Source organism: Cannabis sativa, chromosome 1, assembly GCF_029168945.1.
Source record: "Cannabis sativa cultivar Pink pepper isolate KNU-18-1 chromosome 1, ASM2916894v1, whole genome shotgun sequence".
Classification (NCBI taxonomy): domain Eukaryota; kingdom Viridiplantae; phylum Streptophyta; class Magnoliopsida; order Rosales; family Cannabaceae; genus Cannabis; species Cannabis sativa.
The window spans coordinates 73,173,211-73,245,299 of NC_083601.1; the positions used below are offsets into that span (position 1 = coordinate 73,173,211).

Below are 72,089 nucleotides of genomic sequence, written 5' to 3' on the forward strand. Positions count from 1 at the left end.
ATCCAGCTCGTCTAGGTACCCGCCCTGGTCAAGAGTTCGAAGGCGTACCTCGGTAATCTTGGACGGAGGACTTACCCATCTGGCGCCCAAGACACTTTGCCTTTTATGAGGAACCGCCGCGGCAAGCTCCTCACTGACGTAGTCCACGCCCTCGACCAGGACGTCTCTGTCAGCATCGATTGGCTCCCCAGCCTCATTGTACCCCCCGTAATTTGGGGGTTCACCCTCTTCCTCTCCCTCCACCTCGGAGGGACTGCCGGGACGCACATCGTCCAGCTCCTCAACCTCCTGGACCTCAGCGTCCCCGTCACGATCCTCTTCCATCTGGACGGCCGAATCCTGTTCGGGGCTGGGCAGAGTGGCAAGCCGAGCCACTTGAGGATCAGTGGCGTCAACCAGACCCGTGGTTTTCTTTGTACGAGCCATCATCCTATGGCTGGGTACAGGGCCAGAAGAATTTCCTTCACTAGAAGAAGGAGGACTAGAACGAAGACGAGGGTGATCCTCGTGGAGAAGTTGAAGCAAATCATGGTCGGTCCGATGTTCGAGTTCCCAAGACTCACCTGAGTTCATCTACAAAAGACAACACACGAGATGAGTGTTGGTCGGAATATCAAACGATAAACAAGTAAATATGCCGACCAGCAGCACTCAACAGATTAAAGAACATCTATGTTTAAAGAAAAGTCAGAACTCAAGACGTCAGAAAATTTTCTTGAGTTAGGGCAAAAAAGTTCATGAAGCTTAGAATAAGCAAGATGAAGGACAGACGCTATGCAGTTCAGAAACAAGCATTATGGATGTAAACCCACATGAAGACATGATAAAGAAGAATTGCAGAAGTTTCTAACCCTATGGTTTCCTAAGCATTTTTCTACAGCACAACGGAAGTTGCATTCGAAATGTAAACATGCAAAGATAAGCATAAAGGAAATCAGAAACTTACTCAAGATTCGAGTGTCTGGGTTCGAGCAACATCTATCCAACCAGCATTTGTATGAAGGCACTTCGGCGACTTTGAAGCTAAGAAATTTTATTTTCGCTCTGTAGCTTACTTAGCAAAGAAGGGTGATAAAATGAGTTTATGTGCCAATGCTGTTGATATTTATAGGCAAGTCGTGAAAAGAGGAAATTTTCTCAAAGAAACCTCAAACGCCTCAACTTCCCGCCTTAAAAACGAATATGGGAAATCAAAAGTAATCGAGTACAACCGTCAGCCGTGGAGAGAGAAAATCAGATTTTGAAATATTAATTGTTAGAGTATTTATTAGCCGAAAACCGAAGGGACGCCCAGTCAGCTTCACATCGAGTCTCGAACGGTCACGCTCGACACGTGTCCCCATCCAAAGGCAGAACAGCTCGGATGAAGTCTACACGCAACCTCAGAGGTCCCGTACAAACTTGGGGGCAAATGTTATCCCAAATTCTACACTCTGACGTGGCATCACAGGAATGGTGACACGTGGAGTCCACTTGGAACATCTGCTCGAGAAGATAGGCCGAGCAGGATGCCTCGCTGGCATGTCCAGAGTAAGATATTCAGCGATCCGCGCAGAGCAATCAACACTTAGCAAATTCAGCTTTCGCATCATGAGTTATCAGCTCAATCCCTATAACTCAGGGATCATTTTACGTGGATACGGCATACACACGATCCCACTATCAGTGTATTCAGCCTCAATCTCACGATCCTTGCATTCAACATTGATCCCACGATCTTTCTATTTATACGCATTGTAACGATACAGGAAACTCTTCCTCCTCAAGCTTCCTAGCCCTATAAATAGTGATGCATATTCACTGGGCAGTCGAAAAATAGTGTTGACTTCGCTTTTAGCCAACGACAATGAGTCTTTTTTATAAGCAATAAACGATAAGTCGTAATGAATATATAATAAAGCAATAATAAGACACAGGAATTTTATAGAGGTTCAGCCCCGAGCAGTTTGGTAATAGCCTAATCCTCGCTATTTGTATTGACTTAACAACAAGGAAGAAGATTCCTTTTCTTATAGCTCTTACAACAGTATCTCTGAATATATAATTCTTAGATAATAGTATAGTCTTAGCTTAGCTGCGTATCGACTTATAATTTCTCGGTCCCTTACCCAGTGAACATTCCTCACTATTTATAGGGCTGGGAAACTTGAGGAGGAACAGTTTCCTCTCTCGTTACAATGCACATAAAATAGAAAGATCGTGTGATCAATGCTGAATGCAAGGATCGTGGGATTGAGGCTGAGTACACTGATAGTGGGATCGTGTGTATGCCATATCCACGTAAGTTGATCCCTGAGTTGTAGGGATTGAGCTGATGACTCATGATGCGAAAGCTAAATTCGCTAAGTGTTGACTGCCCTGCACGGCTCGCTGAATATCTCATTCTGGAGGTGCCAGCAAGGCATCCTGTTCGGTCTATCGTTTGAGCAAATGCTCCAAGTGGACTCCACGTGTTACCATTCTCGTGATGCCACGTCAGAGTGCAAAATTTGGGATAACAAGTAGCTAAGCTAAGACTATACTATTATCTAAGAATTATATATTCAGAGATACTGTTGTAAGAGCTAGAAGAAAAGGAATCTTCTTCCTTGATCTTAAGTCAATACAAATAACGAAGATTAGGATATTACCGAACTGCTCGGGGCTGAACCTCTATAAAGTTACTACATATCGTTTATCGCTTATAAAATAGACTCATTGTCGCTGGCTAAAAGCGAAGTCAACAAATATAATTTAGCTAAGATATATATAAAATATATAAATATTTTTGTCAATTAAATATGATTAAATAAAAAAAATAATGTATACCTATTTATTATAACTACCAAATTTCATATATATACACGTAGTTTATAGATTAGGTTGATGTATGTTTAATTTTTTTTTAATTAAGTAATGTATTTTATTTTTTTTTAAATGGAATTTAATATTTTAATTTTTGAGTGTTTTTTAACTATTACAGCTATATTGGTGTTCTCTTTAGATGTGATTATATGCATATATATAATAAAACTCAAGTAAGATATCATGATGAATCGTTGCGTACTAAAAATTATAAAACCACAAAATACCGTTAAATTAAAAATTTTATTTAAACATCTAATATTATATTTTAAATGTATAATTTTAGGTAGTCTAGAAAAAATTAATAAGCGTTTTTTTAGAGTCGAAAATTTAGAAAGTTTTTAAATAATGCTTTTACACATAATAAATTAAGAGAAAATTATACAGTAAGTATACTGAGTTTTTCTTATTTTTTTACATTTATACTGCCACGTGGTATTTTTTTTCCTTTTATACTGTATAATTTTTAATGTTTTATATGGCAGTATACTGCTTTTTATTAAAATATTTTTTTGTCATTTGGGGCTTCCACCTGTCTTCCCAATATTAAACTTTTACAAATTTTAAAAGTTTTTTTTTTTATATATAAAAGGCTTGATGTTGATATATTTACATAAACGTACATACTTTCTCTCTAATTTATATATATAATTTTGATTTAATTGATGTTGTCACCTTGTGACAAGTTTATTTATTTATTTATTTTACTTAAAATTGATGATGATAAAGATGAGACCCAAAACATATATGTTCTTGTTGGGCTTTGTGCCCTAAATAAAACTCTATTTCAATGTAATCTTTTTTATTCAATTATCAATAAAGAAACAGATTTATTTTCATTACTTATTTAGTGTGTTATTTGGTTCATGTGATCATTTATTTTTTTTTATTTGATTTATAAATTTATCCATATCTTTATCACATTGATATTCTTATTTATTATGTTGTCAGCACAGGAGAAAGTAATCAAGATTGTGTGATTAAATGTATTCCTATGATTTATCAGTACACATGATGTAATTGATAGGATAATCTACAATGTATTTTACTTGCACCTTGGATAAGTGATATTTCCTTTCTAGGGCATTAGTTAAAGTAAGCTTGGGATGGATGTATGGAGTATACATCGAAAGGGAGCGATATTGAACTTGAATCAGATATGATAAACTTACCGTAATATCTATTCAATTCAATATCGCCTAGTTGATCTTAGATCAAATGATCTCAATCCTGAGATGGTTAGGTTCTAATTCAGTTGCATTATTTGTGCTCTTAAATCTGTTCGTTAAAGTCAACCAAATGGTTCTTCTCGTGACATATAGGTTAAGGACATGGTAGTTCAATTGAGTGAGAGCGCTAATCATAGATACGAAATCTATACCTTCCATCGGAATATAGAAGTCAAACGATGATTTCCTTCGAGCTTGGCTTAACAGAGGTAAATGGTTGAGTACTCACTTCAGTGATCATATTAATTAAGGGAAATATCATTTATAGATAGCTAAGTGTTTTAAGGATAAAATACATTGAAGGGTGTAACGGTAAATTAGTCCCTACTCAGTGTAGATCATCTATAGAGGATCGTTGATTATTAGGATAATAACAAATGGATAATCTCATAGCGTATCTATATCATAGAACATATAGAGCGTTCTATATAATTGAGAGTGCAATTCTAAATTTATAGTGGTGCAAGGAGGAATTAATAAGTTAAAAAATCTACTTAGTAAATTCTAGATGTGCTTATTAGAAGCTCTGTTATATAGGCCCATGGTCCCCATACTAGTTGAGACAAACTGCTTGTAAGACTCAGTTAATTGATTTTAATTAATCAATTATAATTCTAAAATTAGACTATGTATAGTTTATGAATTTTTCACTAAGATATGGCTTGATTGTGAAGAAATAGAATTTTAGGGTTTATTTGTTAATTAAGAGACTTTATGGAGTCTAATTAATAAATAATGTATATGAAAATTTTATTTGATAATTAATTTTAATTATTAAATAAATAGTTTTGGCATTTATAGGATTGAAATTGCAAAAAGTAGTATTTGTGAAAATAGATAAATGATTAAGAAAAATGACAAAAATCTAACTAGTAGTGGGCCCACATGTGGCCGGCCATAGGGTCCTATTTTTGCTATTATTTTATCATTTTTTTATTCTAAATAATTCAATCCTAACCCTAAGTGAATTAGTATAAAAAGAAAAGAAAAGTCTCATTATCCAACTAATGCTTAAAAACCTAGTTTTCATTCTGTCAGACAACTAGTGTTTTGAGACTTCTTCTTCTTTTCTCTCTACTATTTCAAAAATTTTAGTGTTCTTCACCATTAAAATTTAAGCCTTAGTGATTGAGTGCATGCCCATCCATAGCAAGTTAGTCCTCAATCATAGTGTGTAAGACTGTGAAGAATCCAAACAACTGAAGGAGACGGCTCATATCTTGATTATACTCTGCTATAGAAAGAATACAAGGCTTAGCAATCTGAGCAGAAGGAGTCATTTATTTTCGCTGCAATAGAAAGGATACTAGGCTTACCTTTTATGTGTTTATTTTATATCGTTTTATAAGTTCATATTTAGGATGTTAAAAACATACTTGTTAGTAAATGTAGGTCCTGGTAAAATATATTCTAATAGTTCTCTCTCCATGTTCATCTTCTTCTTCTTCTTCTTCATAGGTTTCTCTCTCTCTCTCTCTCTCTCTCTCTCTCTCTCTCTCTCTCTCTCTCTCTCTCTCTCTCTCTCTCTCTCTCTCTCTCTCTCTCTCTCTCTCTCTCTCTTTTCAAAATCCATACATTCACGTTTTTCATTTTCAGTTTTCTCTTCATGTTCTTATTTTATTTCTTGATTAGTTCTTCTTTTTCATCTTCTTTTCATTTTTTTTCTTTAGTTTTTAAAGTTTTCAATCACGTTTTTTAGAAAGATAAGAGTATGGTTTTTTAATCTGATTTTTTAGAATTGGGCTTGCAAATATAACCTCTATGACATCAGGTGTTGAGCCTGTGCAGAAGATGGTTAGTTTTTTAAATTATTTTTTTATTCTTTTGTTTTGTTTTTTTGTTTGTTTTTGTGTTGTTTTACGGTTGCTTTCTATAATTTATTTTTTTGACGTGGATTTTACTGTTCTTGCTCCATCTCGTTGGAATTAATGATTGTTTTCTGGGTGTTCTCGTGGTGCTGTGGTGGTTCTATCTGTGGGTGTGGAAGATGGAGGCTATAAAATACATTTCTTCTTCCTTCTCTATGGTTATTTTTGTGGTTTGTTTTTTTTAATCTGGTTCTCTTATAAATACATTTCACAAGCTCACTAAAAAAAAGTTTTGAGGTGTGTGGTTCTTTTATGTTTTTCTAAGTAGTTATATTTGCTATTTATTTTACATTTATTTTTGTGTTGTTTTAGTAGTTTTTTTATTCTCATTTTTTTAGATTGGGCTTGCAAATATAGCTGCTATTGCATTTAGTATTGAGGATGTGCAAAATATTGTTAGTTTTTTTAATCCCTTTTCCTTTCTTTTGTTTGATTTGTTTAAGTGATGTTTTGTAGTTGTTTTGCCATGATTATTTATTTGATGTCGATTTCACTATTTTTTCTCAATCTCACAAAAATTAATGGTTGTTTTTTGATTATTCTGGTATTCCTGTGGTGGTTCTGTCTATGGGTGTGGAAGATGGAGATCTCATTTTATTTTAGTGTTTACAGTATAAAAGAAAAAAAAATGGCCAAGACAATAAAAAATTTATTTCTACTATTTGACAATATTTTTGTAAAGATTGAACTAAAAGTCAGTATTTTTGTAAGTTTCCCACAAATTAATAATATAGAAGTCCATTATCATAATTTGGTAGGCTTAAGGGTTAGATTGTAGTTTTGGACTCATCAAAAAATTATTTCCTAGAAAGTTAGAAAGATTAACTTCTCCTAGGGTATTTTTGAGAGTAAAAAACGAAGTGCATCTAAACAAATCCTGTTTCACAAAAAAAAAAGTTGTATCAAATAATGTTTATAAAAATGTTTTCAGCTCGTTTGGAACGTGGTATTAGGTCGTATTGTATTGTATTGTATTGTATTGTATTATACTGAATTAGATTATATATCACATTTTATATAATACTATGTTAAACTTTAATTTATACTAAAATATTATATATTTAGGTGTCCATAAAAGTTAATACTACACATAATTTTACATAAACATATTGCATAAAATACAATTCAATATAATACTATATAATAAAATACAGTGTAATACGACGTACCAAACGAACCTTTTATGTTTATGTTTAATATAGATAAATACAAAATGACACTTGTCAAATATAAATAAATAAATCTCTTTTCAAAAAAAAAAATCAATATATATAAATAAATAAAAAAAATCTAAACGCGAAAACCCAACCGTATACTACGAGCTATATTTGATTTGGATAAACAGTGTAATAGTGCAAAAGACAGCACAAGATTAGCTGCACAGTTGAAAAAATGTGAAAAATGTAGCACAATATGGTAATAGAAGAATAAAAAACTATGTACTATTTTGGGGAGTTCTATTTGCAACCTATAAAATGATAAATATATCCTAATTATTAAAAAAATATAAACTTAAATAATTTTTAAAAATTACATTCAATATTTTTAAATTTATTTTCTCATATTATTTTATATTAATTTCAATACTTATTTTGATTTTATTTTCATAATTTTTTCTAATTCATATATATATTTTATTTTTTTAAAAAAAATTTCATATAATTTTTTATTTTAATTTTTTTGTCATAATATTTAAAATATAATTTGCTTTTCTTTGATAGGTATATTTTTAAGAATATGAATTTGGAAAAAACGTTAAAAAAACTTAGTACAATTAAAGATATAAATTTTATATAAAATAAAAATTATTTAAATGGAGTGTCTTTAAAACATTTTGGGGTGTAAATAAAATTTTTCACTATTTATTATAGTTATAATATTATTTATGTAAATATTTAGAAAAATTCAATTAGTTTACCTTATCGAAAATCTAATTCCTCATATTCCTATTCCTATTTACTATGCCCGTTTAAAATTTTTTAAACATATTTTCGATATTGTAAAATATTCAAAAATTTAAAAAAAAAAAAATTTAGGATGATATTGTAAGTATAACGAATATTGTTATAAAAAAAAATTTTAAAAATATTTCGTCATGAAAATTTATTAAAAAATTGTAAGAAGAAATTAATAGTAGTACTCTTCATATAATTAAGAGCTATATGTGTAAAAAAAAATGAATGTTGAAGTAAAAATAATTAAAATTATTATTCTTAAAAAGATTATAAAAACAAAAAATGTTATAATTGATAAAATAACATTAATAATGTGAAAAAAAAAAAAATTGAATAACCATACAATTTTTTTTTAAAATAAATTAGTTTAATATTTTTTTTGAGTTTTTTGCTGTTAAACTCTTTCAACTATTACTCTACTTGCACTTAACTTTTTAAGTTTAAATTTTGAGAGTAAAACCCTCCAAATTACTAAACTGCTCGCAAATTTAAGGTGTCATTTATTTTTTACATTTAAATGTCAATATAAACTACTTATGTGTACATTTTTTTACATGTGTCAAATTTATATTGTTTACACTTAATATTATTATTTTAAAAGTATATAAATTATTTTAAAGTTTATAATATTTTTTATTTTTTAAAAATATTTTATTTATTTTTAAAGTGAATTTTAAAAATAATTTTTAAATAATAATATTAAATATATCAATATAAATATTTTATGTGTACAAAAATGTACACATAAATAACTTATAGTTACAATTAACCCAATGATAATTTAAATTTACTACTAATATATTAGTTTAAAAATTTTTATCCTAAAATTTAAATTTATAAAGTTAAATACATGTGAAATAACAATTAGAAGGATTTACCGCAAAAAAAAACTCTATTTTTTTTTAATGAAAAGGTTACCTTTATTAAATTTATTGACTGAAACTTGCCTATTATTATATTTACTTCAACACCAAGAAAGCGATAGGTGCCATCTGCGATGAGCGATTCGGGAAGGTTCGAGTGACACGTGTCAAAAGTTACGGCATACGAAACGCCACGCCTAACTGGAGGGAGCCACGTCATTGCTGTCCTCAATATTTTAATGTAAAATAAAGAGATAATGAAAATATCAGAAATATCTAGAGAAGGCTATAAATATCTATCAGAGTTCACTCGCGATATCTGGATTCTTTCAAAAGCTATAAACTACTTTCTCTATATCTCTCTTCTAATAAACCGGAAAAAAAAGGAAAAAGAAAAACCCAAAAACCAAAACGACACTAACAAAATCCAGAAAAGAAAAAAACTCACAAAATCGAAAGCCAAGGAATAAGCGGCTCTAGTTTGAATCGCATAAGGGTTTTTTTCTCTCGCATGTCGTCTGAGAAGATACAGAGGTTAGTTTGATCCTTTCCTTTTAATATAGTTTTCTTTTAGGATTTAGGGTTCTTCGGTTTTGTATTTCATGAATTTGTGATTTGCGCTCTGAAAGATCTGATCTTTTTTTTTTTTCTTTTTGTTTTTATAAATGCTATTGATGAAGACTGTAGGTAGAATAGAGGAAACTAATTCATTTTCTTTTTCTTTTTTATTTTGCCTTATTAAAATTATATAAATTGTTTTTGTCGTGCTTTTCTGGTTTTTTTAAAATTCTTTTGCTTAGTTTGCAAGTAAATCTCAGTTATAATCTAGTCAGGGTTTCACCCAGTTTCAGTATTTATTATTCCCTTTAAGAATCCTTGGACTCCAAGGAAAGTTTGGTCATAAGAGTTTTCTTTTGTATATGTATTTTCTTAATTGATAGGGTAGCTTATAAATTGTATGGGTATTTGCTTGGATTGCAATGAGTGTATTTTGGCCAATAATAAAACATTGGTTCATTATTTTACTGCAGATTCTGAAAGTCGAGAGTTTATTATATATTTAAGCCTGATTGTTATTGAGATTGGAAGAACACCATTTTTCTTTGCCGTATTTGTTCATTGTTGATTGAGAGGTGGTTGCTGTGAAAATTACTCTGAAAATTTCATTTTAAGACATTTTGCAAGAAATGGGTGTTTATGATCAAGGTTTTAATATGAAATCTCTTCCCTTAAATTCTCCCAGGAAGAGAAAGACGCGGAGTAGACGTGAAGGTAATTCAGTTGCGGATACTCTAGCGAAGTGGAAGGAATACAACAGTAGTATTGAATCTACAAATGATGATGGTAAGCCAACTCGCAGAATTCCAGCCAAGGGTTCTAAGAAAGGATGTATGAAAGGTAAAGGGGGTCCTGATAATTCAAGATGTAACTACAGAGGTGTTAGGCAGAGAACTTGGGGCAAGTGGGTTGCCGAAATTCGGGAGCCTAATAGGGGAAATAGGCTCTGGTTAGGTACTTTTCCAACTGCATTAGAAGCTGCTCTTGCCTATGATGAAGCTGCCAGGGCAATGTATGGCCCCTGTGCTCGCCTTAATCTTCCCAATATAACGGACTACAAATCATGCAAGACGTCTTCTAAAGTTTCTTCTTCATTGGCTACTCCATCAGGTTCTTCTTCAGTGACCACTCCAGCAGGCTCGGAATCTACTACAACATCGAATTCGATCCTGTCTGAGGTCTGTGCGGATGAGGAATCTAAGGTAAAGTGCATTGCTTCTGGTGGGAAGAATGAAGTTATTCAGTCGAGAGTAAATCCTCAGCCTCTTCTTGTGGCTGAAGTAGCTACACCTTTAAGTGCGGTGAAGTCAGAAGTGAAGCTAGAAGAAGCGAGCCCGAAGCCTGTTAAACAAGAGGCTAAAGAGGACACCATGGAAGCTGAGTATCAAACTTGGGACAAGTTAGGTGACACGGAGGAGAATTTACTGCAGAGCTTCTCAATGGATGAGATGTTTGACGTTGAAGAACTATTGGGAATCATGGACGGTAATGCAGGCTCAGTGGAAGATATTTGCTGTAATGCTCTTCAATGGGACAATGAAGATATTCAGACCAACGAACCATCTAATTTATCTTATCAGTTGGAGAACCCTGATGCCAAGCTACTAGGTAGTTTGCGTCATATGGAGCACCCTTCATCAGGGCTCGATTACAGCTTTGATTTCTTGAAGCCAGGAAGGATCGAGGATAATAATATTTGCTTGGACGATCAGGCCTACACTTGGGATTATCCAATTACGAGTTTTGAGATGGAGGGGATGTCTGGCTGAAGGAGGAATGGTGCATCCTCAAGATGGACTCTGCGACATTAGATTAGCGATCACAGGTCACAAGAAGGCCAGAACAATGAGTTTCTACAGTTGCATTTAGAATCCGACAGGCTCTTGGACTTGGATACAGGCAGCTTGATGATAGTTTGGCCAAGCAAACTTTGTAGATTGCTATACGAACTAGGAAAAATATACATAATATACTATTTTTCTTTTTCCCATTTTCCTGGGACTGACTTGTTCGTTTCCCTTTGGGACTAACCCGTTAATGGCCTGATTCTCTATAGCTTTTAGATTGGGGGATTCGGCTAATATTACATAATGTTTCTTTGATTCGTTTTTCACCTTACTTTTGTGTCCGTTTCCTGGTCGTTACCGGGAGATGGGCAGAGGGTCTACATATACACGTTTCCCCCGTCTCTTTTCATGCGATAAAATTTCTTTGATCAGTTTTCACGTTAACTGATATTCTTTGTTGTAGATGTAAGATGTACTAGATTATAATGACTTTGTTCATCATATTTGTGTGTAGAAAACAAATCCTGGAAAGCCATTATTCAAAATATATATTGAAGGTTTCAAATAAAATCTATAATATTTGTGTACATTGTGTGTCTTTGTTACTTTGCTGCAAATCATGAGTTTTTCTTGTTTGAATATAGAATCTGGGACTTATTGTCTGATATCGTGGTCACCACTGTTGACACTTCAGCTGGGAAATTAGAAAAACGTCATTGTTACCTTTCATTAAAACATGAATGTGTTGTGGTGATAGTTATTAGCTTACAGTGCGTTATTAAGGATGCAAACAGATCCCGGCAAAACTACAAATTTCTTTGTGTGTCTTGTTCAGATGTTTACTAATTAGTGTGTAGTTTTTGGTTTCAAGTACTGCAGTGTTGCTCAGTATTTCTCACATTTGGGATAGTATCTTTTTAATGCTCCATCATTAATAAGTCTTTCAAAGAACAACGATAATCAACCGACTCAAAATTTTTGATTTGTGGGGCTTAATTATTATAACAATATTTATTATCTATTTTATATTAAAATTATAATTATTTTGTAGGGTTTTTTTTTTTTTTTTTACTATTTTGTTGTATAATTATTTAATTAAATAGAAGATATTTAATTTTTTTTACTGAGTTCATTAGTGCGTCATCTCTGACGATAATTAACTAAATTTTAAATAAAATACTCGAAATGAATGAATTATATGAACATGAAAGAACTAGAATATAATGCTGTTGGGATAGATCCTAACGTGTTACTCTGGGGTTTAAGTATTGGTGAAAAATCCAGTCTTTGATCTATTCTTGTTATCGTCAACCTTTTTCCTGCGGTAGTACTACTCGGGATGTACATTTTCCTATGAGAACGGGTTCCACGGGGACTCGCCTTGAGAGACTTTTGTCTATATAGAGAATAAAGTAGGAACAAGAATTATTTTTTGTCTAAAGGGGTGGAGATTTTATTTTATTTTAAATAATATTTTATATTTTATTAGAACATTAATATTTTTATGAATTTTAAATTATATTTTAAATAATAATTAATGTGTAAGGTGGGAACCGATGGCGATTTTTAGAACTCTCGAGAGGTATGTTTCTCTTTCTCCGTCTGGTACCCACGTTGGGTTTCTGGTCCACCCCCCACGGTGGTGTGGTGGCAATCGGGTTTGGATTCTTCTTTCTCTCTTTCATCATTCCTCTGTTCATAGCATTAATTGTGAAATTAATGTCTCTGATGCTTATTATTTCTCAAAGATCCTTTTTGCTGAAGCCTTTCAACGCATTAAATGCATTTTTTCTTTCCCACAAGACTTAAAGCCTCTTTTATCAAACCCTTATTTATCACTAATCCTCATTTATTTACACCATCAAATCAATAATCTCCCTGAAGATACGTTTCTCCTAATAGAAGAGGCGGCGAAGAGGAGAAATGGTGATGATGGAGCCTGGGGGATTGCGATGGCCTGCAAAGCTACTCAAGAGGCTACTGCCAGGGATCAACCAAGAGTTTTCTTGAAAGGTCTGGTTTTTTTCATATATAAATCGCGTTTTTCGTTTCAATTTCTCTATTGTTTTTGTTTGTTTTTCTTCTCTGTCTGGGTCAAAAAATATCTCTATGCTTAATATGAATTCCTTAAGTTCTACTCCTGTTCCCCCTTTGATGCTCACTCCTGATGAGAACATGGTCTATACCATGACTGAAATTCAGGATGACTCCCCCCTGATATAAGTCTTCTTCTTAAACTCTGTACTGTTAAACACTTTAATCGAGCTTCCCTGATTAAAACTTTAACCCCAATCTGGACTTCCCAATGTCGTTTCCCTGTTACTATTTCTGAACACTCTGATGGTCTTTTTCTTGTTACATTTCTCTGTGAAGGGAATAAGCGTAGGATTCTTGATGGGCAGCCTTGGCATTTTGCCCAAAGTCTCACCATCTTTGCAGCCCCTGATACTTCCTTTCCTATTATCCCTGACCAGCTGCATTATGTGCCCTTTTGGGTGCAGGTGTATGGGATCCCCTTTAGATGTAAATCTTATGATTTGGCCAAGCTTATAGCCACTGGGGTAGGAGATTTGATTCAAGTGGATAGCACTACTCTTAAGGATGGGACTGGGCCTTATCTTACGGCTAGATATCTGTTGGATGTTAACAAATCTATTAGGAGAGGAATTAATATTTGTTTCATTAAAATGGGTAAGGAATTCACTAAGTGGCTAGATTTTAAGTACGAGCGTTTGCCTGAGTTTTGCTTCTACTGTGGCAAGCTTGACCATACTAAGAAGTATTGTCATGCTTATTTGCAAAAATGTGATGAATCCATTGTCCCACCACACTGTCCCTATGATAGGTTACTATGTGGCAAAGAGAAATTATGTGAGAAACCTTTGCCTTTTGAGTATCCTCATGCTCCAGCTATTTGTTGGATTTTATATCCTAAATAAAATTTATTTCAATATAATCAGATTTACTTATTAATATAGATCAGAAATTACATTTAATGTTGCATAGTTCACATGATTTATTTCATGATTATATGTACATAATGTATAAATTCATCTGAAACTCTTTTCACATACTTGATCCTGTTTATTGTGCCGTCAACACATTGGAAAGTAAATATGACTATGTGAATAAAGTTTCCTAGATTTATCAGACATAGGATTTTACTGATATGATAATCTACAACAGAGTTTACTTGCATTTGGAGAAGTGCTATGTTCTTTCCAAAGCACTGGTTAAAGTAAAGCTCAAGTTGGATGCAAGGAGTATGCATCGGAAGGGACCGGTATTGAACTTTGACTTAGATTAATTAAACTTACCGTAAAATCTATTCAAGTCAATATCGCCAAGTTGATCCTAGATCAAATGTTCTTAATCCTGTTATGATTAGGCTCAATCTTGAAAGGCTATTCGTGTTCTTTGATTTGTTAGTTAAGCCTACTTTAGGTCAGGGTGATACGTACATTTTGGGAACACGGTAGTGCAATTGAGTGGGAGCGCTAGCATAAACATGGAATCTATAGCTTCTATCTGGCGAATAGTAAGCAAAGGATGATCTCCTTCGAGTTTGACCAAACGAATATAAATGGTAGAGTACTCATTTCACATAAGCTGAAATATCATTTATACGGGGTCAAGTGTTTTAAGGAATAAATACATTGTAGGGTGTAACGGTAATTTAATCCCTTTACAGTGTAGATCATTCATATAGAGGATCATTGATCACATTAGGATTATAACAATGGATAACTAATGATGCGTCTATATGGTGGAACATATAGAGCATTCTATTATACTGAGAGTGCAATTCTAAGTTCTATGCGTGGATTCAACGAAGAATTAATAAGTTAGTGAATTTTAGTGCTAAATTCTTGATCTACTTATTGGAAGCTCGGTTATATAGACCCATAAATGGTCCCCACACTAGTTGAGATAATATTTCTTGTAAGACTCATGTAATTGGTTTTGATTAATCAATTATAATTCTCAAATTAGACTATGTCTATTTGTGAATTTTTCACTAAGTAAGGGCGAAATTGTAAAGAAAGAGTTAATAGGGGCATATTTGTTAATTATGATACTTTGCATGGTTCAATTAATAAATATGATAAATGACAATATTATTTAATAATTATTTATAGTTATTAAATAGTCAGAATTGGCATTTAAATGGTTGAATTAGAAAATTGGCGTTTTTGAGAAAATCAGATGCAGAAAAGATAAAATTGCAAAATTGCAAAAAGTGAGGCCCAAATCCACTAGTATAGGGCCGGCCACTTTTATAGGAATTTATCTCTGATATTTTCATTATTTTAATGCCAAATATTTCAAACCCAACCCTAGTGGAATGCTATAAATAGATAGTGAAGGCTTCAGGAAAATTACACTTTCTTCTGACACTTCTGATTCAGAAAAACCTGAGCCTTCTCTCTCCCTATCTGGCCGACCACTCCCTCTCTCTTTCTTCCCTCTTAAATTTCGAAAATCTTAGTGTATGAGTAGTGCCCACACACAGCAAGTGATACCTCAACCATAGTGAGGAAGATCGTGAAGGAAGACTTTCAGCAAGAAGGAGTTTCAGCATCAAAGATTCAGAGAAAGAGATCCAGGTTCAGATATTGATAATGCTCTGCTACAGAAAGGAATCAAGGGCTAGATATCTGAACGGAAGGAGTCATATTAGTCTGCTGCACCCAATGTAAGGTTTCCTAAACTTTATACGTGTTTATTTTATCGTTTTAGAAAGTTCATATTTAGGGTGTTAATCAACATACTTGTGAGTAGATCTAAGATCCTGGTAAAAAAATTCCAACACTATTACCATAGCCGATCTTGATATTACTGACTTTCCTCATGAGGGTCAACCTAACAACCCTTTCCTTGCTCAATCTGTTAGTTTTACCTCACTGCTTAATTCTCAAATGGCCTCTCTTCTAACTTGAGTGCTCCTGGGAGATCTTCTAGATGTTATGATTCCCACCCCAATGAACCCAAATCTCTTTGCAAGTCAACCTGTTGTCACTGACTCCACTATCGTTAGTGACACCCCTGCCTCTGTTACCCCTGATATGGTCCATGCTGCTCATTCGTTGGCTGCAGCAATTCCAAGTTTGGATCTTGGACATGCTGATGGTGTTCCTCAGGCTGCTACTGAAGAGGCTTTGCGGCTTGATCCTCAAGTGAAAGGGAAAGGGCTGGCTTGTGCTTTTGTTGTGAAAAGGCCATGTTTTCAGACTTTTCAAGCTCAAATTGGTGGTTCTCTGCGTTCCATGCTCAAGCGAGCTCGTGCTGGTGAGTCTGAATCTGATGGTGTCTCTTCTGCTGAAGAATTTGAACAGGCGGGTGATGCAGATTACACCCGCCCAGAAAAATGAGCTTTATGAGTTGGAATGCTCAAGGTTTGGGGGGTCCTCGAGCATTCAATCGTCTCTCCCAGTTGGTCAAGAATCATCGGCCAAATGTTCTTTTTTTGATGGAGACTAGGTTGAAGGCTCTTTTTGTTGATAAGTTTAGGCAGACTTTAGGTTTTGTGTCTGGTTTTGAAGTCCCAAGACAGTATTTTGGTGGGGGGCTTCTTCTTTTATGGGGAGATGATGTTAATATTAATGTCTTAAACTCTTCTTCTAATCATATTGACTGTATTGTAAATATTAATGATAATATATGGCATTTTACTTGCTTTTATGGCTCTCATGTTAGTTCTTTTAAGCATGTTACTTGGAAATTATTGTGTGATCTGTATTCTAATGCTCCTAATCTCCCCTGGCTGGTCATGGGGGACTTTAATAGTTATTTGTACAGTTCTGATAAGATAGGAAGTGATAATCTTGATACTTCTTCTATGTCTCTGTTTGCTGATTTTTTGACTAACTTTAGTATGTTTCCTGTTCAGTTTCTAGGAAATAGGTACACTTGGTCAAATAAAACCATTTATGAAAGATTAGATTGGGTAGTGGTGTCTGATTCTTGGAGTGATTTTTATCCTAATCATAGTCTTCAGCATCTAGGTTTTTATGGGTCTGACCATCGTGTTCTTAAGTTAAGTTTAGCTCCCACTAATGCAAATTATACCACTCCTAGGACTAGGCGTTTCCGTTTTGAGAATAATTGGCTGGAGGATCCCTCTTTTTATAATGTGGTCAAAAATGCCTGGAGCAACTCTTTGGTCCCCTGTTCAACTCAAGGGAATAATAGCTCTCTTATAGGTTGTTTTGAGAACTTTCTTAGGAAGCAAGGAAATTGTATTTCCTCTCTAAAAAATTGGAATAGGGACAATAATCTCCACTTTAAAAACCAGAATTCAACATCTTACTCATGAAATTGATATGATTCAGGATAAGATGTTTTTAAATGATGAGGATAGGGCTCGTTTAGCTCGATTACAATCTTTGCTTGATGCTCTGCTTTACAAAGAGGAGATTTATTGGAAACAGAGGGCTAGAGTTAGGTGGCTAATGCAGGAGATAAAAATACAAAGTTTTTTCATAAGCATGCAACCTCTAGGCGTAAGGCTAATCATATTAAATATCTTAAAGCTGACACTGGTGAGGTTGTCAATTCTTTGGAGGGGATTATGGGTTTAATTACTGGTTTTTTCTCTGATCTTTTTACCTCCCAGGGGAGTGATATAGAGGCTGCTGCCTCTATTTTTGATTGTTTAGGCTCTGGGCTCACTGACCAGGATGTGGAGAGTCTTTCTCAACCCTTTGTTGCTGAGGAAGTCAAGAGAGCTGTTTTTCAGCTTTCTGGGGACAAGGCTGTAGGGTTAGATGGTCTTAATGCCTTTTTCTATCAGAAAGACTGGTCTGTTTTGGGTAATGATTTTACTGCAGCTGTTTTGGACTGTCTCAACAAGGGTATTGATTTTTCTGAAATCAACTCCACTTTAATTGTTTTAATCCCAAAAAGGCCCGTGCTAATATGCTTAAGGATTTTAGGCCTATTAGTTTGTGTACTACTTTTTATAAAGTCATCTCAAAAGTTTTGGCCAATCGTTTAAAACGTGTTCTTGACAGTGTAATTTCCCCTTTTCAGAGTGCTTTTGTTTCTGGTCGTGTTATTTATGATAATATTATTCTTGCTAATGAGTTAGTTCATAATATAACTAATAGGAAAGTAGGAAAAAGGGGTTGGGCTGCACTTAAGCTTGATATGGTTAAGGCTTTTGACAGGGTTGAATGGGAATTTCTAAGGAATGTTATGTTTCATCTTAACTTCCCTGTCCATTTTGTTTCTCTTATCTTTAAGTGTTTATCTTCTGCTGCTATTTCTTTTTCTGTCAATGGTGTTATTAGTGAGCCTATCAAGCCCATTAAGGGTTTACGTCAAGGGGATCCTTTGTCACCTTATTTGTTCATTCTCTGTTCTGAGGGTCTTTCTGCTATTCTTAGCAATTATCAGCGTCGAGGCCTCCTCAGAGGCCTTGCAATTGCTAGGAATGCCCCTTCTATTTCTCATCTTTTGTTTGCGGATGATAGCATACTTTTTTGTTCTGCTGATCCCACTTCTTGTGCTGCCCTTAATCAAGCCCTTACTCTTTACTCTAAAGCTTCTGGGCAAATGATAAATTTTGGCAAGTCTTCTATTTTATTTTCCCCCAATACTCATTCTGGGATTAAAGATCTCTTTTTTAGTACTTTTCATTTGGAGGATAGGCCGTTTATCACCAAATATTTAGGTTTGCCTCAATGTCTGTCTAGATCTAAATATCCAGCTTTTTCCTTTCTTAAAGATCGAATCTCCAACATTATTCATTCCTGGCATCACAAATGGTTTCCGAGGGCAGGAAAGGAAACACTTATTAAAGCTGTTCTCCAAGCCATTCCTACCTATGCCATGTCCTGTTTTAGATTACCAACTAAACTTTGTAAGGAAATTGAGTCCCTAATTTCAAAATTCTGGTGGGGTTCCTCGGGGGATAATTCGAAACTTCATTGGAAAAGTTGGGGAACTGTTTGTCAATCTAAGTTTGTTGGGGGGTTGGGTTTTAGATCTTTTGTTCACTTTAATCAGGAAATGCTTGCTAAACAAGCCTGGCGGGTTCTAATGTGTCCTCACTCTTTGCTTAGTCAAACTCTAAAAGCTAGGTATTTTCCTCATTCTTCAGTCCTTGAGGTAGGCCCTGGTTTTAATCCTTCTTATTCCTGGCGTAGTCTCCTTTGGGGGCGTGATCTAATGAAGAGAGGGTTAATTTGGAAAGTTGGTGATGACTCAAATATTCATGCGATTCAGGATCACTGGATCCCTGGGCTTCGTTATAAGTTTTATGCCTCCCCTCCTCCTCCTAACTCAACTCTTTCTTATTTTCTCTCCCCATCGGGTGCTTGGAATTTAGATAGGCTTAACCAGCATTTTGACTCCTCCACGGTAACTCATATCCTTAATGTTCCAATTTCTGGCACATGTGGATCTGATAATCTCATCTGGGGTCAAGAATCTTCAGGGATTTTGAGTGTAAAGAGTGCTTATCACCTTGCCTTGACCAACCGTAGTATAGCTTCGGGTTCTTCTTTTCATAATACCAAGCGGTTTTGGACTACAGTTTGGTCTTCAAATGTTCCCCCTATAGTTAAACACTTGATTTGGCGAGTCTTGTCCCACTCAATTCCTGTTGCTTCCTCTTTATTTTTTCGACACATAATTCCATCTCCTGTCTGCCCGATCTGTTATCAAACCACGGAGACAGTGAAATATGCCATCTTGGATTGTAAGTATGCTAGGAAAGCCTGGAAAAATTCAAGTTTCATTAGTTTTTATACTACTAATTTATCTAGTTCCATGGATAATTTTTTTGTTGCTGCCTTTGAAACTTTTGATTCTCATCAGATTGCTATACTCTTTTGTTTTGTTTGGGCAATTTGGAATTATAGCAATAAAGTGTTTCATAATCACAAAAGGCCTTGGCCACAAGATGTTTTTCAATCTGCTTGTAATTTTTTGGATGAATTTCAGTTAGCTCGTGCCAAGAACTTCAAGCAGGAGACTGCAACTTCAGAGGGTCAAGATCTAATCCCTATCCCGGTTGTAGGAACCTGGCAGGTTAACACTGATGCATCTATTGATGTGGCCTCTCAAAAGACTAGTTTAGCTTCAATTGTCACGGATGAGTGTGGGATCATTAAAGCAGGGTTTATGCTCCCATTGCAAGGAGTGCTACCTCCGGATGTTGCTGAGGCAAAAGCCATTTTGGCTGCGATTCAATGGTTACAAGCTACTAAGCTGCCAGTTTCTATCCTTCTTTCAGACTGTAAAGTAGTAGTGGACAAAATTAATAATGGTTTTTGTAATAATTCTGTTTTAAGTGATGTAATTAATTGTACAAAAGCCTTGCTACCTCAAAGCCCTGGACTCGTTGTTAAGCATGTTCATAGGAGTCATAACATGTTAGCTCATGATCATGCTACAATCGGTCTCAGGCTTTTTAGCGAGTGCGTCTGGAATGGTTGTTTGCCTTCCAGTTATACCTGTTGACTTTGTTCTTGCTTCTTTGTGTAATGAAAGCATCAGGTTTATCAAAAAAAAAAAAAATTAATGTGTAAGGTGTAATTTAATATTTTTATATATTTAAATTTTTTATTATAATTTTTTTTATTAAGAATTTTTCATTCAATCTCTACTCTCAGTAAGAAATTTTTCGTCTCATTTTTAATGGAAAATAAACGGAGATAGAAATAAGACAACACTCTCAGTTAATTTTTTGTCCTATATATGTGCATCTCTAAGTACTACTTTGATTCTTTTACTTTATGGGGCCGTTTGGTACGAGGTATTTAAAATAATTTGATTATAGGAAATATTATAAAAGAGAATATAATTAAAGGAAAATGTGCAAATTGTGTTTGACTATGTAAGGTAATATGTAATCATATTCTCGATAATTGAATTATACTGTTGGGTTGAATACATGAATCTTATATATTATTTTAAAAAATTAAAATAAAAATATTTTTTTTATTATATTTATATAATATAATTATACATACAAATAAAATAATTATATTAAAGAAATATATTTATTAATTAAAAAATATTAAATTTTATTGTATTTTTTATTAATTTAAAATGAATATATCTATATATTTTATCAATATATTGTTTATTGTTATTCGTTATGTTATTTATAGACACGGTTCTCATCAAATTTATGTAATATATATATATATATATATGTTATCACTAATAACATATTTGTATACACTGTTCTCAAAAAATTTATGTAATATATATATGTTATTATTAATAACATAAAAATAACTCAGTTAAAAAAAATCGATTTCACAAATTAAATATATATCATAATGTTTTATTTATAGTAAATCATAATATTAATATTAATAGTATTTAAATTTATTTATTAATTTAAAAATATTATTTAAATTAATATAATAGAAGGAAACAATCAAAGTTAATTAGTTTGAGTCAATTTTTCTAATCACAGATTTACTGTTTTATGTTCTTAAAAACGAAAGAAAAAAAAAAACAATTTTAGACAGTTTTGACTCTGATTGTTTTGTAAAATTGTTAATTTTTTTTTTTAAGTATTTATGAAATAATCCCCCCTACAAAATGGAGAATTTATATAATATATTGACTTTTACCATTTTTTTACAAAAATACTATCAGGAGGTATTTTCTATTTTTTATTGTGTATTTTTATAAATTTTATACTGTAGTATACTATGTTTTTTTTTTTAGTTTTTTTGTTTGTTTTAGTGTTGTGTTGCCCCTGATTTTGCCCAATATATGTGGACCGACCGGATGATGACACGTGGATGGAAAAGGTTTAACATTTAAATAAAATAGCTAAGTCTTCTTAAGGCGAAGGGTTACCTTGGACATGCCTCCCGGAGAAGGCATGTAAGTCTCGTATGCTCCCGGAGAGCAAGGTGGCAACAAAGCTTCTCCGGGTGGTATCAGGTTTCATCTGAACAGTCATCTCGCATTTAATGCCGCATGGGAGGAGACGTATTGAAACTGCCATACGCAGTAAAGTTTGACGACACAACCCCCAATCTGTACCTATTAGGCTATGATCAATAAAGTCTAGTGACGGCTACTCTGTGAGGAATCACATCAGTCAAAAGGGATTAAGGACTGCCCTCATAAAATCCCTACAGAACCTAGGGATTAGACCATGCATTACCTATGATAAATTCATTGGGAATGTGTGGCTTTACTGATAGTTACAGAAATGCATGTACCTTAATTCTAGGGATCACCCCACAAAAACACTATAAATACCCCCAAAGCTCATTAAAGAGGGGTCGAGAATTCTGGGTTTTCATAAGAACTAGAAGAGTAAAAACTTACCAAGAACATTCTCTGTATTAAATACTATCATAAATACACAGACTCGTGGACTAAGGCTCATTAACGCCCCAACCACGTAAAAATCTCTCTCTTAATTTCTTACAGCTCTCTAAATTATTATTATTTTATTAGTTGCCGAAAACCTCGGTCAACATGTTATTTTATGGTTATTTTCTATAATTTATTTTTTATAACGTCGATTTCACTGTTCTTGCTCTATCTTGCTGGAATTAATGATTGTTTTCTAGGTGTTCTCGTGGTATTGTGGTGGTTTTATCCGTGTGTGTGTGTGGAAGATGGAGGTTATAAAATACATTTCTTCTTCCTTCTCTATGGTTATTTTGTGATTATTTTTTTTTATTTTGGTTCTCCTCAAAATACATTTGAGGAGCTCACTTGGAAAAAAAGTTTTGAGATGTGTGGTTTTTTTATGTTTTTTTAAGTGGTTATATCTGCTTATTGTTTTACATTTATTTTTGTGTTGTTTAGTAATTTTTTTGTTCTGATTTTTTCAGATTAAGTTTGCAAATATAACTGCTATTGCATTGGGTATTGAGGCTGCAGAACATTTTGTAATTTTTTTAATCATGTTTTTTTTTTTATTTTGTTTGATTTGTTTTAGTGTTGTTTTACAGTTATTTTGTCATGATCATTTATTTAACGCCGATTTCACTTTGTCTTTTTTTTAAATCTCACCGGAATTAATGATTATTTTTCGATTGTTTTGGTGTTCCTATGGTGGTTCTGTCCGTGGGTGTAAAAGATGGATGCCTTATTTTTTTTTTAGTGTTTAAAAAAAATTTAACTAAGACAGTATAAAAGTAATTTCTGTCTATGACATTATTTGTATAAAAATTGAGTTAAAAGTCAGTGTTTTTGTAAGTTTCGAAAAAATTGCTATTACATTCTCTTTCACATTTCTCTAAAAACATCATTAGCTGAATAGTCCGGCCGAAGAATAGGACGGCCCCTACGCAGAAAGGCCCAAACTAATAAATGATACTATCCAGTATCCACGTAAAGCAGACAAAAACAAGACCATATATAATTTTTTGTAAATGAACATATATAAATTACTAGCCAACAAATTTACGCAGAAGTACAGCACAACGTTGGTATAAATGGCAAGAAGACTGTTGTTTTACACGGTCCCTATTGAGCACACATTTAGTTTTGAAAACAAACGTATTATAGTACATATCTTATTATTAATATATTTTGCAGTGTGCTACCATTATTTGTATTGGTGCCTTGGGTTTAGCATTTTTATTGTGGTGGGTTGGGTGGTTCGAGTCCTCTTAACTGCACTCTTATTTAATATATATACATTAGAATTTCTATCTAAGAATATACTTGATCTAAATTATATTCTAATTGGGAGATTATAACTAAATAGAGTTTCACTAAAAAAAATAAAAAACCAAAAAAATAGAAATATTTTAAAGTAAATATAATTTCATACATGTATTATAATTTAAAATAAAATTATTAATTTTACATAAATAAATTTACAAAATACATGTATATATTTTATTAAGATGTAATTATTCTTATATAGAGATATACTTTGTTAATACGAGACTTAGAAAATGTATAACTAATTACAATTTAGAAGTTATTCTTATTTATAACTGGCCTAAATCGGGACTTGATTTTTTTTATAACAAATTAGAGGTTATTCTTAAATAGAGTATTCTTAAATAGAGGTTCTACTGTATATATTTTTATATTTTTATTATTTTATGTAAGATTATGATTTAATATAATTATTTTTTAAAATATCATATAAATATATATTTATAACCGGCTTTATGTGTTACGGCTACTTTTTCTATTATTATTTATTTATAGAATTGAATAACATTTTATGGAAGTCTAAATGTAAGTGGTGAGAAATGTTCTTTTGGTGTGTGAACAAGTTAAGGAATTTAAACTACTGTTGTGTCAAAATTCAATTAAAACTTCAATTTGTGAAAAATAAAAGGCTATTTCTTTTTTCAATTCGACCTAGGCAAGAGCTTGAAACGACTCCAACTAATTCATCGAGCTAAAGTCACGGCTTGTGGCCTCGATTTCGAAATTCGTTGAATTGTTTTTGGTGGCTTCTTTGGCTCCACAATGGTTGGTATTATTGGTCAACCATTGCAATCTAGGACACGTACACACTGTTACCTTATGAGGAGGCCAATTTTTGAGCTGGTCACAGACAACAATTACGTTTAATCCTTTAAATTTGGATGATGATTTTCTAACTTGATAGTTGCCTATATCCTACCTTGGGATTTAACACAGCATTTGTTTTGGGTCCCTAGGCTACAGCTATGGCAAACCTACAAACAATTCACACCCATATGATCAATGACCTAAACTCAACGTGCCTACGATTGTCTATGGTTGGGACCATTCAGATTTTTGCCTATATGGAAAGAGATCAACCATCATACTTATTCCAACTCTTACAATAAAGTTTAAAATGTAGGAACTTTATTTTTGTGTGTACGTAGTAAATTATGTGTGTTATTAGGGCTCCTTGTATATTTATTTGAGCATGTGCATTTTTTGAGTTTATGTTTAAGTTTTGACAGGTCAACAACTAATGTTGAAATATAGTTGACAACTGTCATAAGCTATTAAAGTCGGTTTGTGAGAGTTGGAGTTATATGTAATTCCTCTTAAGGGCAATTTACACTAATGTATACATTATATAATTTTATTACAATAAATGTGCATAATAATTTATTTTCCTATAATTATACATTTTATCTATTATGAAGAAAATTATTTTCAATTTATTATACAATATATAAATGGTAAGTATTTAATTATTTGATTTATTATCACTCATTATTATAATTATTGAATGATGATATCTTAATAATTATTTTATACTTTTATATAATTTTAAATAATTTTAAAAATCAACCATTATTACAAATTGTTGACCGAGATTTTCGGCAACTACCAAAATATGATTATAATATTGAGCTGTAAGAAAGTGAGAGAAGGATTTTTACATGGTTGGGGCGTTAATGAGCCTTAGTCCACGAGTCTTTGTTATTAATGGATGTATTTAATACAGATTCTACACTTGAGAGAATGTCACCCTTATAAATACAGAGAATGTTCTTGGTGAGTATTTACTCTTCTTGCTCATATGCAGCCCAAGATTCTCGATCCCATTTAATGAGCTTTGAGGGGGTATTTATAGTGTTTTGGTGGGGTAATCCCTAGAATTGTTCTTACAAACGTATCTGTAAGTATCCATAAAGTTGAGTATTCCCAATGAATATACCATGAGTAATGCATGGTCAAATCCCTAGGTGCTGTAGGGTTTTTATGAGGAATGTCCTTTTTGCCTTGTGATTGATGTGACTCTTCGCAGTAAGAGCCGTCGGCCCAGACTTAAATGATCATTACCGTGGCGCCGCCGTTTGGAGATTGTGCCGTCGTACTTTATTGCGTGTTGCAGCCCCCAACACGCTTCCTCCCATGCAAAAGGCATTAAATGCGACTTGATTGCTCAGGAGAAGCCTGACACCTCACGGAGAGGCTTTATGTTATGCGAGCTTCCGGGAGCACCTTGCACTCCGGGTGCCTCCTCCGGGACCTATGCCCAGGGTGCTTCCTTGTGGCATACAAAGACTTAGCAAATATTTACAAATTATCTGATCCACGTGTCCCTGTTCGATTGGTCCACGTATATTGGGTGAAATCAGGGGCAACATTTACCCCCCAAGCCTTGTTTACTTGGAAAATAAACCAAGGCTTGCTCAGGTGCCTCCGGTTGACTCCTCGGTTCCCTGGCTCAAGCTCAGAGCGCGTGGGGGCGTATTTAATGATGGCATTTAATGCAGCGATTTGCTTTTTGCAGAGGTGTCTCCGGCCGACTCCTCGATTTCCCGACACGAGCTTGGGGCGCGTGAGGGTGCGTCTAATGATGGCATTAAATGCAGCGATTCGCTTTTTGCAGAGGTCGATTCGTTTCATGCCCATTGATTGATGCGGCGCATTAATGGTGTCAGGCGGATACTCAAACGTTTCCACCGCCTTTATTGCAACTCAATCTGGCCCGTTGATCTTTGGGTATTCGAATCGTGCGTTTCCCCCACCGTTCGATTGGTAGGTGGTGACGCCTGTTCCTCATGCACTTTTGCCTATAAAAGCCACCACCTTTCCTTCATTTCGGTTACTTTCCATTCCTTGCCATTTTTGCTCGAATTTCCCAGAGAGAAAATTCTTCAAAAACAGCACGAAACTTTTGAACACTTTGCCATTTTTCCCAGTTCTTCCTTGCTTGCTGTTATCAGTCCTTCTCGTCTTTACTCGACTAAAATCAGGACCCCCAGTTCAACACTTCACTGTAAGTTTCTTTCATCCTTTGGTAATGACATGCTTTTACTTGCTTTGTTTGTTTTTTCTGGGTTCGCATTTTGAGATTTCTGGGTATGCAAGTGTTTGGGTTCTTCATGTATTCTGTTTCGTGTTTACTGCTTTAGTTGTAGGATCGCCATTATCATGCCTCTGTTATTATTGTGCATTTTCGTTGAAGAAAACCATACGTTCTTCGTTCAACGGTTGCTTAGGGCATAGAATAGGGTCTTTTTCTTTCTGTTCCCCTTACTGTGTAAAACCACCTTCTGCGATTTTACTGCACCCGACACTTGTTCAGGGAATCTTTCTAGGGTTTCCCATGTGACACGTGTCCGGAGGGGGCCTCTTTCCAGCGGTTAGGGGACCCCCATTCCCTTTTTCTTGACTTAGGGTTTGGTATGGGACCTAATTGCTGGAATTTTCTCTTTCTTTTTTGTTTTTCACAGAATAGAAAATGTCTGCCTCTGGTTCGAAGTCTTCGAAGAAGAGCGGGAAACGCATGGCCACTTTGGAGGAGGTTTCCCTGGGACCCGTTGCCCAGGAGGGGTATAAGTCCCGAGCAACTGAAGCGGCTGAGCTTCATTCCACCTTAACCTGTCCCCATCAACTGGAGAATATTGTGGACGTTGCTGGGATCAAACCTTCCACTTCGGGGACCTATCACCAGCCACCTCGCGACTCGGAGACGCCTAACCATAATTACGGCGGCTTCGGAGCCTGGAGCCAGACGCACCTGATGGCCAGTGCCATGCTCCCACTTCAGGACTACTTTGTTAATTTTCTTGTTTTTGTCGGCCTTGCGCCATACCAACTCATTCCTCAAGCTTATTGCCTGCTCTCAGGCTTATTTATTTTTTATGCCGCCCGCGGATGGAGATCTCCTCGCCCGGCAGAAATTTTGTATTTTTATGAACTTGTATCCGTCCCCAAGAAAGAGGACAAACTTAAGGACGGTTTTTATGGGTTCCGGATCCATCCCGCTAACGAAGGGGTGGTTCCGTATAATAGGCAGACTCACGTCAAGGAGTATCGCCATCGCTTTTTCTTTTCCTCCGGGTTCAGGGCAGTGGATCACCCGGAGCTCCTTACTGAGTGGGTGAGGATCCCACCCTATCAGCGGACGGCCCCTACACAGACCTTCCTCCGGAGGGCCCAGGCCTTTGCCTCCTACGACCGAGCCGATCTCGACGTCGGGGGTTTGGTCACCACGGAAAACTGCAGGAAGGCCAAACTTATCCTTCCGCATCAATCCGTGGAGGACTCTATCCTCTCACGGGTCATCTGTCCCAATGTAAGGGCGCCGGTCGCGGAGAAGACTTTCCGGGACGAGATTATCGCCACGGCAGAGAAAAAATATCAGGACTATCTCTACCGGAAGGCCCAGGAGAAGGCATACTCTCAGGCCCAGGCGGCCTCGGGGAGGGGACTTCGCGTGGGGGGTCCGGTGGTACGAAGAAGCCAAGCGATTGCCGGGAAGTCCGAGGCTAAATTTTTTGACAAGATTCTTCAAGAAGAGATTGGGGATCGTCCCGCCGGGAGGCCCCTCCGCATTGAGGATTCTTCGGAGAGAAAAGCCCCCAGGCCACAGCCTTCGGTTCCAGAGCCAAACTCAGGGGCTCTTGGAGCTAGCACCTCCGGTGCCGGCGGTAAGTCTCCTTTGATAATTCGTTATGTTCCTTCCGTTGGTGAAAACGCTAGTCGTAGGCCTGTAGGGTTCGACGAGCGTCTTCATAGGTTTAGGATGCCATCGACCCGGTGGGGGGATCGTTTAAAGGAATTTTACTTTTCAAACTTAGGAGATTTTCTAGGTCGGTCCCGGATGGGCTCTGGCCCTCCGGAACCTATTCCCTTAGGTCCTTCAGCTTACATGTAACACCCTAACTACCATAGGCGTATTACGTGATTTTTAAACGTACTGTGCAGCTCGTTGCTAATCAACGAGGTTTATGAAAAACGTGATTAATTAAAATTTTCCTTTTTAATTAAACTTATAAAACAATATTACAAAAGACTCGGGATCCCGATTATAAAATTATTTACAAAAAGTTTTAACTGTTTAACTGTTACATAAAATAAAGGTCGTCTAACGACCAGTTACAAAAATTCAGCCTTGCTGTCCCGAGGATCGTACGCTCCAGGCCTAACCGCCCCGACATGTACAATCTTCTCAAGCTCGCTCACGGCCCATCAGCTTTAGCCTTGCCTTTACCTACACATAAATGTAAACTGTGAGTCGACAGACTCAGTAAGAAAAGCATAATAATACTCATACATAATTCTAACTGCCGTGTCCAACACGATACTAAGTCCCGCTACTGCCGTGTCCAACACGGTACTGAGTTTTGAACGTTCACAGGGACAGTACTATTGACAAGTATCCTCCTGATCGGTCGAACCGGTCATACTCCGGCTGCTGGTCATACTCCAGCCTGTACCGACGGGATAGGTCAATAGCACCGAACCACCAACCAAATGTCAGCCTGATCGGTCGAACCGGTCATACTCCGGCTGCTGGTCATACTCCAGCCTGTACCGACGTGACAGGGTTGGATGGTTCGAAGCCTATATACATAACTAATGTAATCTAACAGGCTTCCTACATGCACGCTAAACATGTAATCTACATATGCATACTGTTATACTAATCTTACCTGGATTCCGATTTCAGGTGTGCCGGTCAACCTGACTGGAACTTTAGCTGAGTGGCGGATTACTGGCTCCTAAACCATAAAAATCACAACACTATAAGTGATACGCTAAATCACTTCCCGGGGACTAAAACTAGGAACTAAAAGTTTCCCTATCGATAAAAAGCATGGCAATACCCCTTAAAACATAAAAACGAGGAAAAACACGGGTTCTGAAAATTCCCCAACCGGTAGACCGATTGCCCAACCGGAATTCCGGTTCTGGGAAATTCAGGACCCCCATCTGGAATTCCGGATGCACAACCGGAATTCCGGTTCCTCGCAGGAATTTTTCAACAATTCCTAACTCAACCAAATCAAACCCAATTTAATCCAAACCTTCCAGACCTGCTCTAAATACCCCAAAGAACAAATCCAAGGCATCAAACTAACCCAGAATTCACAGATACACAAATTGCCATTAAAGCTCAAGCTTTGAGTTCTAAACTCAAACTTGAGCAATTCCCACAAACATGCATTCAAACAAACTATAATCTACTAAAACAAGCATAAATAAGCCTCTGCAAACAATAGAAAACAACCACCACAAACACAGCAACCAATTTCTCCATTTTCTTCAAAATCACATTTTTAAGCTTAAAAATTCCAAACCTTGAACAACACAACTAGCATGCATTAAAACCTAGATAATCCATTCATTTTAAACCTAATTAAGCTTCTGTAAACAACAATTAAACACAGCAACAACATACTCAAATAATCATGCATTTACTCAACTTTTTTCATCAAAAACTCAAGAATTTAAAGAAGGAAGAAGATGAGCTAACCTAGCTTACAAAGGACCTTTAGAGGAGATGAATTAACAAGCAAAAATCAAAGGAGAAAACAGCTCCTTGCTGCCCAAAGCTTCAGCCGAAATAGAGAGAGAAATGAGAGTGTTTTCTTTTTCAAAGTTTTTTTCTAATTTTGCTAAGTGTTGAAATGAGAAAAATAAAAGAATAATGCCACTTAAACCATTTTATTTCAGCCACTAAATATAATAAAATAACCATTTAAATTCAAATAATCAATTCACTAAAAGACAAAAAGTCATTGGGGCAAAAAGACCATTTTGCCCCTCCATACTAAAATCACATAAAAATCACTAAAGGGGTATTTTGGGACATTCTAAATTCCCGGCCAATCCCGACATTCCCAATGTCTAAAACCCGTCCCCAAACTGCTAACATACTAAGTTGTGATTTCTACTGAGCCAAACGCCGAGTTCCAAAATACCGGGCACCGGAAATGCAAAATATGAAAACTACTGAACAACATAACCATGCATTTATGAATTCCATAAATAACAGTATAATAAATTATTTAAATAGCTATAAATAATTTCATAATTAATCATAATTAACTGATAATTTCCAAATTAACTAAGCGGGCTTTACAACTATCCCCCCTTAAAAGGATTTCGTCCCCGAAATCTAACCTGAATAACTCTGGATATTGAGCTCTCATATCTGACTCTAGCTCCCAGGTGGCTTCTTCCACCTTACTGTTTCTCCAGAGAACCTTGACCAACGCTATGGTCTTATTCCGAAGGACTTTATCCTTTCTATCCAGGATCTGCACTGGCTGTTCCTCATAAGTCATGTCTGGCTGAAGCTCAAGACTCTCATAACTGAGTATATGAGAGGGGTCTGAAACGTATTTTCTCAACATCGAGACATGGAATACGTTGTGAATTGCTGATAAAGCTGGAGGCAATGCTAACCGATATGCCACTTGACCTATCTTCTCGAGAATCTCGAAAGGTCCTGTAAATCTAGGGCATAGCTTGCCTCTTTTCCCGAAACGTTTAATCCCCTTCATCGGAGATACCCGTAAAAACACATGTTCCCCTACCTGGAACTCAACATCTCTGCGTTTCGGATCTGCGTAACTCTTCTGTCTGCTCTGTGAGGCAAGCATTCTAGCTTTTATCTTCTCTATCGCCTCATTGGTCCGCTGAACTGACTCTGGACCTAGGTATTTCCTCTCCCCTGTTTCATCGCAGTGGATAGGGGATCTACACTTCCTACCGTACAACAGTTCATAGGGAGCCATCCCTATCGTACTCTGATAACTGTTGTTGTAAGAAAATTCTATCAACGGTAGATACTTATTCCATGAGCCTTCAAAGTCCATAACACAGGCTCTCAACATATCCTCCAATATCTGAATTGTCCTTTCGGACTGACCATCTGTCTGAGGATGGAATGCTGTACTAAATTTCAGCCTTGTACCCATTGCTCGTTGCAAACTTTGCCAAAATTTGGAGGTAAACTTCGGATCCCTGTCCGAAACTATAGACTTCGGTACTCCGTGAAGTCTCACTATCTCTCTGACATACAGTTCTGCCAACTGATCCACTGTAAATGTTGTTCTAACCGGCAGAAAATGAGCAGATTTCGTAAATCGATCCACCACTACCCAGATGGAATCAAATAAACCCGTGGTCCTAGGTAACCCGACCACAAAATCCATCGTGATATCTTCCCATTTCCATTCTGGTAGGGTTAAAGGCTGTAACAACCCTGCTGGTCTCTGATGTTCAGCCTTAATCTGCTGACAAGTGAGGCATCTCGATACGAATTCTACCAAATTCTTCTTCATACCGCTCCACCAGAAGTACGGTTTCAAATCTTGGTACATCTTAGTGGTGCCGGGATGCAGAGAATACGGGGTAGAATGAGCCTCCTCAAAGATCTCATTCCTAAGTTCCACACTGTTCGGAACACAAACCCTGGCTTTATACAAACGCATCCCACTGTCTGACACTGTAAAGTCCTTGGCTTGACCAGCCAACACCTCATCTCGGACCTTTACTAACTCTGGATCTATCATCTGAGCGACTCTTATTCTTTCCAACAGATCAGATTGCAGCGTTAAGTTGTGAAGCTGACCTACCACAAACTCAATGCTGGATCTAACCATGTCCTCCGCTAGCTGAGGTGAGATCTGAACCATACTAGCTATTTGCCCGGGACCCTTTCTGCTCAGGGCATCGGCCACTACATCGGCTTTTTCGGGATGATAGAGGATCTCACAATCATAATCCTTCACTAATTCCAACCAACGCCTTTGTCTCATATTCAAATCTTTCTGAGTAAAGAAATACTTGAGACTTTTATGGTCGGTATAGATCTCACACTTCTCCCCATAAAGGTAATGCCGCCAAATCTTCAGTGCAAAAACCACTGCGGCCAATTCTAAATCATGAGTCGGGTATCGCTGTTCATAATCCTTTAACTGACGGGAGGCATAAGCGATGACCCGATCGGCTTGCATCAACACACACCCCAAACCTTGTTTGGATGCGTCACAATATACTACGAACTTCTCCTTGTCCGAAGGCAAAGCTAGCACTGGAGCAGTAATCAACCTCTGTTTCAGCTCCTGAAAACTAGCTTCACATTTATCTGACCAGATAAACCGCTGATTCTTCTTTGTAAGCTCGGTTAGGGGCATTGAAATTTTGGAGAACCATTCGACGAACCTACGGTAGTACCCAGCTAAACCCAAGAAGCTTCTGATCTCTGTCACTGTCTTCGGTCTTGGCCAATCCCTGACGGATTCAATCTTCCCGGGATCCACCTTGATCCCATCTTTGCTCACAATGTGCCCTAGGAAGGACACCTGAGATAGCCAGAACTCACATTTCTTGAACTTGGCATAAAGCTTATGTTCTCGAAGCCGTTGCAGTACCATCTGAAGATGTAACTCATGCTCCTCTTCTGTTTGAGAGTACACGAGGATGTCGTCGATAAACACAATCACACAGATATCGAGGAAATCCTTGAATACTCTATTCATCAGGTCCATGAATGCTGCAGGAGCATTGGTTAGTCCGAATGACATAACCAGAAACTCGTAGTGTCCATACCTAGTGCGGAAAGCCGTCTTTGGAATGTCCTCCTCTCGGATTCTCAACTGATGATAACCCGAACGGAGATCAATCTTAGAAAAGACCGTCTTCCCCTGAAGCTGATCGAATAAGTCATCGATCCTAGGTAATGGATATTTATTCTTCACCGTCAGATTGTTCAACTCCCTGTAGTCGATGCACATCCTCATAGATCCATCCTTCTTCTTGACGAATAAAACCGGGGCTCCCCAGGGTGACACACTGGGCCGAATGAACCCTATGTCAAGCAACCCTTGGAGCTGAATCTTTAATTCCTTAAGTTCAGCTGGAGCCATCCTATACGGGGCTTTGGAAACCGGTTCCACCCCTGGTGCCAAGTCTATCACGAAATCAATCTCCCGCTGAGGTGGTAACCCTGGAAGTTCTTCGGGAAAAACATCCAAAAATTCCCGAACCACCCTGATGTCTTCTGGCCGAATTGTATCTGGCCGATTGGTGTCCACCACCACGGCCAGAAACCCTAAGCAACCGCCGTGCAACAATTCTCTCGCTGACATAGCCGAGATCACCGGGATCCGAGATCCCTGAACTGAACCAACAAATACAAATGGTTCTTCACTTTCCGGTTGGAAGACCACCATCTTCCTTTTACAGTCAATGCTCGCCGAATATTTAGATAGGAAATCCATTCCTAAAATAATATCGAATTCGACTAAACTCATCTCTATCAGATCAGCGCTTAACTCTCTACCATCTATCCTGATCGGCATAGACCTAATCCACCTATTGGAGATAACCAATTCTCCGCCAGGTAACAGGGTCCCAAACCCTGATTCATATCTATCATAGGGTCTACCCAATTTACTAAAAGCTCTGGCCGCCACATAAGAATGTGTAGCCCCAGAATCAAACAGCACTGAATATAGTGAGTCGTTAATAGAAAGCTGACCTGTGACAACTGATGGGCTGGCATCTGCATCAGCCTGAGTGATAGCGAACACCCTGGCTGGAGTGGGTATCGCTGGAGCTCTCGGTGCCTCTGGTCGGAGCTGGGGACAGTCCCTCTTGAAGTGTCCGGGCATGCCACAATGAAAGCATCCCTGACCTTTGCACTCGCCCCGATGGTGCCTCTTGCAGCTAGGGCACTCGGGATAGGAGAATCGGGTCTCAGTACCACCAGGACGACTCCCTCTGTTCTGGTTCCCCCGGAACCTCTTGTTCTGACTCGAGCCACCGGAAGCAGTGGGTGCTCTCTTCCTCTGATCAATGGCCGAACCACTACTCCCCCTGCTATAGCCTGATGCAGGAGGGGTAAGAGCTCCGCCACTCACCGGAGTACTGGCTGACTCTGACATGCACCCAACTGCGCCCTCAGCTCGCAGTGCCTTCTCCACCATCTGAGCATAGGTGGTGCTATCGTCGGTGGTGATCATCAAGTCATGCCTGATCCTGGCATTCAACCCGTCCAGATACTTTTCCTTCTTGCTGAAGTCGGTCGGCACAATTCCCGAGGCTAACCTCGCCAACCGATCAAACTGAGTAGTATACTCAGTGACGCTCATGTTCTCACGCTGGGTCAGGTGAGCGAACTCTTTTCTCTTGGCGCTTCTGACCGCCTCGTTGTAATACTTTGCGTTGAAGAGTTCCTGGAACCTTTCCCAAGTCATGGTGGTGACGTCATGGATCTGAGACACCATGTCCCACCAGACCAAAGCGTCCTCCTGGAACTGAAACGTGGCGCACACCACTCTGTCGTTACCGGTGACACCCATGAAATTCAGAATCTTGGTGATCACCGTCAGCCATTGCTCGGCTTTCATTACGTCCGGACCTCCCAGGAAAACCGGAGGTGCTTGCTTCCGGAACCGCTCATACAGAGGTTCCAATCTATGGGCCGCCACCACTATCTCGGCCTGGGCAGCAGGGGCAGGTGCCACTGGAACTACGGTGTGACAGTCAGTAGTCCCGTGATCCGTAAGGGAAAATACCGGGTAAGCTGTGCAATCCCACATCGCCTGGGGAAGGTCAAGCGGGATGATTCTGAGACTTTGTAGGTATGGGACTACACAGTTGAAGAGAGGTTAAATGGATTGATTGGTACTACCTATATCAACAAGGTGCATCTTGTTTTTCGGTAGCCCATCTCGAAAGAACTCCACAGTTAAGCGTGCTTGGCCTGGAGCAATTTCAAGGATGGGTGACCTCCTGGGAAGTTTGCCCAGGAAGCGTGTGAGTGAGGACAAAGCACGCTGGAAACACTCGTGTTGGTCTGTAGGGTCAGTCATCAGTCCATGAAGCAGCCAAAGTGACGTACTCGTGTATAAGAGCCATTCATTCCGTGGGTGTAAGGACCCAATGGAGGCTTGAAGCGGGGACGTTACATACGGGCACTGGAACTGCAGGAGCACCCTGCTGTCTCAACCTCTGAATCTCGAGTTCTTTTTCTTCGATCCGGGCTTGCATCTCCGCAAACCGTAACTCCCAGTTCTGGGCTCCCTGATCGGCTGGGGGAGCCTGGGCAGCCTGTGGTGGGTTCTCATCACCCCGGCCACGAGCCCCGCCTCGAGAACCTCTACCTCGGCCCCTAGCAGGTGGGGGAAACTGAGCTCCCTGTCCTTGGTTCGACCCTACGGAGTTGCCCTGACTCCTGGTAGTCCGCCTGGCGTCCATCTAGTTAGAACCGCCTGCGAAACCAAGAGTTGGCATATCAGGTCGTATTCAAGGAGAGCTTACTAATGCCGCTTAATTTGGAAATTAAAAACGAAACATGCGCCTATTCTACTATCAGGCTACTAACATGCTTCCTAACAGGCTTTTCTTTTTCATAACTGAATAAAATAAACTCCTAAAGCAATAAAGGCTTACTGAACCGTGAAACGAGCTAACTGCTGATGATGATTGTACATGTCGTGACGATCTTCGGAAGACAACCTGGCGGCTCTGATACCAAATTGTAACACCCTAACTACCATAGGCGTATTACGTGATTTTTAAACGTACTGTGCAGCTCGTTGCTAATCAACGAGGTTTATGGAAAAACGTGATTAATTAAAATTTTCCTTTTTAATTAAACTTATAAAACAATATTACAAAAGACTCGGGATCCCGATTATAAAATTATTTACAAAAAGTTTTAACTGTTTAACTGTTACATAAAATAAAGGTCGTCTAACGACCAGTTACAAAAATTCAGCCTTGCTGTCCCGAGGATCGTACGCTCCAGGCCTAACCGCCCCGACATGTACAATCTTCTCAAGCTCGCTCACGGCCCATCAGCTTTAGCCTTGCCTTTACAAACACATAAACGTAAACTGTGAGTCGACAGACTCAGTAAGAAAAGCATAATAATACTCATACATAATTCTAACTGCCGTGTCCAACACGATACTGAGTCCCGCTACTGCCGTGTCCAACACGGTACTGAGTTTTGAACGTTCACAGGGACAGTACTATTGACAAGTATCCTCCTGATCGGTCGAACCGGTCATACTCCGGCTACTGGTCATACTCCAGCCTCGTATCGACGGGATAGGTCAATAGCACCGAACCACCAACCAAATGTCGGCTGATCGGCCGAACCTGGCCATACTCCGGCCGTCTTGGTCATACTCCAGCCTGTACCGACGTGACAGGGTTGGATGGTTCGAAGCCTATATACATAACGAATGTAATCTAACAGGCTTCCTACATGCACGCTAAACATGTAATCTACATATGGATACTGTTATACTAATCTTACCTGGATTCCGATTTCAGTGTGCCTGGGTCCAACCCGACCGGAACTTTAGCCGAGTGGCGGACATCGGCTCCTAAACCATAAAAATCACAACACTATAAGTGATACGCTAAATCACTTCCCGGGGACTAAAACTAGGAACTAGAAGTTTCCCTATCGATAAAAAGCATGGCAATACCCCTTAAAACATAAAAACGAGGAAAAACACGGGTTCTGAAAATTCCCCAACCTAAGAGACCTATTGCCCAACCGAATTCGGCTCGGGAAATTCAGGACCCCATCCGGAATTCCGGATGCACAACCGGAATTCCGGTTCCTCGCAGGAATTTTTCAACAATTCCTAACTCAACCAAATCAAACCCAATTTAATCCAAACCTTCCAGACCTGCTCTAAATACCCCAAAGAACAAATCCAAGGCATCAAACTAACCTAGAATTCACAGATACACAAATTGCCATTAAAGCTCAAGCTTTGAGTTCTAAACTCAAACTTGAGCAATTCCCACAAACATGCATTCAAACAAGCTAGAATCTACTAAAACAAGCATAAATAAGCCTCTGCAAACAATAGAAAACAACCACCACAAACACAGCAACCAATTTCTCCATTTTCTTCAAAATCACATTTTTAAGCTTAAAAATTCCAAACCTTGAACAACACAACTAGCATGCATTAAAACCTAGATAATCCATTCATTTTAAACCTAATTAAGCTTCTGTAAACAACAATTAAACACAGCAACAACATACTCAAATAATCATGCATTTACTCAACTTTTTTCATCAAAAACTCAAGAATTTAAAGAAGGAAGAAGATGAGCTAACCTAGCTTGCAAAGGACCTTTAGAGGAGATGAATTAACAAGCAAAAATCAAAGGAGAAAACAGCTCCTTGCTGCCCAAAGCTTCAGCCGAAATAGAGAGAGAAATGAGAGTGTTTTCTTTTTCAAAGTTTTTTTCTAATTTTGCTAAGTGTTGAAATGAGAAAAATAAAAGAATAATGCCACTTAAACCATTTTATTTCAGCCACTAAATATAATAAAATAACCATTTAAATTCAAATAATCAATTCACTAAAAGACAAAAAGTCATTGGGGCAAAAAGACCATTTTGCCCCTCCATACTAAAATCACATAAAAATCACTAAAGGGGTATTTTTGGGACATTCTAAATTCCCGGCCAATCCCGACATTCCCAATGTCTAAAACCCGTCCCCAAACTGCTAACATACTAAGTTGTGATTTCTACTGAGCCAAACGCCGAGTTCCAAAATACCGGGCACCGGAAATGCAAAATATGAAAACTACTGAACAACATAACCATGCATTTCTGAATTCCATAAATAACAGTATAATAAATTATTTAAATAGCTATAAATAATTTCATAATTAATCATAATTAACTGATAATTTCCAAATTAACTAAGTGGGCTTTACATTACATTACGTCCAACTGGTTCCGGCCTTCGGACAGCTATCTCGGAGATGATGCTGCCAGCATTAAAGTTCAGGACTTTGCTAGGGCCGAATTAGGAAGTCCGGGTAGGAGTAGCTTATTTTCTGTATCTTGTGTAAGTGGTTTCCCACGGATATCTAACACTTGCTTATTTTTGTGAAACAGGTGTCTCCATGGATGCCATCTTGGAACAGCTTGCTGGAGTTCACACTCCCGTGGCTCCTTCGGCCTTTACCTCTTCCCCCATAGCCCCTTCCCTGAAGGTCTCTTCTAGCGCTCCCCCTGACACTATTGATTTAGTGGACGATGAGGAGGTGCTTCCGGGAGAAGGCCAAGGAAAGCAATGGGGCTTTTCTGAGGAAGTCGCCGAGGGTGCGGGAGAGCTCCGGGCCCTTCCGGAGGAGGCTGAAGAAGGCGAAGAGGAGCCTGAGGTGGCTCTGATTCGTAAGCGCAAGGGCAAGATGATTGCCCAGGACGAGCCCAAGAAGCCTCGGAGAGCCGACACTCCTGCCCATGGTCTCGACAGCGGGGTCTCCCCCATGGAAGAAAATCCTGCTCCCCCCAATATCGTGCTAACTCCGGTCCCCGGGGATGAGGTGAGGCAAGAGCTCCGGATAGCCAAGCATAACTATGCCATGGACGAATACTCCCGGGGGTATGCCGAGGTGGAAGCCCTTAGGAGGGTTTTGCGGGTTGAGGTACAGGAGAGTATCAACAACCCGGAGTACCAGGATCCGTGGGACCTTAACTTGGACCCCCTGTCGGACTGGTTCCGCTGCTTCCTTAGGCCCACCTTGGCTCCCTTTGCCGCGGAGATGACCAGCGAGTTTGCTTCTCAGCTTACCTGGTGCGTGCCTAAGAGGTTCGCCACTTGTGCCTCCCTGAACTCTATCTTCCAGGTCCAGGACCTCAGCCATTCCCTCACCGTGGTAAGTACTTTGCAATTTTTCTTTTCCCTTTATTTTTCTTCTTGGGAATTTTTCTCTTACACTTGTGTTATTGTTCAGCTTGCTGCTGAGGCTGGCCGCCTCTCCAAGAACATCATAAATCACGGCTTCGTTCTGTCTGACTTTGGGGACATGAACGACGTCAGGAAGGTCCTCCAGGACCTTACTGCGGAAAGGCAGATCTACCAAGAGGCTGCTGAGCGCCAGGAGGCGGCTGCCAAGGACAAAGAGGAGGAGGCCAAACGGAGGGAGGATCAGGCAGAAGCCATGATCCGGGACGAGGCCCAACGGAGGGACAGGTTGGAGGCCCTGTTGGGAATTATTTTACCAGGATCTTAGATCTACTCACAAGTATGTTTATTAACATCCTAAATATGAACTTTCTAAAACGATAAATTAAACACATATAAAGTTAAGAAAACCTTACATTGATGCAGCGGAATTAATGTCTCCTTCCACTCAGATCTCTAACCCTTGATTCCTTTCTGTAGCAGAGTATAATCAAGATCTGAGCCCGAATGTCCTTCTTCTTCAAGCTTTGATCCTTCACAGTCTTCCAATCTATGATTGAGTTACTGCTTGCTGTGTGTGGGCACTTACTCTTTCACTAGGGTCACGAAAAAGATGAAGGGAAAAGAGAGAGAGGTATTTCGGCCAAGGTAGAGAGTGAGGAAGGCTCAGTTTTCTGAAGAGAGAAATTTCTGTCAGAAAGGCTTGTTGAAAACTTGTGTTTTGACTGAGCCATCACTTTCTATTTATAGGCAACTACTAGGTTTAGGTTAGGATTTATTTGGCATTAAAATAATGAAAATATTAATTTGAAAAATCTAATTAAGTGGCCGGCCATATGGTGTTATTGGGCCTCACTTAATTTTGCAATTTTATCAAATTTTATCTCCATTTTCTCAAAAACGCCAATTTTCCAATTCTAACCTTTTAAATGCCAAAACTAATTATTTAATAACTAAAATAGATTATTAAATAATATTGTCATTTGATTTAATTATTAATTAGACATATAAAATCCATTAATAAATAAATAAACCTAGAAAACTCTTTTCCTTACAATTTCACCCCTGCTTAGTGAAAATTCATAAAATTAGACATAGTCTAACTTTAGAATTATAATTGATCAATCACAAATCAATTAATGAGTCTTACAAGCAGAATGTTCTCAACTAAAATGGGGAGCATGGATCTATATGCTGAGCTTCCAATAAGTGAACCAAATTTACCAAGTAAATTCCTACTTATTAATTCTTCGTTGAATCCACTCTTAGAACTTAGAATTGCACTTTCAGACTTATATAGAGCATATTGTATTTTTCACGATACCAATATACTATCTCATTTAACCATTGTTATAATCTTATTGTGATTTAAAGATCCTCTATATAGATGATTTACATCGAGATGGGATTTCTTTACCGTTCTCACCCCTCAATGTATTTTGCCCCTTAAAACACTTAGCTACCTATAAATGGTGTTTAGTGATCTAATAATTAGTCAGTTAAACAAGAGCTCATCCATTTACTTCTATTTGCTAAGCTCGAAGCGAATCATCACTTAACTTCTATACACCAGTAGAAGCTATAGATTCCATATTTATGTTCAGCACTCCCACTCAATCATACTATCATGTTCCCAAAATATACGTATCACCCTGACCCAAAAGTAGGCTTAACTAATAAATCAAAGAACATGAATAGCACTCCTGAGTTGAGCCTAAGCATATCAGGATTTAGATTCTTTTAATCTGAAGATCAACTACTGATATTGACTTGGAAAGATATGTATAACAGTAAGTTTGTAATATCTTAACTTAGTTGCAATATCGGTCCAGTCCAATGTATACTCCATACATTCGAAACTAGTATACTTTACTAATGTCCTGGAAAGAACATAACACTTACTCCAAGTGTAAGTACACATCATCACTGATTATCACATTAGTGTAAATCCAATAACACTGATGAAACAGGGACCAAAACTTTTGATTCATATGATCACAATCACATTCCACTGTGTTGACGATACTGTAATTGTGAATAAACATATGATCTGGATTTAACTGATTTTGTGTGTATGAATGTAATAAGCATATTAAACATATTAAACCATTAGCATGTAAAATTCACGAAAACATCAATCACTTCAAATTTCTTATATTGATAACTAATCAGATTGTAAAGAGTTTTATTTAGGGCATAAAACCCAACAGGCCCAACACCAGGAGGAGCTGAGGGCACAAAGCAAGGCTGCTGATAAGGCCAGGCGGGAACTCCGGGAGGCCAGGGAGGCTTTGGACGAGATGGTTGCCAAGGTGAGATCCTTAGAGGAAACTCACCAGGTGAACATAGAGTCCAAGGCCGCTCTAGCTGCGGAGCTGAAGGAGCTCAGGGACTACAAGGAGCAATCCATCAAGAAGGCAAAAAGAGCCGAGCTCCTTTCTCCTGTTTCCTGCGCCCGGTGTCCAAAGCGCTTCGATGATGGGGTCTACATGGCTTGGTCTACCAACGACCAAAATATCAAGCTTACCTTCTATCCCAAACCCGAGGAAATGATTGCCAAATTTTGGGAGAAGAAGAAGAAACTTGATGCCATGGTAGAGGCACGTATCGGACCTCGCCTTCCTCCGCGCATTGACTGAGCTGCCTTATGATTGACCCAGTATAACCAAGATTCCACCCGCTTCTTTTATTATTCTCTTTTTTTTTTTCTTTGTACATATTTGCTGCTGCCTTGGAACTATATATATATAGGTAGCAATTTTTATTCGAAGGGGAGACAATATTTTTTAAGGCCTATTCCCGGGCCATTTATATGTATATGACCTGCCCTTTGGGTCAGGATATTTTATATGTGATCTTTCTTTTGCCACATACTTCTCTTTTTAACCTGTCCTTTGGATCAGGGTTTTTATACTTATGCTTTTTATTTTTGCATACTTTTTGACCTGCCCTTTGGGTCAGGATATTTTACTTAGTTTGTTTTTCTGTCTGTCCGTGCGGTATACCCTAGTACCCCCCTGAGTGGCATAGAAACTTTGTTTTTAAGGCACTCAGTTTTATTTAACATGTAGAGGAGGTATACATTTGGACGGTACAAACCCTTTGAACAAAGTCTAAGTTTTATTTCGCTACTGGTAATATCTTCTGAGGTGATCGGCATTCCAGGCTCTTGGCACGGTGGTTCCGTCCATTCTTTTTAGTTTGTAAGTGCCGGAACCGATCTCGTCCTCGATCTCATATGGTCCTTCCCAATTTGGCCCAAGTACCCCCACTCCGGGTTCCTGGGTGGCTGGGAAAACCCTTCTTAGGACCATATCCCCAATAGCGAATTTTCTGTTTTTAACCTTAGAGTTAAAATACTTGGTCACCTTCTTTTGATAAGCAGCCATCCGTATTTGAGACTCATCCCGGAGTTCTTTGACTTGATCCAAAGCTTCTTGAAGCAGTGCCTGATTCGTGGCAGGATCGTAAGTCGTCCTCCTGTGGGATGGGAATAATGTTTCTACCGGGACCATTGCTTCACAACCGTACGCCATTGAAAAAGGCGAGTGACCGGTCGTGGTTCTGGGGGTCTTCCGGTAGGCCCATAATACCTTGGCAATTCTTCAGGCCAGTTGTTTTTGCATGCCAGCAGCTTCTTCTTCAAGGTGACCTTCAGGATTTTATTGACTGCTTCCGCCTGGCCGTTTGTTTGAGGCCTAGCTACCGCGGAGAAGCTCTTCACTACTCCGTGTTGGTTGCAGAAGTCAGTAAATTCCTCGCAATCAAATTGCTTTCCATTGTCGGAGACTATTTTGTGAGGCAAGCCGTATCGACACACTATGTTTTTGATAACAAAGTCCAATGCTTTCTTGGCAGTTATTGTCTTCATAGGCTCAGCCTCTGTCCATTTGGTGAAGTAGTCTACTGCTACTATTGCATACTTTACCCCTCCTTTTCCTGTTGGCAGAGACCCGATGAGATCTATTCCCCAGACCGCGAAGGGCCGTGGACCGGTCATCGTGGTGATCTCATTTGGAGGGGCTCTCGGTATGTTCGCGTACCTTTGGCACGAGTCACACTTTTGGACATAGTCTATACAATCTTTTTTTATTGTTGGCCAGAAGTACCCTTGCCTCAATATTTTCTTTGAGAGGCTGGGTCCTCCCGTATGATCTCCACAGAACCCTTCGTGGACCTCTAGCATGATTTGTCTAGCTTCAGGGTCCGATACACACCTTAAATAAGGCATGCTGAGTCCTCTCCGGTAGAGAATTTGGTCCATCATCACATAACGATGAGCATGATACTGAATCTTTCGAGACAGTGCCCTCTCTTGGGGCAACTCACCTGTTGTTATGTATTTTATGATGGGGACCATCCAGCTGGGTTCTTGCCCAACCGTTAGTGTGGTCTCTTTTATTTTGATGCTTGGTTCTGCCAAGCGTTCCACTGGTACTACCCCCAGCTCTTCGATTTCGCTGTCCGAGGTAAACTTAGCCAGACAGTCTGCGTGAGCGTTCTTTTCTCGGGGGATTCTTTCTATTTTGTAGTCTGCGAACTCGTGGAGCAGTTCTCGGACTATTGTTACGTATGCGGCCATCCGCTCGCCGTGGGTTTGGTATTCTCCGGATACCTGGTTTACGACCAGTTGGGAGTCACTGTAGACTTCCACTCTTTTGGCTCCTACAGCTTTTGCCAATTTCAAAATTTCTCGCTATCGGGCTTCATATTCGACCTCATTGTTTGAAGCTGTGAAGTCAAATCGGAGGGCCGCCTGGAGTCGCAGTCCAGTTGGTGATATCATAGCCACTCCGGCTCCTGAACCGTTCTCATTAGAAGCTCCGTCTACAAATACCCTCCAGGTGGGGATTGGTGGTACCGGCGTATTTGCTGTTGCCTCGGCTTCGTTGCATTCAGTAATGAAGTCTGCCAAGGCTTGGCCTTTTATAGAAATCCGGGGGACGTAGTGCAAGTCGAATTGACTTAGCTCCATTGCCCACTTGAGGAGTCTTCCGAACGCTTCAGGCTTTTGGAGAACTTGCCGGAGCGGGTGGTTGGTCAGAATCTTGATCGGATGGGCTTGGAAGTATGGCCTTAACTCCCATGACGCCATCAGGAGGCAAAATACTAGTTTTTCAATGACCGGGTACCTCGTCTCGGCTCCTATCATGCGCTTACTGACATAGTACACGGGATGCTGAGTTTTCTCTTCTTCCCGAACCAGGGCAGCGCTAACCGCGTGCTCGGAGACGGCCAAGTAAAGAAACAAGTCTTCTCCAAGGACGGGTTTCGATAGGATAGGAGGCTTGGCCATGTGATCTTTTAGCCTTTTGAATGCCTCCTCGCACTCGTCCGACCATTCGAACTTTTGGCATTTCTTTAGCATGTTGAAGAAGGGTATGCACTTGTCCGTGGACCGTGAGATAAAACGGCTCAATCCAGCTACCTTTCTGGTCAAGCTCTGCACATCCTTATGCTTCTTGGGGGATGGCATATTCAGGAGAGCCTGGATTTTTTCCGGGTTTGCTTCAGTCCCCCTTTGGCTGACTATGAAACCCAGGAACTTTCCTGATTTGACCCCGAAGGTGCACTTCTTTGGGTTGAGTTTCATACCGTATCTCCGGACAACTTCAAAGCATTCTTCTAAGTCGCTTGCATGGCTGTTGCATGCTTTGGATTTGACGAGCATGTAGTCCACGTACACCTCCATGTTTTGTCCCAGGAGGCCTTTAAACATCCGGTTAACCATTCTTTGATAGGTTGCTCCGGCGTTTTTCAGTCCGAAAGGCATGACTAGGTAGCAGTATACCCCCTTATCGGTCCTGAAGCTAGTGCACTACTGGTCTGCTGTATGCATTTTTATTTGATTGTACCCAGCATAGGCATCCATGAAAGATAACAGTTTGAATCCGGAAGTGGCGTCTACCATTTGGTCAATCCTGGGCAGCGGGAAATAGTCCTTTGGACAAGCTTTGTTTAGATCAGTGAAGTCTATACAAACTCGCCAAGTTCTGTTCGGCTTGGGCACCAGGACCGGATTGGCCAGCCACTCCGGATAGTACACGTCGCGGATCATGCCGTTGGTCAAAAGCTTGTCCACCTCTTTCTCTAGAGCTTCGGCTTTCACCGAGTCGAGCGGGCGTCTCTTTTGCTGTACAGGAGGCATGTCCGGGTTGACATTGAGTACATGTGTGATGACATGAGGGCTTATGCCGGTCATGTCTTCTTGGCGCCATGCGAAGATGTCGATGGCGCCCTTTAGTGTTTTTATTATTTTGTCCTTTTCCTCTGGGTCCAGGTTTTTCCCTAACCGGAGTACTTTGGTGGAGTCGACGTCGCACACTGGTATTTCTTCGACGTCCTCCATTGCTTCCACGATCCTTTCGGACCCTACACGAGGATCCAACTCATCCTCTTCAGCCGTCTCTGGCTCAGCGGACCCCCGGACCATAAGTACGGGTAGGTGGGTGGCAACATTATAACATTGCCTTGCTTCCCCCTGATTCCCCCTCACAGTCCCGACTCCGGCCTCCTGGGTAGGGAATTTTAGGCACAAATGACGGATCGAAGTGATTGCACCAAAGTCTACTAGGGCCGGTCGGCCGAGGATTGCATTGTAGGCCGTCGGACAGTCCACCACCACGAAGGTGCAATATTTAAATGTGCTTTGGGGAGTGTCCGGGCATAGGGTGATCGGGAGCCTCACTTTTCCCATTGGGATAAGTGTCATCCCGTTGAACCCTGTGAGCTGGGATCCACTAGGCGAGAGGTCACGGTCGGTCAAGCCTATCGCGGTGAAGGCTTCTTTAAAGAGTAGGTTCACGGAACTCCCATTGTTAATTAAGACTCTGGCCACCACTTTATTCGCGATGGGGGTCTCTATGACCAACGGGTCGTGATGAGGGAAGCGCACCGTCTTGGCGTCTTCTTCCGTGAACGTGATGGGTTGGTCCATCAGCCGAGGCCTTTGAGCTGGGAGTTGAGTAACTTCCCATATCTCATTGTGTTTTGCGGCCTCGGCGTATCGCTTTCGCTCCTTGCGAGTACTTCCTCCGATATGGGGACCTCCGGAGATCATGGCTACCCGCCCGTTAGGCCGGGGCGGCAGTCCGGGAATATGCTGGGCGTCACCTGCGGGAGCAGCTGGAGCCAATACTCCTGCCGTACCCCCTGGTGTTCCCGGAGGCATAACCCCCAGCCACCTGACCCGGATTAAGGTGGGGCAACCTATTCTTGATCCACTCATAGAGGTGGCCCAATCGGATTAGATTTTCGATCTCGTCTTTGAGATTCTTACATTCGTTGGTACTATGACCAATGTCGTTGTGGTACTCGCATCTTTTGCTTAGATCTCTCCGGGAGCTATCTTTGTACAAGCCGTGGTCTCCGGTAGTGCGTATTTTGCCTAGTGGCGAAGTACACACGTTCCTGGGAGTCCGATAGCTCCGTGTATTGAGTATATTGGGGGGTGTACCCCTTTTTCTGGCGCTTCTCTCCCGTTCGGGTGCTACCTTTGGAGGACCTTTTACTCCTCGATCCCTGGGAAGGGCCTGTTAAGCTAGCAGTCGGGGCAGCATGTGAAGGAGCTTGCCCATTTACTCCGGACGGGTTGCCAAAATGAGAAGATGCTGGTGCCAAAGCTTGGCCCTGGCTATACCCGGGGGTAGCAGAGAATTGTATGCCACTCACTTGTGGAGTTGCGGTCGGGGCAGTACCCGAGGGCGATACTCCGGGCATGTACCCTGCTATCCCGGTGGGATAATAGCCTCCATAAGCCACGATTTGGGCTTCTTCGAGGTTGATATATTTTTGGACTCTTTTCTGGAAGTCCTGGAGGCTGGCAGCCCCTTCGTCGCAATTCATTCCGTGCGGGAGTCTCAGTACGGATTCCTGCTTGGAGAAGTGCAAGCTGTTGTCCGTCATCAACCTTCTTAGTCTTCGAGGCTTCCTCTCGGAACCTCTTGATGTAATTCTTCAAGGTCTCGGTGGGCAGTTGCTTGATATTATTCAAGGCACTGACCTCCAAGTTGACCTTTCTTGCGGCGACAAACTGTCTCCGGAAGTTGGTCTGAAGCTTGTTCCAACAGCCCACGGACCCTAGTTCAAGTTTTTTGAACCATTCCTCCGCGGACCCACTTAGAGTGAGTGGGAAGCACAGACACTTGGCGTCATTGCTGACCCTCATGACCGTCATGACACGGTTGAACCGTGACAGGTGGTCGCTGGGATCGGAGTTCCCGGTATATGCCGCCATTTCGGGCATCTTGAAGTTTTTAGGGAGCTCCGCCTCCAGGATGTGCTTGGCACATGGCTCCCGATCCTCGCTGTCTGAATCAGAGTCGTCTCCCTTCTGCCTCCGGGAGACTCGAGCAATGTCTTTTCGGAGTATGGCGAGTTCTGCCATAATTCCTTCATTTAACGTACCCGAGGAAACCACGGGCCCGTATCTTTTTTGGTCAAGGTGATCCCGGAGGTCACCTTGATTCCCATTGATTTGATTTCTCAGATCAATGGGAGGACATGTCTGTCCTCTTCTCCTGTTGGGTTTTATGCCCTAAATAAAACTCATTTCAATATAATCAGATTTACTTATTAATATAGATCAAAAATAACATTTAATGTTGCATGGTTCACATGATTTATTTCATGATTATATGTACATAATGTATAAATTCATCTGAAACCCTTTTCACATACTTGATCCTGTTTATTGTGCTGTCAACACATTGGAAAGTAAACATGACTATGTGAATAAAGATTCCTAGATTTATCAGACATAGGGTTTTACTGATATGATAATCTACAACAGAGTTTACCTGCATTTGGAGAAGTGCTTGTTCTTTCCAGAGCATTGGTTAAAGTAAAGCTCAGGTTGGATGCATGGAGTATGCATCGGAAGGGACCGATATTGAACTTTGACTTAGATTTAATTAAACTTACCGTAAAATCTATTCAAGTCAATATCGCCAAGTTGATCCTAGATCAAATGTTCTTAATCCTGTTATGATTAGGCTCAATCTTGAAAGGCTATTCGTGTTCTTTGATTTGTTAGTTAAGCCTACTTTTAGGTCAGGGTGATACGTACATTTTGGGAACACGGTAGTGCAATTGAGTGGGAGCGCTAGCATAAACATGGAATCTATAGCTTCTATCTGGCGAATAGTAAGCAAGGGATGATCTCCTTCGAGCTTGACCAAACGAACATAAATGGTGGAGTACTCATTTCACATAAGCTGAAATATCATTTATACGGGGTCAAGTGTTTTAAGGAATAAATACATTGTAGGGTGTAACGGTAATTTAATCCCTTTTACAGTGTAGATCATTCATATAGAGGATCATTGATCAAATTAGGATTATAACAATGGATAACTAATGATGTGTCTATATGGTGGAACATATAGAGCATTCTATATACTGAGAGTGCAATTCTAAGTTCCATGCGTGGATTCAACGAAGAATTAATAAGTTAGTGAATTTTAGTGCTAAATTCTTGATCTACTTATTGGAAGCTCGGTTATATAGACCCATGGTCCCCCCACTAGTTGAGATAATATTGCTTGTAAGACTCATGTAATTGGTTTTGATTAATCAATTATAATTCTCAAATTAGACTATGTCTATTTGTGAATTTTTCACTAAGTAAGGGCGAAATTGTAAAGAAAGAGTTTATAGGGGCATATTTGTTAATTATGATACTTTGTATGGTTCAATTAATAAATATGATAAATGACAATATTATTTAATAATTATTTATAGTTATTAAATAGTTAGAATTGGCATTTAAATGGTTGAATTAGAAAATTGACGTTTTTGAGAAAATCAGATGCAGAAAAGGTAAAACTGCAAAATTGCAAAAAGTGAGGCCCAAATCCACTAGTATAGGGCCAGCCACTTTTGTAGGAAATTTAAACTGATATTTTCATTATTTTAATGCCAAATAATTCAAACCTAACCCTAGTGGAATGCTATAAATAGATAGTGAAGGCTTCAGGAAAATTACACTTAAATTTTCTATTTTTCCTTCAGAGAAAAACCTGAGCCTTTCTCTCTCCCTATCTTTAGCTGCCACTTCTTCTTTCTCTTCCCTCTTGAATTTCGAAATCCTTAGTGTATGAGTAGTGCCCACACACAGCAAGTGATACCTCAATCATAGTGAGGAAGATCGTGAAGAAAGATCATCAGCAAAGGAGTTTCAGCATCAAAGATTCAGAGAAAGAGATCCAGGTTCAGATATTGATAATGCTCTGCTACAGAAAGGAATCAAGGGCTAGATATCTGAACGGAAGGAGTCATATTATTCCGCTGCACCCAATGTAAGGTTTCCTAAACTTTATATTTGTTTATTTCTTCGTTTTAGAAAGTTCATATTTAGGGTGTTAATCAACATACTTGTGAGTAGATCTAAGATCCTGGTAAAATAATTTCCAACATCTCCCTCTACCCCCTGGTTCCTGGTGCACAGAAACGCTTTTTCGGTCCCCTCGATCCTGAGGGCCAAGACTCCCTTTTTGGGGCTTGCCCCTCTGCGGACCTTTCCCTTTAGGGAAATCTGAGCGGACCTTTCGCGGATCCTGCACCTTTTTCTTTCGCCCAGGGGTAGAAGTAGGGTTTTTTGTTTGATTTCCCTCAGCAGGATACCTTATAGGGCTAGGCTCCCTAGATTTCTGCTGCTGGGAATTAGGCGAAGATGTCGCTGGCTCCTTGTTGAGTCCAGCGGTCATTGCCTTGGGGTGCACGTGAATGCCAGCTGCTTCCATGGCTTTTTGCATGGCTAGCATCACTTCCTGCATTTTCTGGTTTTGCGCTTTCTGAGCTTCGATCTCGGCTTCGTGATCGATAGCTTTTTGTCTAAGAAGCACCAGTTCCGAGTAACTTCCTTCGTCATAGGCATACTCGTCGAGGTTTCCCTCGTAGTCCTCATCGGGGACTATTTCTTCTTCCTCGGACTCCTCTGCTGCTCTTGAGGCTACATCTTCCTCGTTTGGGTCTTGAGCATCTTCCAGAGGGCGAGGCTGACGTGTACTTCTTGTCTCCACCATATTTGTGAAGTCAAATGCTTGTTGTGTAGCAGCTCTCTTCAGCTCTCAATGAAAGCACCAAAATGTTGACCGAGATTTTCGGCAACTACCAAAATATGATTATAATATTGAGCTGTAAGAAAGTGAGAAAAGGATTTTTACGTGGTTGGGGCGTTAATGAGCCTTAGTCCACGAGTCTTTGTTATTAATGGATGTATTTAATACAGATTCTACACTTGAGAGAATGTCACCCTTATAAATACAGAGAATGTTCTTGGTGAGTATTTACTCTTCTTGCTCATATGCAGCCCAAGATTCTCGATCCCATTTAATGAGCTTTGAGGGGGTATTTATAGTGTTTTGGTGGGGTAATCCCTAGAATTGTTCTTACAAACGTATCTGTAAGTATCCATAAAGTTGGGTATTCCCAATGAATATACCATGAGTAATGCATGGTCAAATCCCTAGGTGCTGTAGGGTTTTTATGAGGAATGTCCTTTTTGCCTTGTGATTGATGTGACTCTTCGCAGAGTAGCCGTCGCTAGACTTAAATGATCATTACTGTGGCGCTGCTGTTTGGAGATTGTGCCGTCAGACTTTATTGCGTGTTGCAGCCCCAACACGCTTCCTCTCATGCAGCATTAAATGCGACTTGATTGCTCAGGAGAAGCCTGACACTTCACGGAGAGGCTTTATGTTATGCGAGCTTCCGGGAGTACCTTGCACTCCGGGTGCCTCCTCCGGGACCTATGCCCAGGGTGCTTCCTTGTGGCATACAAAGACTTAGCAAATATTTACAAGTTATCTGATCCACGTGTCCCTGTTCGATTGGTCCACGTATATTGGGTGAAATCAGGGGCAACACAAATATTGAAAGTTTATATTTAGATTACATCACTATTTAATTCTTCCCTATAAAACCATTATTCAAATACATACTATGTCCAAATACAATATACTCAAATTTTAAACATTTATGTTTATAAAAATTATAAAAAGAAGATTAGCTTTTTTTTTTTATTTATTTATTTACAAGTGTTTTTTTTTATTTGTATTTTTATTATTATTTGTGTTATAAATGTATGCAAATTTTTTTGTTTATATTTTGTTATATATCATCACATTTTCATTTATTGTAAAATATATGATTCTCAATATTGATTTTTTCCATAAATAATTTTGTGTTCATTAGGTAAATTATATGCATATATACTTATCTACAATTTATATTTTATTTTTTCTAATTAAATAATGTTTGAAGTTTATAAAGTTATGTTTGTTTATTTATTTTTTGATGTAAGAATTATTTTTTAATAGATAAATTCGTTCACTAACTCATTAGAAAATAATCAACATATAGAAACAATAGAAAAAAAAATATATATTTAGTTTAGTATAATATAGATATTAGCTATGTGTATTTTTTATGTTTACAATTATAATAAACATACCAAAATATATTTTGTATGTATTTATTTTATTTTCTATTAATTAAACATATTAATTTAATAAACAAAAGAATAATATTCACATAGGTTTAGTATATGTAATGTTTATTTTTTAGTAATTTGTTAGAAAATAAATAATATACATAAAAAAATTTGTTTATCTTTTTTGTTTTTTGTTTTTTGTGTCCTGTTTATTTTTTCTAATTAAATAATATTTGGAGTTTGTAAAGTTATTGTTGAACCATAAAAAAAAGAATAAATAAATTTATTATTATTTCATTATTGGTTTTAAAATAATAATAATAAAAAAAAATAAATATCAGTCAAATAGAGAGAAAATAGGATCTCAACTCCTCACTCCCTATTTTTACTCATCCTTTACGTTATAGGATAAAAAAAAAATTATTGGAAAAAATAGGGTCAACAAATAGGAGAAGTTGAGAACAGAAAAGGGCATCGATACTTTGAAAAAAAGAGTCTAGGAAAGAGAGAAAAAGAAACAAAGGAAAAATAAGCGATACTTTTTGGCAACAATCAAGAAAACTTCAAGGGTAAGTATTCAGGGAATGAACTCATTCCTAATTCCTTTTTTTTTTTTTTTCTTTTGATGTGTATTTTGTTCCCCTCCTATTCCTATTTCTCTCTATTCATTTATAGGATACCCTCATTCTATAAATGAAATTGGATGCCCTCATTCCACAAAAAATTGGATGCTCTCATCCATGGAATGCCCTCATTCCACAAAAAAATTGGATGCTCTCATCCATGGAATGCCCTCATTCCACAAAAAATTGGATGCTCTCATCTATGGAATGCCCTCATTCCACAATAAATTGGGTGCTCTCATCCATGATTCCACAACAAATTGGATGCTCACATTCATGGAATGCCCTCATTCCACAAAAAATGAATGTTCTCATCCATAGAATATTCTTATAAAAAAAAATAAAAAAAAGAATACCATCAAAACTGTATATGGTAAAGTATAAAATTTGATATGACCTACACCTGATAGCGTGCCAATCAATTGGTATAAAAAAAATCGCAGTCAAAATGCTATCGTTGGGTTTGAATCGAGAGGAGACACGCACTTGAAATCACATATATACACATATAAATTAGCATAAAAATATATATGTATATATACATATGGGTTATATATGAGTCAGATTCACTAATTAAATGAAAAAAAGAACAAAACATGATTTTTCTCAAATCTGATGATTCGTTATATTATATATACATATATGTATGTGTACTCAAGTTTTTATTTTGTCTGTATTATTTCCAAATATAAATCCCAAAGTTTCAATATATGCCATAAAACTCTCATGGATATATACATATATATATATAAAATAAGGAAAGTCAAAATAAAAAAAAAGGTGTGATAAGCATATATATATACATGCACAATAATAATGTGCCAAGTAAATGTAGGATCACATATACGTATATGTATATATATATTAACACTATTATATAGAACCTCAATATATGTATGTATAGGAGGGTCTAACAGAAAACTTGTGGCATTACCGAACTTGTGGCACAGACGATTATCGTCAAAGTTTGACAGTGGGAAACTCGTTATTAAAGAAATTCGTGAGTTTTCATCTAGTGCTACAACAAGGTTTATATAGAGATAAATCTAAGCAATAGATTATATCTCAGATTTAATTTAATTTAAAATTTAAATTGAATTAAAAAAATGGTAATACAACTTATCATATAAAAACTAATAATTAATTTAATTATTTCCTTTTGAGAATTATATTAAGTTAATTAAAAATATCAGTCAAATAATCTTTTTATTTCTAAAAATAATAAAAAGATTGTAAAACTGAATTTTATCACAAAAAAGTGGTAAAATTCTAAAGTTTATAAAAGATAATAAAAAGATCCCCAAACTCAAATTTATCACCAAAAAGTGGTAAATTTCTAAATCCATACAAAATGGCACAAAATTCCAAATGAGCTCACTAAAATTAATCTTGGAATATTAAAGAGGTCATTCACCTCACCAAATTTCAAAGAGGTCTTTACCTCACAAAAAATCTCAAAAAATGGTAATTTTACCTAAAAAAATTATAAAGTGCACTAAAATTCAAAGCCATAGCAAATTAAATGGCATTCCCAAAAAAAAAAGAGAGGTCATTCACCTCATAAAAAATTAAAATATTGGAACTATGTTTGACTTGATTCCTATAAAAGGATACGTAGGCAACTTAGTTGCTAAGACTAAGTGCAGTCACCGATACCGCAAAATGGTATAAAAAATACAAATCTTAAAATTCCATAAAAGGTCATACACTTAGGAATTTTTCTAAACTTTTAAATAGCAAATGATTCCTGAAAGTGGTCATCTACCAGAATCCTTATATCTAAATCCTAAAATACCGCATTCTGAACTACAAGTGGCTTGATCCTTCACAAAGAAGGTATGTAGGCAGCTCGGCTGATTAAATGGACTGAGTTTAGCTACAATTCCAAATTTACCCCAAATTTTCCTCAAATTATTTATATTATTTAATGTCATTCTAATTGGAATCAAATGGTATTTCCTTTAAATAAAAGGATTGTAATTAAGAGATTATTTTTATAATCTTGGATGGGTTGAACTTAAATTAATAAACTCTTATGCTATAATTTAGCATAGGTGAAATTGTTTTTTGCATTTATTTTTAATATTCTAAATGTGAAATTTTAGCTTAACATAATTTTTGGCACGCCCGGTGGGACACATTCTCCTTTTCATCTCCAACTATGATGTCTATTATTTAACTTCAATTTTATGGTGCTAATCATGTTTACCATTTTCAAGGGAAAAATGGCACCACAAATCACAGTTTACTTCCACAAGTTACCAACAACCTCGTCTGCCCAAGGAGGGAAAAAGAACTGCTTCTTGGTAGCATTCTCTATTCATCGAGCACCCATTTCATGCAGGATGCTCGAACCAATGAAGAATGTGAAGAGACCTATGCCAGCTAGAAAGGCTGGAAGAGGGAAAGGTGTGAAGAGTATCCCTAAGACTGCACAGGCCTTGAGAGGCAAGGCAGCAAAGGGCTTTAAAAAGAGGCAAGCCCGGGCAATGAAAAGGTCTGCGGCAAAGGTTGCCAAGACAGAAGGGAGGCCAACGAAGATTGGCTCCCCCGTAATGATCCAGGAATGGGGCCATGAGCGTATCTTGATTGGTTCCGTTCCTATTTTCTTGCCCACTGTCGCCTCAGTAATGGCTACCTCTGTAGAGGAAACTGAGGCAACATCGACTTTTCAACCTCGGAGAGGTAGGAAGGCAACAAAAGGGAGGAGGGGGACAAACACTTCACCTTCACCAAACCCTCTTGAAATGAGGGAATTAGTAGGAGGCACCCCGATTAGGCCTCCGATCGTAATCTCTGTCAACCGCCAAGGTCAACAGGGGGCATCTGCTGAGATCAATGAACACCCTTTATTAGATGAGGGGTGTAGGACGCCTTTCTCCTTCCCAAAGAAGGCTAGAAGCGATAGTGTAAGGGTTCCCAAAGCAAGCCCTAACTCATTCCGAAGAGAACATGGTGACTGGATGTTTCTCCTGGGATACCGACCAACAAGGGTCACTTCAACTGTTAAGCCTACCTCCTACACGGGCCCTGTAACTCGATCGAGAGCTCGTGCCATACGTACAACTCCTATTCAGGAATCAGTGAATCCATCTTTTCAAAAAGTTCAGGAAGAGGGGTGTTGTACATCTGAACACTCTTTAGAAGACACTCCCTTTATTGAACACAGTGAGGGGGTGTCTGCTGATCTCATTACTCAGTTCGAAGCACTAACCATTGGCAATGATAAAAATATGCCAGTGTTAGTAACTAGGACAATCAGTAATGAAGAGAAGATTCAGGAACTGCAAAGATTATTGGCTGAGAGGGATGAAGAAGTAGCCCGACTCTCAACAGAATTATCTCATCAAGTTAATATGAGACAAAAGGAGAGTGAGATTGGGCAAAAATCCTCGTCCTCAGTGCCTCCTATAGGCAACACACAACCGCCACCACAAGGTGTGCAACCACCACTAGCTGGTGTCCAACCTCAGCAGTTACTGAAGGCTCTTATCATGGAGGGTATTCAGGAATATCAGGCTGCAACAATGCCTATTCTTGGATATCATAAGCCATACCCGGCTTACTATGATTAAATTCCATTTCCACCAAACTACATCAGACAAAAGTTTGAAAAGTTTGATGGAATTAATGGTTCTCCCCATGAGCATTTGGCCTATTTCACCTCTGCATGTGGTGAATCTGCCCAATCAGATGCACTATTGATCCGAAAATTTGTGCAATCTCTAAAAGAAGAAGCATTAACCTGGTATACTCAGTTACCCCCAGGATCGATAACTACTTGGGATGACATGAAAAAAGCTTTCCTGGCACAATTCGTGAGCTCAAAGAAGACCATAAGTCTCCATGACCTGGTGGAAACGAAGCAACGAATTAGTGAAAGTGCTAATGAGTTCATAACCAGGTGGAGAAATATCAATCTCCAATGTCTAGAAAGGATATCGGAACAAGCGGCGGTTTTAATGTGCGCAAAAAACCTCAACCCTGAGGTGGCAACTTTTGTGGGCACTGTTGGAAGTTATTTTACCAGGATCTTAGATCTACTCACAAGTATGTTGATTTAACAACCTAAATATGAACTTCTAAGACGATATGAAATTAAACACATAAGAGTATCAAAAATCTTATAGTGATTGCAGCGGAATATATGTCTCCTCCCACTCAGATCTCTAACCCTTGATTCCTTTCTGTAGCAGAGTATAATCAAGATCTGAGCCCGAAAGTCCTTCTTTGTTGTCTCTGAAATCTACACAGCCTTCCTCACTATGATTGAGGTATTACTTGATGTTTGTGGGCACTAATCTAGCACTCATACATTTCGAAACAGTGAAGGAATAGAGAGAGAGAGAGGGTGGCGGCTCAGAGAGAATTTTCTGAGAGAAAATTCTTTCAGAATAATGCTGTGAAAAACTTTTCAGTTGTTCAGATGTGTTAAACTCTGAAGCCTTTGCCTTCTATTTATAGAAGACCACCAAGGGCTATGATTGACATTTTGAACTGAGAAAATCAAGGGGAAAAGGAAGGTAAAGGGCCGGCCTAGGCAATGTGGAAACAAGGCTTGCCTCTTTTCCAACTTTCCTTTTCCTACACTTGATAGTTTCCTTTTTGTGAAAAATTGCCAATTCCATTGTTCACCCATATTAATGATAAATCTAATTATTTAATAATTAAAAATAATTATCAAATAATATATTATCATTTATTTTATTAATAATGAAACTAATTAAAGTTTCCTAATTAATAAATATGCCCTTCAAAATCTCTATTTACTGTTTTGCCCTTAATAAGTGCTAAATTCTCAAACTGACAAGTCTATCTTGAGAATTTTTAATTGATTAATTAAAATCAATTAAATGAGTCCTACAAGTAATATTATCTCAACTAGTGAGGGGACCATGGGTCTATATATCCGAGCTTCCAATAAGCAGATCTAGAATTTACCACTTAAATTCACTGACTTATTAATTCTTCGTTGAATCCACACATAGAACTCAGAATTGCACTCTCAGTATATAGAATGCTCTATATGTTCCACCATATAGACACATTATTAGTTATCCATTGTTATAATCCTAATGTGATCAATGATCCTCTATATGGATGATCTACACTGTAAAGGGACTTAAATTACCGTAACACCCTACAATGTATTTTATCCTTAAAACACTTAACCCTGTATAAATGATATTTCAACTAAGTGAAATGAATACTCAATCATTTATCTCGTTTGGTTAAGCTCGAAGGAAATCACCCTTTGCTTACTATTCGCCAGATAGAAGCTATAGATTCCATATTTATGTTAGCGCTCCCACTCAATCGCACTACCGTGTTCCCAAAATGTATGTATTGCCCAGACTAAAGTTTTAGGCTTAACTAACAAATCAAAGAACACGAATAACACTCTTGAAATTAAGCCTAACCATATCAGGATTTAGATCATGTGATCTAGGATCAACTTATGATATTGAATTGAATAGATGTTTACGGTAAGTTTCAAAATCTAATTCAAAGTTCAATATCGGTCCATTCCAATGCATACTCCATGCATCCAACCTGAGCTTTACTTTAACCTATGTTCTGGAAAGAACATAACATTTCTCCAAATGTAAGTAAACTCTGTTGTAGATTGTCATATCAGTGAAACCCAGTGTTCTGATAAATCTAGGAATACTTTATTAACATATTAATGTTTATTTTCCACTGTGTTGACAACACAATAAACATGTTCAAGTATGTGAAAGGGGTTTGGATGAATTTATAAATCAAATGGACAAGCAATTGATTAAGTGAACCAAAACATACACAAGTGAATGAAAAATTACTTCTGTTACTTTATTGATATAGAATAATCTGGATTACATTGAAACAGAGTTTTATTTAGGGCATAAAACCCAACAAACTCCCACTTGCACTAATATAAAACAAATCAGTACATTTCAATTAATCCTAAATTCTGACGGTGCTTTTCGAATGAAGTTACTGCCAAGACTTTGGTGAATGGATCAGCCAAGTTATCCTGCGTATCCACTTTCTCCACCAGTACATCCCCTCTTGCCACATATTCTCTGATAATATGATACTTTCTTTCTATGTGCTTACTTCTCTTGTGGCTCCGAGGTTCCTTACTGTTGGCTATAGCTCCAGTGTTATCACAAAGCAGGACTAGAGGCCTTTCCATTCTAGGAACTACACCAAGACTGGTGAAGAACTTCCTAAGCCAGACAACCTCTTTAGCTGCTTCAGCCGCAGCTATATATTCTGCCTCCATGGTAGAATCCGAAATCGCAGTTTGTTTAGCACTTCTCCAAACCACTGCTCCACCCCCAAGAGTAAACACCATCCCAGATGTAGATTTCTTGTCTTCAAGACATCCCTGGAAATCTGAGTCTGTATAGCCTAAGGGATTCACAGCACCACCCTTGTAGACTAATACATAATCTCTCGTACTCTTTAAGTATTTCAAAATATACTTAACAACATTCCAATGTACCCTTCCTGGATTTGGTCGATACTCGCTCACGATTCCAATCGCATAGCAGATGTCGTGTCTAGTGCATAGCATAGCATACATTAGACTTCCAACCTGCGAAGCATAAGGAATTTTTGCCATGTCTTCTATCTGCGAGGATCAGTAGGACACTGTTCCTTAGATAGACGGATACCATGTCTAGAGGGCATGTTTGCCCCTTTGGTATTGGTCATGGAAAATCTCTCAAGAACTTTGTCAATGTAGGCTGTTTGAGAGAGAGCAAGGGATCTGTTCTTCCGGTTTCTGACAATCTGAATACCAAGAACATAGGCTGCCTCACCCAAGTCTTTCATGTCGAATTGAGTGTCAAGCCATTCCTTGATGTGAGTCATTTTCTTGACATTGTTTCCAATGATCAAAATGTCATCAACATAAAGGACCAGGAATACTACTACTTGGTTTTCCTTGAGTTGGTAAACACAAGGTTCATCTTCATTCTGATGAAAGCCGTAGGTCTTGATGATCTCATCAAACCTTTTGTTCCATGAGCGAGAAGCTTGCTTAAGCCCATATATGGACCTATTTAATTTGCAAACTTTATTCTCCTGCCCAGGAAGAACATAACCTTCTGGTTGCTCCATATAGATGGTTTCTTCAAGAAGCTCATTAAGAAAGGTCATCTTGACATCCATTTGCCAGATTTCATAATCTAAAGCGGCAGCTATGGAGAGAAGAATTCGGATGGATTTGAGCATGGCAACAGGACTAAAAGTTTCCTCATAGTCCACACCTTCTCTTTGGGTATAACCCTTGGCGACCAGTCTGGCTTTGAAAGTTTCGACTTCGCCTCCAGCACCTCTTTTCTTCTTGTAGACCCATTTACATCCAATTGGACGAAAATCTTCAGGTGGTTCTACATATTCCCAGACTTTGTTCTTTTTCATGGAATCCATTTCTGAATCCATACCGGCTGACCATCGCTTCCGTTGCGGACTTGCCATTGCCTGTTTATAGGTCAATGGGTCGCCATCAATACCGTCACCAACGACCATATTGATTTCACCATCCAAGCCATAACGAGACGGTTTCGTAGAAACCCTCCCACTACGACGAGGAGCGGTGACTTTCTGAACAGGAGCTTTAGTAGTAGTTTTCTCAGTTGCTACAACTGAGGGAGTGGGATGTTCCTCTTCTTGAGTAGAAGAAGATGGTACATTTGAAGGAACGATATTCGTGAGCATTTCCTCTAATACAATTTCACTTTTCGGTTTGTTGTCTTTCATATAGTTGTCTTCAAGGAAAGTAGCATTTGTAGAAACAAACACTTTGTTATCCTTGTGACTATAGAATAGTCCACCCCTAGTCTCTTTAGAATTTCCGACACACATGCAAACCTCAGTTCGCGATTCCAGTTTGCCTTCTTTCTTTCTTAAGACGTGAGCAGGGCACCCCCAAATCCTATAATTTCGCAAACTAGGTGTGCGACCATTCCATAGTTCGACGGGTGTCTTAGGGACTGCTTTAGATGGAACAACATTTAAAATGTCGTTTGCCATTTGAATAGCATATCCCCAGAAGGACGTAGACAGAGTTGAGTAACTCAGCATAGACCTAACCATTTCTAAGAGAGTGCGATTTCTTCTTTCTGCAACTCCATTCTGTTGTGGAGTGCTAGGGGCAGTATATTGGGATTCAATTCCAAGTTCAATTAAATGATCTTTGAACTGCATATCCATATATTCTCCACCCCTATCAGTTCGCAAGATCTTTAATGTTTTACCTAATTGGGTTTGAGCCAAAGCATGAAATTCCTGAAACTTTTCAAACGTTTCAGATTTCTTTTGCATTAGGTAAAGAAAACTATATCTAGAGAAATCGTCAATGAAAGTGACGAAATACTCATAACTTTGGCTTTTACATTCAGCGGTCCGCAAACATCTGAATGTACTAACCCTAGGGGTTCTTTGGCACGCTCTCCCTTTGCAGAGAAAGAACGTTTGGTCATTTTTCCTTCTAGGCAAGACTCACAGACTGGCAGTTCTCCTAAGACAACATTTTTCAATGGATCGTCTTTGGTTAGCCTATTGAGTCTATCAAAGCCTATATGACCTAAACGTAAATGCCATAGATAAGTTTGATCATCATTATCAATCTCTTTTCTCTTAAGGCTTCTAGGTTTAGCTACATTGAAAAGTTCAGTATTTAGTGAGATTTGAGTATCAGGTCTTAAAACATAAAGCCCTCGTTCCATGTTTGCAACACATATATGAAATCCATTACGAGAAATTGAACAATTTGAACTCGAAAAATTCAATATATAAAATTGTGTCTGTAAACATGAAACACTAATCAAGTTTCTACTAAAATTAGGAATATATAAAACATTCTCTAAAAGTAAAAACTTCTTAGAATTAAACTTGATTCGGGCTGTTCCTCTTGCTTTAACTGATACCAACTCGCCATTTCCAACTTTAAGCTTTAACTCATCTGGGTGAAGATTCTCCCAAGTTTCAAGCAGCTGCAATGAAGAACATACATGGTTAGTAGATCCAGAATCAACAATCCAGGAGGATTTGTCGTTCTCTAAAACACATGATTCAAATACAAAAGCATCACCTTCGTTTGAATTGTCTAGAAGCCTGGGACATTGTTCTTCTTCATGTCCCTTTCCATTACAATTCGCACATAGAACATGATGTCTGATATTTGTACTTGAAGAAGCAGCTTTGTTAGAGCCCTCATGCTTAATCTTCTTCCTCTGATTAAAGCTTGCAATGCTAGGAGGTCTCATTGCAATCAGATCCCGCTCATGGGCCCTCAACTCAGATTCGAGTTTGTCCATGTCGGAGGAGTTAGGATTGTTCAATAAATAATATAGAACAAAACTGTTATACTCCTGAGGAAGACTATAAAGTATGAGTTTTACCCATTGTTCCTTTGATAAATCAATTCCTAGTAGATTTGCCTTTTGGAATTTCATATTCATCAACAATAGGTGCGAGTTAATGCAACTACCAGGATGCATTTTCACACTATTGAGTTCTTTTGCAAAGATACTAACTAGGAGTGGATCGGGATGAGGGTTATTCATATTGGCACTACAACATATCAATAAACAGAAGTAAGGTTTTGGTTCTATAAATTCATACACAGGTTCAGAAAACAAACAATCACTTATGTTATAAAAATACTAAATCTAACATAGTTTATTTTCCAAGATTTCCAACGAACTGATACAGTGTCCCGTTTAGGCGAGAGTCAAAGCATCATCCATTGAATAGAGTTGTCAATTCATCTAAAATGTCAAACATTGTAGCAACCTTTTATTCGATCAAGATTGGAATTCAGCGTTGTCCCGTTTAGGCGAGAGTCAAGGCAGTTCTATCTTATGAGCTTCTACCATTGTTTCGCATTCTTATAAGTCTTACATAGTCGCCACCATTAGGGTGGTCATGAACCATATAAATAAACCTATAAGAATACTTATCTTTCGAGATTAAACGGCGCTAACTTGCTAATGAACGTTCCTCCATTAGGGAGGATTACTCACTAAAACAATAGCTATGTAAAACCAACAATGGAGATCGAATTTCTCTTGATTAAAGCTCATTATTTAAACATGTATTTTGTTTAATCATTTATATTCCATATCTCAATAATGAAATATTACAAATTAAAGTAAAAAAAACTTTAATTAAATTTCAAAAATGGAATAATTTTGAAAAATATCTTATTTAAGTTGTTTAGAAAATCTAAATACCCAACTTAAAATATTCTTCAAACAATGACTTAATTAAATATTACCAATTAAGTAGTAACCACTTAATTTAGAAGATATTCCATTTTAAGTTCCCATATTTAGAAAATATCAACTTAAAAAAAATATCTAAAGAATCTTAATAACCAATTTCCAAAATTCCTCAACTTAATTTATAATAGGAAATTCAAAAATATTCAAATCCAAGTTGATTTGATAGATTTAACTAAATCTCAACTCAAATAGGAATATTTAATGAAATTACAAAATTAAGATTCAGAAAGAATTTATATGGTTATAATTCCATATTTAATTAAAACAAGAAAAATACATATAGCTTTCCAGAATATGACTATTCAAACTATGTTTTTCTTAAATTAATTTCAAGGAAGAATGAAATTAATTATGTTGCTAATCAATCTTTTATTAGGTCAAACTAATATAATTAACCTAGCACAGTTATCCAAATCAGGCAAATGGGCCTTCACAATTGGGGTTGTTCATGTGAGGGGGGGCTGGGTCCAGTATGTCGCACCCACTTCTAAGGCTCCCAACTCTCACACAAGGCCCAAAAGAGAGGAATTTAACCTTACAATGAATAACTGTTATTAATTGAATAGGCTCACAACTAAATGAGCCTAAATAAAATCTATCAGTTATGATATTTTATTTAGCAACAACCACCTATATGTATCTATAATAGAAATTAAACATATAGGCTCACACAGGCATACACATTTGGATGGATCCTATCATGTTGCTAGGTCATACACAGATGAAAGAAGTTTGTAAAAATTACCTGTTACAAATTATTTACTTGATCTGTCGTCAATTGAACCTTTGGTTAAAATTAGATCAACTGATCTATCATCAAGTTAACCAAGGCAATTTAGATCAAGCAATAATAGGTTTTAGAAAACTTACAAACAATCTAAAACACATACTCCTGCAACAAGGTTAGATTTGGATAGTTGGATGTAGGATTTATTTAATTTTAATCATTTATTTCGAAAAATAAAATAAAATAAACCTACCATTTTGAAAAAATTAGGTTTTTGGGTAACCTAAATGTCATTTCAAAATAAATTGCTAACTTTCCTTTTAAATTTCATGTTATTTAATAAATTAAATAATAAAATAGAAAATGGTAAATACATACCCTTTTCTTGTTTTACAATTTAATTTAATTAAAAAATAACAAATTTAAAAGTTAACAAAATACCTTATTTCCTCTTTTAAAATTATCATGATTATTGTGATCTTATTTTAATTAAGGTCAAGTTACCAAAAAAAATTAATATCTGACCTTAAAAAAAATAAAATAATCAAATTTTAAAGGAAATAAGAAAAAGGTAAGCAAAACTTGATTTTTTCCTATTTTCAAAATCAAATTACACTAATATCTAAAATTAATTTTAAAAATTAAAATTAATTTATTTCTGATAATTAGATTTGAAATTTGAAAAACAAAAATCAACATACAAAACTACACAAAAAATCAAAATTTAATTCCATGAAATAGCATGAAAAATCGAAAAGATTGGAAAATTGGATGAACTGTACGGCTGGCATGCTGTGCATGGCCATCCGCGCGCGGATCTGGGGTGATTGGCCGAGAAATCACGGCGCAGGAAGGCTGCAAGCAGCCATTCCGCGCGCGTGATGAGGTTGCTCGTCACCCCGATTTTTCCAATTTTCAAAAATTCATAACTAATTCAAATTAAATCGAAATCGAGTTCTGTAAAAAAGTAAATTGCTTAGAATTTTCCAAACTATCCAACAAAAATAATTACAGAATAAAAACAGTAACCATTTTTCCCAGAATTCACAAACAACATTCAAACATCAATATGACACTCAAAGCAACATGATACCATCCAAAAAACAAGAAAATCGTTTTAAGTCCAAATTTCTTGCAAGCAAATCAATTACCATGGCTCTGATACTAGTTGTTGGAAGTTATTTTACCAGGATCTTAGATCTACTCACAAGTATGTTGATTTAACAACCTAAATATGAACTTCTAAGATGATATGAAATTAAACACATAAGAGTATCAGAAATCTTACTGTGATTGCAGCGGAATATATGTCTCCTCCCACTCAGATCTCTAACCCTTGATTCCTTTCTGTAGCAGAGTATAATCAAGATCTGAGCCCGAAAGTCCTTCTTTGTTGTCTCTGAAATCTACACAACCTTCCTCACTATGATTGAGGTATTACTTGATGTGTGTGGGCACTACTCTAGCACTCATACATTTCGAAACAGTGAAGGAATAGAGAGAGAGAGGGTGGCGGCTCAGAGAGAATTTTCTGAGAGAAAATTCTTTCAGAATAATGCTGTGAAAAACTTTTCAGTTGTTCAGATGTGTTAAACTCTGAAGCCTTTGCCTTCTATTTATAGAAGACCACCAAGCGCTATGATTGACATTTTGAACTGAGAAAATCAAGGGGAAAAGGAAGGTAAAGGGCCGGCCTAGGCAATGTGGAAACAAGGCTTGCCTCTTTTCCAACTTTCCTTTTCCTACACTTGATAGTTTCCTTTTTGTGCAAAATTGCCAATTCCATTGTTCAACCATATTAATGATAAATCTAATTATTTAATAATTAAAAATAATTATCAAATAATATATTATCATTTATTTTATTAATAATGAAACTAATTAAAGTTTCCTAATTAATAAATATGCCCTTCAAAATCTCTATTTACTGTTTTGCCCTTAATAAGTGCTAAATTCTCAAACTGACAAGTCTATCTTGAGAATTTTTAATTGATTAATTAAAATCAATTAAATGAGTCCTACAAGTAATATCATCTCAACTAGTGAGGGGACCATGGGTCTATATATCCGAGCTTCCAATAAGCAGATCTAGAATTTACCATTTAAATTCACTGACTTATTAATTCTTCGTTGAATCCACACATAGAACTCAGAATTGCACTCTCAGTATATAGAATGCTCTATATGTTCCACCATATAGACACATTATTAGTTATCCATTGTTATAATCCTAATGTGATCAATGATCTACACTGTAAAGGGACTTAAATTATCGTAACACCCTACAATGTATTTTATCCTTAAAACACTTAACCTTGTATAAATGATATTTCAACTAAGTGAAATGAGTACTCAATCATTTATCTCGTTTGGTTAAGCTCGAAGGAAATCACCCTTTGCTTACTATTCGCCAGATAGAAGCTATAGATTCCATATTTATGTTAGCGCTCCCACTCAATCGCACTACCGTGTTCCCAAAATGTATGTATTGCCCAGACTAAAGTTTTAGGCTTAACTAACAAATCAAAGAACACGAATAACACTCTTGAAATTAAGCCTAACCATATCAGGATTTAGATCATGTGATCTAGGATCAACTTATGATATTGAATTGAATAGATGTTTACGGTAAGTTTCAAAATCTAATTCAAAGTTCAATATCGGTCCATTCCAATGCATACTCCATGCATCCAACCTGAGCTTTACTTTAACCTATGTCTTGGAAAGAACATAACATTTCTCCAAATGTAAGTAAACTCTGTTGTAGATTGTCATATCAGTGAAACCAGTGTTCTGATAAATCTAGGAATACTTTATTCACATAGTCATGTTTATTTTCCACTGTGTTGACAACACAATAAACATGTTCAAGTATGTGAAAGGGGTTTGGATGAATTTATAAATCAAATGGACAAGCAATTGATTAAGTGAACCAAAACATACACAAGTGAATGAAAAATTACTTCTGTTACTTTATTGATATAGAATAATCTGGATTACATTGAAACAGAGTTTTATTTAGGGCATAAAACCCAACAGGCACAACAGAACCCAAAACTTTTAATGAGCTCGTCTCGAAGGCCTGCAACGTTGAGATACAAACTTCTCGACAAAGGGGTGGCAAACCCTCACCGAGATTCGAAAATAAAAATCCATTCAAGAAGGGAGAATCAATGGCAACTTTTATCAATACCGGCAACAAAGATAAAGGGAAGGCACGGGAGCCACAAAAGAAATTAACTCTTAAAGAAAGGAAAGAAGTTAAGTATTCATTCGACGATGATGATGTCGACTAAATTTTTGATGAGCTGTTAAAAGCTAAGGCAATACGACTCCCCGAGCCGAAACGACCCAATGAGGTTGGTCTGACAAATGATCCAAATGTTGGGTTTTATGCCCTAAATAAAACTCTTTACAATCTGATTAGTTATCGATATAAGAAATTTGAAGTGATTGATGTTTGCATGAATTTTACATGCTAATGGTTTACTATGTTTAATATGTTTATTACATTCATACACACAAAATCGGTTAAATCAAGATCATATGTTTATTCACAATTACAGTATCGTCAACACAGTGGAATGTGATTGTGATCATATGAATCAAAAGACTTGGTCCCTGTTTCATCAGTGTTATTAGATTACACTGTTGTGATAATCAGCGATGATGTGTACTTACACTTGGAGTAAGTGTTATGTTCTTTCCAGGACATTAGTAAAGTATACTAGTTTGGAATGTATGGAGTATACATTGGACTGGATCGATATTGCAACTAAGTTAAGATATTACAAACTTACCGTTATACATATCTTTCCAAGTCAATATCAGTAGTTGATCTTAAGATTAAAAGAATCTAAATCCTGATATGCTTAGGCTCAACTCAGGAGTGCTATTCATGTTCTTAGATTTATTAGTTAGGCCTACTTTTGGGTCAGGGTGATACGTATATTTTGGGAACATGATAGTATGATTGAGTGGGAGTGCTGAACACAAATATGGAATCTATAGCTTCTACTGGTGTATAGAAGTCAAGTGATGATTCCCTTCGAGCTTAGCAAATAGAAGTAAATGGATGAGCTCTTGTTTAACTGACTAATTATTAGATCACTAAACACCATTTACAGGTAGCTAAGTGTTTTAAGGGGCAAAATACATTGAGGGGTGAGAACGGTAAAGAAATCCCATCTCGATGTAGATCATCTATATAGAGGATCTTTAAATCACAATAAGATTATAACAATGGTTAAATGAGATAGCATATTGATATCGTGGAACATACAATATGCTCTATATAAGTCTGAGAGTGCAATTTTAAGTTCTAAGAGTGGATTCAACGAAGAATTAATAACTAGGAATTTACTTGGTAAATTTGGTTCCCTTATTGGAAGCTCAGCATATAGATCCATGGTCCCCATTCTAGTTGAGAACATTCTGCTTGTAAGACTCATTAATTGATTCGTGATTGATCAATTATAATTCTAAAGTTAGACTATGTCTAATTTTATAAATTTTCACTAAGCAGGGGTGAAATTATAAAGAAAAGAGTTTCTAGGTTTATTTATTTATTAATGGACTTTATACGTCTAATTAATAATTAAATTAAATGACAATATTATTTAATAATGTATTTTAGTTATTAAATAATTAGTTTTGGCATTTAACAGGTTAGAATTGGAAAATTGGCGTTTTTGAGAAAATAGAGATGAAATTTGATAAAACTGCAAAATCAAGTGAGGCCCAATACAACACCATGGCCGGCCACTTATTGTGGGATTTCAAATTAATATTTTCATTATTTTAATGCCAAATAATTCCTAACCTAAACCTAGTAGTTGCCTATAAATAGAAAGTGATGGCTCAGTCACAAAACATGCTTTCATTAGTAATCTGACAGAAATTTCTCTCTTCAAAAAAATTGAGCCTTCCCCACTTTCTATACCTGGCCGAAATCATCCCTCTCTTTTCCCTTCATCAATTTCGTGACCCTAGTGAAAGAGTAATTGCCCACACACAGCAAGCAGTAACTCAATCATAGATTGGAAGACCGTGAAGGATCAAACTTGAAGAAGAAGGACATTCGGGCTCAGATCTTGATTATACTCTGCTACAAAAAGGATTCAAGGGTTAGAGATCTGAGTGGAAGGAGACATTAATTCCGCTGCATCAATGTAAGGTTTTCTTAACTTTATATGTGTTTAATTTATCGTTTTAGAAAGTTCATATTTAGGGTGTTTAAACAACATAATTGTGAGTAGATCTAAGATCCTGGTAAAATATATATTCCAACAACTGGCCTCAGAGCCATGTTAATTGATTTACTTACAAGAAATTTGGACTTTAAAACGATTGTTTGTTTGTTTTTGGATGGTATCATGTTGTACTGAGTGTTATTTGATGATTGATTGATGTTTGTGAATTTTCGTAAAAAATAATTGCGATTCTGTTTCTGGAATTATTTTTATTGGATAGTATGGAAAAAATTAAGCAAGTTACTTTTTTACAGAACTCAATTTCGATTTAATTTGAATTAGTTATGATTTTTTGAAGATTCGAAAAAATCGGAGCTGTGTTGAAATTTTCCTGCGATCGCGAAAACTGTCCGTACAGCTCACAATTTTTTCGTTTTTCTTCGTTTTTTCATGCTTTTTCATGGAATTAACTTCCGATTTTTTGTATAGTTTTGTATTTATAGATTTGCTATTCCTAATTCAATTCTAATTATCATTATGAATTAATTTAATATTTTTTAAATTTAATTTAAGATATTAGTGTAATTTCAATTTTAAAATAGTAAATATCTATCTTATTGCTTATTTATCTATCTTATTTTTAAATTTGATTATATCTTATCTTATTTTTAAATTTAAGGTCAGATTTTCAATATTTTTAAATTAATTTTTTTTTAAGATATTTTGACCTTATTTAAATTTAAAATAAGATAATTATAATCATGTAATTTTAAATAGATGTAAGATATTTTGCTAACTTTTAAATTTTGTTATTTTATTTATTTAAATTAAATTTAAAATCTGAAAAAGATATTTAATTTATCTTTTCTAATTTTTATTTAATTTTTATTTATAAAATAACATTTAAATTTTAAAAGTAGTTAGCAAATTTTGAAATGATATTTAGGTTGGTTGAAACCTAATTTTTCAAAATTGTAGGTTTAATTTTAAATATTTTTTTTAAATAATTTCGAAATTTAAATTAATATTTTTTTTTATTTCGAAAATAAATACATTTTTTTTTATTTTCGAAAATTAAATTTTTTTTTAATTAATTTTTTTTTTTAATTTTATTATTAATTTCGAAATTTATTTATTTAAAATTAAATAAATCCTACTTCCAACTATCCAGCTAACCTTGTTGCAGGAGTATGTGGTTTTAGCTTGTATGTAAGTTTTCAAAACCTATTATTACTTGATTGCAAATAGCCATGGTTACTTTTTGCCAGATCTAATGATCTGATGGCTCCCTTGGTCAAGTTAATAATTTGTAACAGGTAAATTTTACAATCTTCTTTCATCTGTGTATGACCTAGCAACATGATAGGATCCATCCAAAGTGTGCCTGTGTGAGCCTATATGTTTATTTTGTTTTAATATAGATACATATAGGTTGTTGCTAAATAAAATGTCACACCATGATAGATTTTATTTAGGTCCATTTAGTTATTGGACCTATTCAATTAATAACAGTTATTTATTTTAAGGTTAAATTCCTCTCTTTTGGGCCTTGTGTGAGAGTTGGGAGCCATAGAAGTGGGTACGACATACTGAACCCAGCACCCCCTCACATGAACTACCCCAATTGTGAAGGCCCATTTGCCTGATTTAAATAACTGTACTAGGTTAATTATATTAGTTTGACCTAATAAAATTGAATTAGCAACATAATTAACTTTTAAAATATATGAAATTTATTTTCATTTTAATATTTTAAAGTTAATTTTAAGAAAAACACTTTTAGTTTTAGATATTATTTCTAGACAAACTATTTGTATTTTTCTTGTATTTAATTAAATATAGAATTTTAACTAACTAAGATTCTTTCTGGAGCTTATTTAATTAAATATTCCTATTTAAGTTATAAATTAATTGTATCAACTGATTTTTCTAATCTAACTTAAATTTGAATATTTTATTTAAATTTTAAATCAAGTTGAGGAATCCTAGGCATTAGTTATTAAAGATTCTTAAGATATTTTTTAAGTTAATATCTTTTCTAATATTTACTTAAAATGGAATATTTTAGATATTTTTTAGGTTAATATCTTTTCGAATATTAACTTAAAAAGATATCCTCAAAATTAAGTGGTTATAACTTAATTTTTGATATTTAATTAAATCTAAATTTGAAATTATTTAAGTTTTAGATTTTTTTTCTATATAACTTAAATTAGATATTTTTCAAATTTTTGAAAAGATACTTAGTCAAATAAGATATTTTCTAGATAGTAATTTTTAGATTACTAATTATTATTTCTAATATTTAAATAGAAAATATTATACTTTGTGAAATTAATTATTTAAATAATTAATTTTGGTACAATTTTATTAAGTATATTTTTCCTAGTATTAAATAGAAATTAATAATTAAGCCTTCTCTACACTTAATTATTTATTTCTTGAATTTAATACATTTAATTAACTTGAAAAATCTAAATATCTAAGTTGATTTTAATCATGATACTTGAATATTTATTGATTTTTCATGACACTTAATTAAATAGAAAATTATTTTTAGGTTGAAATTTAATTTTTCAACTTAAATTTAAATAATTTTCAATATATATTTTTTCGTTTATTTTATTAATCAATTTCGAAAAATGGCATTTTATTTATGCAATATTTTTCGATTTTTTTTGAAAAATAGATTGAGTTGTAAATTAATTATTTATTTTAATTAATTCTTGGACCAACTACAATCAATGATTTTTTCATTTAATTGATTAATTTAAAATAAATGAATTTAAATATATATATTATTAGAAATTGAATTAATTAGTCAAAAGAAAATCTAGATAGGTGATATTTTTGCTTGAAGTATTTCTTTTCTATTTTTTATTATTTTCGAAAATTGTATAGTTTTTATACTTTATATTTTCGAACTGAATAAATATATTCTCAAAGGAAATTTTTAAGTTGCTAATTATTTAATTTAATTCAACTTAAATTAATTTCCTTAATATTTACAGTTAAGATTATTACTAAGATGGAAATAATTAATTTTATTTCAATCACCATCTAAGTATAATTTTATAAATATTATATTAAATTCTTATTTTTGAATTTCAATTCTAAATTTCGAATTTAATGAGAATTTATTTATTAGAATAATAAAGAAAATACATTTTAAAGAATGAGCTTTATTATTATTAAGATATTCGATCTCCATTGTGGGTTTTACACCGCGTTTGTTTTAGTGAGTAATCCTCCCTAATGGAGGAACGTTCATTAGCAATTTCGCACCGTTTAATCTGGCATGATAAGTGGTTTGTAAGTGTTTTATATGGTATAGATCACCCTAATGGTGGCGACCATATTT

General features: G+C 37.0%; 2 protein-coding genes across 3 annotated transcripts; both read left to right on the top strand.

The window, feature by feature from the left end:
* The first annotated feature begins 9,027 nt into the window (after nucleotides 1–9,027).
* Nucleotides 9,028–11,691, top strand: LOC115705651 (dehydration-responsive element-binding protein 2C-like). 2 transcript variants are annotated; one of them, XM_061108759.1, is made up of 2 exons: nucleotides 9,028–9,293; nucleotides 10,003–11,691. In XM_061108759.1, the coding sequence occupies exons 1-2, from the start codon at nucleotides 9,271–9,273 to the stop codon at nucleotides 11,084–11,086; spliced, it is 1,107 nt and encodes a 368-aa protein (XP_060964742.1). In that variant the 5' UTR covers nucleotides 9,028–9,270; the 3' UTR covers nucleotides 11,087–11,691. The 2 variants fall into 2 exon arrangements, with proteins under 2 accessions (XP_060964742.1, XP_060964743.1); XM_061108760.1 differs by lacking the exon at nucleotides 9,028–9,293 and adding an exon at nucleotides 9,791–9,892.
* Nucleotides 11,692–16,472: 4,781 nt separating this feature from the next.
* Nucleotides 16,473–20,572, top strand: LOC133035777 (uncharacterized). Its single transcript, XM_061112001.1, has 4 exons — nucleotides 16,473–17,307; nucleotides 17,372–17,544; nucleotides 17,721–17,958; nucleotides 18,072–20,572. Exons 1-4 carry the CDS (start codon nucleotides 16,473–16,475, stop codon nucleotides 20,570–20,572), a joined length of 3,747 nt encoding a protein of 1,248 aa, XP_060967984.1.
* The last annotated feature ends 51,517 nt before the right edge of the window (nucleotides 20,573–72,089 follow it).

Coding starts and splice junctions, on each gene's coding strand:
- LOC115705651 (XM_061108759.1), top strand. CDS start 9,271: ATGTCGTCTGAGAAGATACAGAG. Junction 9,294..10,002: donor TCGTCTGAGAAGATACAGAG/GTTAGTTTGATC, acceptor AAATTCTCCCAG/GAAGAGAAAGACGCGGAGTA.
- LOC133035777 (XM_061112001.1), top strand. CDS start 16,473: ATGAGCTTTATGAGTTGGAATGCTCAAGGTTTGGGGGGTCCTCGAGCA. Junction 17,308..17,371: donor GAATAATAGCTCTCTTATAG/GTTGTTTTGAGA, acceptor AAATTGGAATAG/GGACAATAATCTCCACTTTA. Junction 17,545..17,720: donor ATTGGAAACAGAGGGCTAGA/GTTAGGTGGCTA, acceptor TTTACCTCCCAG/GGGAGTGATATAGAGGCTGC.